Below are 72,089 nucleotides of genomic sequence, written 5' to 3'. Positions count from 1 at the left end.
CTCTGTCCTCTTGAATGAAGTACATATTGAGGGTGAAAGCCTCCCATCCACCTAATTGAAGTACATCCCAGGACTACCAGCTCCTCCATCCTCTCCACCTCCCAACCTCCATTCATATTTAAAAAAATCATTCCTACTTCTGTCCCTTGCCCTTCCCGGAGTCCTCCCCAAAAGCCCAAGATTTTACTAGATAAACTGGGAGGAAGTTGCAGGCCTACTTCATCTTGACTTGGTATTCAGCATTCTTCTGTACTGTTTTTGTTGATTTTGTAAATTGTATTCTTTGAACCTTTTGTAAGCCACTTATATCTCTCCTTCAGAATAGGAAATGTGGGGTAAACGTTAAAAACAGAAATTCAGGAAATTGGTCAGATCCAAGCTGGTAACCTTAGTACTGCACTGGTTGTGAGAAGTGCAGATTTACCCTACAGTTTTACTTGCTTGTTACTGAATATGGAACAAAATGGTGAGGAAAAGGAACGGTAGAGTTGTCTACTCACCCTTCTGAGTGCAATGAGGGCCAGAGGATGGGGCGTGGTGGGGCAGGGCAGGGTGCGGTAGGGAGAGTCGTGGTGGGTCCTTGACATAACAATCAATTCTCCACCACTTGCTGCAGGCATTTCAGTATCCAGAAGGCTTAAGTTCCATCAGTTTTAGCACCCAAGGAGCCCCTTCAATAATGGATCCCAGCCTCTACCAAAATTAGAAAAACCTTCAATTAAACAGGTACAAGGTGTTTTCTCAGCTAGCAGACTACCTCACCTCAATCACAAATGCAGGTCATAAAGTATAAATAGTAAGGTTGCAGACAAAAAAATGGACTGGAAATCCTTAAAGCCAGACTCATATGCAGTGCAAGAATGCAAAAACAGATATATCAACATTCCTCATAAAACAAAGCCAAGAAATATAAATCAGTCATAAAAGTGAGGAAACCATACTAATAAAAAGCATATTTCAAAACAGCTGACAAATAGAACACCTAATAATTAAGACGAATAAGGATACAAAAAAACCCCTTTAAACTTTAAATATTTCCCCAAAATGAATCAAATATTTCAAAGCAGTAGATATATCAAACACCCAATAATTAAAACTAATAAGGATAAAAAAAATTCCTCCCCCTCTCCATACCTGGAAACATTTCATTTCCAGTCACCCTGAAATTGTAGACTTGGATTAGTAGGCGAAAGGAGAGGAGGGTGTTACAGCCGCCGGCCGCGGTGGTCCGCGATCGGGACCGGCCACTCACCTGCGGCATCGGGCCCTTCCTGGGATGGCTGCAGGAGCCGGCAGCCGTCGCTGAGATTTCTTTGCGGCATGTTGAATCCAAGATGGCCACCGTTCAGATGACTTCGCCCCCGCCAGGTCGCTGATGTGATTTAAAGGAGCCAAGACAGGAAATGGTCATGGCTCCTCTTCGGGACTGTTTCCTGGTGCCCTGTATTTAAGGCAAGGTCTGCTCCTCAGACCTTGCCTTGGTATCTTGACTCTTGGTCCTGTGCCTTGAGTTCTCGGTCTGTAGCCTGCTCATCTGGTTCCTGTTCGTCTTGGTCCTTGTTCCTGGTTTCCCCTAATTGGACGGATTTCTTCTGGCTCCGACCCCTGGACCGGCTTCCGACCATTCTCTGGCTCTGACCCCTGGCCCGGCTTCCGACCATTCTTCTGGCTTCGACCCCTGGACCAACTTCCGACCAGTCTTCTGGCTTAGTCCCTTGGACCGACTTCGGACCCTTCTCCGAAGAGCTACACTTCAATCTACTTCGAACTGCTGGAGGCGCCAGCCATCTGGACTACACGACCTGCAGGAGGCGCCTGCATCCAGATCTTCTTCAGACTCCTGGGAGTCTCCTAAGTCCCAGCGGCCGGGTTCCTACGGGCTCCTCCTGGGGGAATCACGAGCTTCCAGGGTGAAGTCTTCATTTCCACGTCTACATTACCAGGCCTCACCTTCCGACGGTAGAGACCTAGAGAGTTTACGCTCCTAGGTAGCGCTGACTCTACCTCAGACCAAGGTTCACTGCCAGATCCATAACAGAGGGTACACACAAACGTCTTCCTTTCTCTGTAATATACACACACGTTCATTCACACATACACACACACACACACTCATGTCCCCTTCTATCCTCTCTTTTTCTCACTCTCATCTTCTACTTCTTCCCTCCCTCTTCCCTTCCCTTTCTTTCAGTCATTCACCCTCCTTCCTCTCAGTCACTCAACTCCCTCACCATCTTCCCTTTCCTCTGTCATGCACCCGTCCACTCAATCTCCTTACATTCTCTCTGTCACTAACTCCCTCATTTCCACCACCGACCCAGTGAAGTCTCTTGGAGGTAAACAGAGAGGCAAGGATAAATAGAACAATTCTGTACTTTTTGATATTTTTATTTAAAACTCTTCCTTAAATAAAATATACTGGGGCGGATTTTAAGAGCCCTGCTCGTGTAAATCCGCCCGGATTTACGCGAGCAGGGCCCTGCGCGCCGGTGCGCCTATGTTCAATAGGCCTACCGGCGCGCGCAGAGCCCGGGACTCGTGTAAGTCCCGGGGTTTTTCGAGGGGGGCATGTCGGGGGCGTGTCGGGGGCGGGGCCGATCGGCGTGGCGTTTTCGGGGCGGGACGCGGCGTTTTCAGGGCGGGCCCGGGGGTGTGGCTGCGCCCTCCGGAACCGCCCCCGGGTTGCGTCTAGGCGCGCCAGCGAGCCGCTGGCGCGCGGGGATTTACTTCTCCCTCCGGGAGGCGTAAATCCCCCAACAAAGGTAGGGGGGGGTTTAGACAGGGCCGGGGGGTGGGTTAGGTAGAGGAAGGGAGGGGAAGGTGAGGGGAGGGCGATAGCGAATTCCCTCCGAGGCCGCTCCGATTTCGGAGTGGCCTCGGAGGGAACGGAGGTAGGCTGCGCGGCTCGGCGCGCGCCGGCTACACGAAATCGGTAGCCTTGTGCGCGCCGATCCAGGATTTTAGCGGATACGCGCGGCTACGCGCGTATCCGCTAAAATCCTGCGTACTTTTGTTGGCGCCTGGAGCGCCAACAAAAGTACGCCAACGCGCCGTTTTTGAAAATCTACCCCACTGTTTCTTAATGACAGTGTGCACATTGAACAATTTTCTCAATAAACCTTATCATATATTCCTCTTCATTTTCCTACAGAAATTATAACCTACAATTAAACAAGTAATTACAAACAAAAAAAAATGCTTGAGTTGCTTCTACCTCATCTACTTATCAGATAAGTGTTACTCTTTAATTCCCCTTTTTATCTCTGTATTAAAGTTAATGTTCCATATATTGTTTCTTTTAACTAAAAAGAATTGATTCTTTTTGCCGGGTCAATGATATGTTGAATGGGCTCTTCTCAGTCTTCTGCGGAGAAAGAACGGGACAGGGCATCTGCTTTAATGTTCTTACTAGCGGGTTGATAGCGGAGCTCGAAATTAAAACGTGAGAAGAAGAGCGCCCATCGAGCTTGGCGCGATAGAAATTGTAAACCACCACTCCTGTGGGATGGGATCGCTGTCCTGACCAGGACTGGTGTTAAAATGTAGTCTTCAGCAAGCAAGCTCTCAGATGTTACCCACAGGAGAGTGCAGTTCAATGCCTTCCTCCCTTCTGGGTCTCCAATGCTAGCTGCATTGTACAAATCTACTACTTTTCATCACTTATAAGGGCTATAATTCTTTACTGATGTCAATTTTACTATGAATAACTCTGAATGTGTCTGTAACAAGACTCCCAATTCAAAGTGGCCCTCTAGAGTGGTATCTATATATAGAGAATCAGACTGACTCTATACAGAGGGTTTTTTTTTTTCTCTCTCTCTCTCCAAAGTTATGCGGGCAATACACACACATTACCTTTGCAAAATCTGTGGTTACATGCAACAGTTTTGGCCCTGCTCCTTATTTTGAATATGCATATGTGGCTGTATTTGTGTGACCAACACATTTAAAATCTACCTCACAGCTTTTAAAAATCTGCCTTGATATATATAGGATATAAACAATCACATCCCAGGGATGTCTGGATCAAAACCATTCAAAGGTTAATGGCAAAAGGCAATTCAAAGTTTGCCAAAACTCTGCAAAAGAAGCAAAAGTGAAATGAAAAATAAATGCAGAAAAATATAGTAGCAGGTTTCATTTGACTGAGCAGAAAATGAAAAAGGTAAAGAAACAGAGGCAATGGAAAAAGTCAAGTGCTTGTAAGATGGATTTGTTGTTTTGTTCTTGATCCTATCAAAAAGAAAGGGATCTCGGAGACATGGTGCCCTTGAAAAGCTCTGATGCCTTTGCTTTTTTTTTTTTTTTGGTACAACAAGAACTTATAATAGTTACCTTTTCCTTTGCTAAGTTTTTGTCAGGTCATAATCTTGAATTCCATGCCACCTCTGGATAAAGAACCTCAGACAGCAGAACTCCTGATTAAGGCCAATGGATGATGAATACCAAAGGGTAGGGTAACCCTATAGCATTATGTCAAGGGGGGGCAAGGTGAACCCGTCCTGGCTTTAATTCATTGCACACATGGAGATGCAATCCTCCTTTCTTTAGGGAAGTGAGAACTAAAAGTCCCTGCCTAGCCAGGACCGGCTCAGCATATTCCCCTTGGCACAGAGTTATAGGGTCACCCGGGTAGATGAGTCTAACTCAGATACAATCCACTATGGCAAACTGGGAATTTGAAGCTGATTACATTTAGGTACTGTATCCATCTAATGTGAATTGGCTGCAAAGAATCAGCAATAGAATTGAATCATGTAGGAAACCTTAACTTGATGTCACTGAGAGTGAAAACCCATTGTAATTTATATTCCACTTTTCACAGCACTTGAAAGCAGTTTACATGCAGGTACTAGAGGCATTTCCCTATCTTCAGGTGGCTTATAATCTAAGTTTGCACCTGAAGCAAGGAGTGACAGTGGGACTTGAAATGGACTTTCCTAGGTTTGTAGGCCACTGCACTAACCACTAGGCTACTCCTCCACTGGGGTCTACAAGGCATGCTTGACATAAATAACTAGTGAACAATGAGGTTATTTCGCCCCCCCCCCCCTCCCTCTACTGTTTTTGGACTTTGAAGGGAGAAAATTCAGGACTATTTGAGTTTTGCTAAAAAAAAAAAAAAAAAATTTGTAAAAGTTGTAAAACGTTCTTAGATACTGTAACTCTAAAACAAGAGCTTGGGCACCCAAACACAAGTGCATGGGTGCGGGAGCACTCATACGCTGGAGTTTTAAATTTTGCACGCAGTTGCGCACGTATGGTTTAACATATGCCTACCACGCGTACCTGCGCTCCTACTTTTAAGCCTTTACTTGAGCAAATGTATTTCACATAGCTTTCCTAGGACTTCGGATCTAACGCATGCAGGCAAGCTGATATTAAAATATGCTCATGTAAAGGCCATTCCCAGTTTTACCACTTAGTCCACCAGTTTGCCCAGTCTGTCTTGAGTTCATCAAGACCCCCCCCCCCCCTTGGTTCTTCAGCCTACTCTCCTCCAATTGATCAAGACTCCTCACCCAGTTGTTTTAGGCCTAAGCAGAGATTCCTGCAGACTTGCAGCTAACAGCCCACCAGGTGCCAGGTGCTGTGGCCGCTAGGTTTACAATACAAATTTACGCACATAAATTGTGGCCCCGCCCCGAAATGCCCCTGACACGCCCCAACGCCACCCATTTGCTTTTTACATACACATGCGAATATACACTTGTGATTTGCGGATTTTAAAATACGAGTTGCTCATGTACGGCCCGCATCCCTGCGTATATAGGCCTTTTAATATGAGCAATGCTTTTAAAATTCACCCCACAAAGTGCATTCATATGTGTAAAACCCAGCTTTAAGTGTGTAAATCCTGAAAATTAACCCCCTTAAGTGGTTAAATGGGATTTAGCAAATTGTTATGATTATAATGTACATAACTCCTTTGAAAATTACATCTGTACTTTGGGAAAATACAAAAGTATGCATGCAAGTCCTAAACTGGCTTCAGCTCTGCCCCTGGAGCACTTCTCCCGAGTGCATGTAAAAGGAGATGCAAAATAGGGTTATAATCGATTATTTACACGAACAGAGCCCAGCACAATTTTGTAACAGCCATCCATGTGAATAAAACCAGGTTTTATGTGCCTAAATGGCTTTGACAATCACCTCCTTAATGACTATTCCACATAAATTAATTAATATCATCAACATAATATGCAGTTGTTTTTTAAGAAGATATTGTACCTGGGGCATAAATTTGAAGAAGATGTTTTGCATTTTCCTTATTTACTTAGAAATAGTTGACCTCTTTTATGCTAACAGAAATGGAGTGCAGTACAGATTTATCTATTTTTTGAAATACATTGCACCAGTGAAATCAATTCATTTTAACATTTTGTAGATTGAATAATTTATTCCTTGGCCATTTCTTTATTACTTTTGTTATTAATTGCCTAACTTGTAAGCTGAATTACATCTAATTGAAAGGTAGTCAATTTACCATATTAACCAATGTGATCTTTCTGAATGCTGATAGAAGTGTTCTTTCTCATTTCACTAAAAGCAACACGTGAAATCACCCAAAATGTTTTTGCTCTTCAGTCAAGTGAAATATAAATAACATTACAAACCTCTGATGTTTTTTTTCAAGTGTGCTGTTTCAGCAAGAATACTGGAATGGTTTCTTTATTACGGCTTCTACGTACTACTACTACTACTACTATAACTACTATTATCACCACCACTACTACTACTTATCATTTCTTTAGGCAGACTCAGGAGTTTGGAACTTGAGGTTCTAAGTTTGAATCCTGAGCCCAGGCAGAGACCAATTCAAACTGGGCTGGAAATCAAAAAAAGCAGGAGGAAATTGTAGGGTCAAATAAAAAGTATTTTGCTTCTACTCTCAGGGCTCAAACTTGCTTTCTGGACTGTAAGAGAAATAAGTTGGGATACTGTAAAATACTCAGAAATTATTCTCGCATTCAGCAATCTTTCCATGTTTTCTATGAAATCACTCCTATGACAAGACAGTCAAGCTGTACCTAATGGTGTTGCTGTCTAAGAACGTATTTTTATTTTTATTTGTTTTCATGGATTGTTTCCATTCAGAGATGTGGTGGTGCATAAGAAAATTTGCTGCTGCCTTGTAACTTACCCTCTAAGTTGCCTCTCCAGACTGACATTATCAACAAAGGTCAGGCTTGAAATGTCTGCTTTGATATGCTAACATGCACAACATTGAGCCGGCCTTTGATGATGACGTCAGGCTGATGGAGGTAGTTCAGACTGTCGGCAGCCCAGAGCAGGAGCAGAGCTTTACCTTATTGTTAACTGGTGCCTGCAGTCAAGATGAGGCATTGGTTGACATGCCCCCCCCACCCCCTTGCCAAGGTACCCAAAAGGAATACACTATCCAAGAGACAGGCCTTCAACAACTCATCATACCAAAAAGAATTTTCAAATTCTAGTGTCACCTCAGTAACAGCTATACAAACACCTTCTACTGCAGGAAAATGTGAGAAGTAACACAAAATCCTTCAAAACAGACACTCAGAACCTATTCAGAAAACCTACCACATCATAAAAAACTAACTTGCAGGATTCAGACAGCAACTGTACACTGCACATATTACTTTAAGCCTAAACACCAATACATCTACTGGAAAAACAGAGCAAGACAGATGCTGCATGCCAGAACAATCCTTTACCTCATTTACATACACAGAGTACAAACTGATCCTTACAAAATAAACGACTACAAATTAAGAACAGAAAAATGCAGACAAAAACCTGAAATGGAAACCCTGAAAAGCTTCTGCATATAGTGCAAAGATGGAAAAAAAGAAACAGAAATGCATTTTCTCCTGATCCGAGCAAAATGCAAAGATATAAGAAATGACATTCCCAAAGCTGACATATTCCACTTCCTAAAAACTGAAAATAAAATATTTTCTACCTTTGTATTCTTTCCTTCATCTGTCTCAGATTGAAATTTCCTTTCATTTCTTTCTCCATTTCTCTCCTCTTTGCCTTCAATCTACTCATAATTAAATTTTACCCCTCTTCTCCCCTCTTCCAGTATTCAGCCTCCCTCTTTTTACATGTTACAAGCTACTATAAACAAGGTTCCTGCCCCCTCTAGCTTATCATGTGTTGCAGCTTTACAATGTGAATCGAGATGTGTCTGGTTCTGACGGATGTGTTTTGGACCTGTGAAAAAGGGTTTTTCAACCCTGCAGAGTGGAAGCCACCACACTTGGTGAAGGAATATAAAAATATGTTCAAAACCCCCTGTGTGCTCTTCTATGAATGACAAATGTTCTGCAAGAACAAACATTCAGCACTCACAGTGTTAACAAGTTGGGAACACTGTTTAGCCTGCCCAGAGAACAGCAATACATAGCCAACAGAGGAAGAAGCCAAAAGAATGCTGGGAGACCATTTAAGGTAGAAAAGGTGCAATTTGGCTGGCTTTATCTGTGTGTACCTGGCGGAGATGACCAGGAGTTGGAGCCAGGTGCCAGGAAGAGAGGTGTGCATCTGGCAGCCCTGCAATCAGTTCTTCTCCAGAAGAGCTAATTGTCAAGAGGGAGAGAGAGAAGTTTGAGGAAATAGAGAGACAGTCAGCTATTTTTGCTTCATAGCTGAGTTACTTGTAAAACCCCAACAAGGGACAGAGGAGCTAAGAACTGAGAGACTTCCTTTCCTGAGATATCTAGGCCCAGGTGCCCATGGATGGATCAACCTCCTAAGAGACAGTTAAGTAATCAAAATTGGAATTCTATATCTATGAAGGCTTATTATGGTTTAAACATTTGCTGTTAGAACTGCATGGGGCTGCACTGTTCTAATATCAGAACTTTGAACCATGCAGGCCTCCATAAATACAGAGCCCCTCAGTTCGAACAAGGGATATTTTCATCGTGAGGCTGCAGGAGGGAGGAGGTGCCCATATTTAAGCTGCATCATGATGACTTAGAAGTGCTGGTTGGCACAGGGGAGAAAAAGGACATTCTAGTGGAAGAATGGAACTGAGGGAGAGAGCAGGAGACAATGAGAAGTAGAGACTGGTGACAGCATCTAAAAGCACATCACACCCCTTTTTAAAGTTGGTGGTGCCTGTGCACAACCTCTGTGGATGCTACGCCCTTCTTTCCACTTTGGATATTGCAAGACCTAATACCTTTGGTAGCTGGGACAGTCTGTCACCGGACTCAAAGCACCTTGAGGCCAATAGTCATATACTCACAACTTATCCAGCTAAATGGTAAATTTTGAAGATCCTCCTTGTTTAGCCAGCTAAAGGTTTGCCAGATAATTCATTATTTGGCTTAGATTTAGCTGAATAAAAAAGAGGCAAGTTGAGGGTGTTCCAGAGCGGGACAAGTTACCTGAATAACCTATCCAGTTAACTTTAATATTTGGAGTTAGCCATGTCAGTTATTCGGCTATCTCCAGATGTGCTTGAGAGCAGTCTAAAGTTATACAGGAACATATACCAGGACACCTTTGTTCATAACTGGCTACATTGAAAGAATATAGCTAGTAAAGTGCAGATACTGCATTTCCTGCCTCCTTGCCCAATTTTTCCTCACCATCCCAGTTAAACTTATAATGTCTCTGGTGGTCAAGTCCCCTTCTCCCCCCCCCTTCTTCCCCCAAAATAAAGATGAAAGGAAGTGGGCCTAGGCCTGAAAACCCATCCTTCCCTCCTCTCACCCTACTCTGAGAATGCGGAATTGCTAAAAAAAGTAAAACTGGCAAGGCCATCTTCCCCTTTTTCCCTCCCTCACCAAACCCACCTCAAACCTTCCTGACCCACCCGGAACCCCACAAACCTGTTCATGCAGGTGGGATCTGGGAAGAGGTGCTCATTTCCCAGCTTTTCTGGCATTGATCTAGCAGCCATCACTGGTCTCATAATCTAACAGCGTCAATGTCTCTCCAGTGATGCTGTTAACTTAGGCAACCAGCACGGTTGATAGATTACCACTGGATGCACTGGAAGCTGGGTACGTCTTCCCAGCTCCTGGCTGCAGGAATAAGTGTGTGGGGGGTACCAGGTAGGCTAGGAGGGATTGTGATGGGTTGATGGGGGTAGAAGGGAAGGGAGGATTTTTGGGCCTAGGTCAGCTACCTTTAATTTTTATTTTGGGGAACTTTGGAGGAGGAAGACTTGACTGCCAGGGTAAGACTGGGCCAGTAGGCATCTGCACTTAACTGACTATATTCTTTGAATATAATAGTGAAGGGAGAAGTTATCCAGGTATAAACACCCAAATAAGTTTGAAAACTAACCAATGATATTCAAAGATAGCTGGTTAGCTTTCAAAGTTATCCAGCTATACATAGCTAGATAACTTTACTTGGGGATATTCAGCAGAACATTTATCTTGCTGAATAGAATATCCCTGACAACTTATCCTGTCAACTTTGACTTTTAGGATTTTTTTAAAATTGGCCTTCTTAAGATTTCTAATTTCACACCCAAGGTAATGCATTTTTATTTCTTTTTGTGCTTTGGTTCTAACCTACAAATAATGGATGACTCATAGCCAATGCAACTTACTTTTCCTTTGTTTTTTTACTGGATAAGACAGAATGTGAAGAAATGCATGAGGTAGACCTGCAGTAGCTATTGGAAATGTCCATAGGCTATAGCAGGCTTTCTATCCCAGATTTTCCTCACTTGAAACATTGCAAGAAGGTCCCATGCAGCACATCCACAGCAAACTGTGAGAAAGGGCACTGTTTAAAAAGGCTGTGAAGCATGGTAGGCTTTCTGTATTTGCACAGAATAGGAAATAGTCACTGGGAAGCTCAACAGTATGGGAAGTGAGCCAGAGCAAATTTCTGTTACAGTGAGATTCTACATATTATATATCAAATTCAAGTCCCAACACATAAATTCTGTGATAGCAAAATTTGTTAAGATAGTTTTTTAGTTTCTATATAACAGGAGATTGCTGCATTATTAAATTTGGATCTGAAGTATATATTTACTTTTTATAAATTATGTAAACCCCTTATCTATGGTAAGGGCCACATAATAACTACATAAGAACATAAGAACATGCCATACTGGGTCAGACCAAGGGTCCATGAAGCCCAGCATTCTGTTTCCAACAGTAGCTAATCCAAGCCACAAGTACCTGGCAAGTTTATTTATTTATTTATTTATTTAGCATTTTTATATACCGACTTTCCAATAACAGAATTACTGATCAACTCGGTTTACATTATAACAGAACAATCACATTTACAAGTAAATGTCTTACAATGAACAGGTAGATATAACTTGGATAGGTATATATGGGGTTAACCAGTAAAAGATACATTGCCTAATGTAGGCATAAGTAAAGATACAGTGCCTAAATTTAGGTTAAATAAACAGTGCTAATTATAAGACTAGGTTATGATCCTTGACTGCCAAAGTTTACGTGTGTTCTATAGATGATCTGAGTAGCTCTCAGGTGGATTACCACCGAGAGGAACATTGGCAGGGAAGTTCCCCGGGGTTATGGGAACGCTTGGTTGAATAACCAAGTCTTGAGTCTTTTTTTAAAAGTAGATAAGCATTGCACTGATCTGAGTTCTGGTGGGAGAGTGTTCCAGATTTTGGGGCCCGCTGTGGAGAAGGCTCTTTTGCTTAATGCTGACTTCGTCGGTGGTATGCGCCGGTTGTTTATATAGGCTTGTCTTACTGGTCTGGTGGATGTGTGGTATTGGAGAGGGATTTTGAACTCGAGTGGTGCCAAGTTGTGTAGTGCCTTGTGGGTTATTGAGAGCACTTTAAACAGAATTCTGAATTTAACGGGAAGCCAGTGTAGGCTTTTCAGAATGGGTGATATGTGGTCTCTTTTGTTGGACTTTGTTAAGATCCTTGCTGCTGCGTTTTGCAGCATCTATAGAGGTTTTATAGCGTTAGCCGGGAGGCCTAGTAAAAGTGAGTTGCAATAATCAATTTTCGTGAGAATGAGTGCTTGTAGCACTAAACGGAAATCTTGGAAATGGAGGAGAGGTTTCAGCCTTTTCAAAACTTGTAATTTGAAGAATCCATCCTTTACGATATTATTTATTAGAGATCTGTAATTCATTTGATTATCAAGGATAACCCCTAGATTTCTGACTTGTGTGGACATTGGTACTTGATTAGACAGGCTGGTACTGGGATGTGTGTAGGTTCCGTCTTGGGAGATAAGGAGGTATTCTGTTTTGCTTTGATTAAGAATCAGATTAAGGCTAGTGAGCAAGTTGTTGATGGCTTGTTTGCAGGAGAACCAGAAGTCCAGAGTTTTTTGGAGAGATTCAGTGATGGGAATCATTATCTGAACATCGTCTGCGTATAAGTAGTGTATGAGATTTAGTTTAATGAGGAGCTGGCAGAGTGGTAGAAGGTATATATTGAATAAGGTATATATTGAATAAGATCTCAAGCTACTATTGCTTATTAATTAATAAGTTTATGGATTTTTTCCTCTAGAAACTTATCCAAACCTTTTTTAAACTCAGATACACTAACTGTCGTAACCACATCCTCTGGCAATTAATTCTAGAGATTAACTATGTGCTGAGTGAAAAATAATTTTCTTTGATTTGTTTTAAATGAGCTACTTGCAAACTTCATGGAGTGCCCCCTAGTCCTATTATCTGAGAGAGTAAATAACCAATTTACAAATCTTTTCTTGATTTTGTAGACCTTTGTCATATTCCCTCTCAGTCGTCTCTTCTATAAAAAGAACAGCCCTAACTTCTTTAGCCTTTCGTCATACGGGAGTTGTTCCATGCCCCTTATCATTTTTTTTTAAATGTTTTATTTTAAATGCTTTTTCCAATATCACAACTAGAATTATCACTTCTGTTGTTTGCATACAGATAACTTAAGGAATATTTAAAGAGAGAGAAGAAACAAAAATTTACATTAAAGAATTAGGCATTGCATTCTATATTATCTGTTTACTTCAGGTAATACTGGGAGAGTAGGTGCAATAAGTGGATATAAGGAAAGAAAAACAAGGTTTTAGATCCATTGCAAATAAAGAGATACAAAACATCTGGGATGCATTATCCATCTTCTGAGCCCATTGCTGTAGCCTTTTGGGTATGTGAGTCCAGGAATGCACAGAGTTGCGATGACTCGAAGAAAACATATTTGTGATTCAGATATTGCATCTCACACTTGCATGGGTATTTCAAAAGGAACTTGTCCCCCTGGGCTAACACCTCGGGGTGCATTCCAAGAAATTTCCTCCTCCTTTCTTGAGTGGTTCTAGACAAATCAGGGTATATCCCTATCTTTTCACCATGGAAATGTGCTGCACGATTGCGCATAAACAAGCGCAGCACAGAATCTCGGTCAGTTGGAAGCGCTAAGGAAAATTGAAGTGTTAATCTTCTTGATATTACAGTTTCTATTGAGGACTCCAGTACATCTGTTAGATTTAAAGAAGCCTCTGCTGAATGTTTTCAATTGTGGCATTAACCTTTGCAGGAAGATAATAAATCTTTGAAATAACAGGTAATGCTTGTAGTGGCATTTTCAAGACTTGGGTAAGGTATACTTTGAACATTTCATATGGTGATATCATTTTCAAATAAGGAAAATTGAGAACCCTAAGGTTCAAATATTTCAAAGAATTTTCTCTGATTTCCAGCTTTTTCCCATTCACAATGTCCATCCGAACAAATTTTTGCTGCCAGGCCTCAACATTTTCCACCCGAGATTCCAACGACTCCAACTTAGTATTATTTAAGGAAATTTAATTTTTAATATTTAGAAAGTGTTGATTAGAATCAAGAGTGATTTTTGTCAAGTTAACAACTACATATTCCAAACATTTTATAGCAGACCACAAAGAGTCTAGGGTAATCTCCACAGGTTTCTCCAAAGAAGGTATAGCAACCATAGCAGACCTGGGCTCTATTATACCCACTGCAGCCTGGCTCAAACCTCTCGTCCCCAAATTAATGGCTCCTGACAGAATACCAGAGACCCTGGTTGTCAAAAAGGGAGTAGGCCTCACCTGAGAAGAAATATCTTTGCTGTCCAACACTTCCATAAAGGGAGTTTCAGGCAATGGTTTGCTTTCCTCATCCTCTCTGGCTTCTGAAGGGGCCAAAATGATGTTCATATGTTGAGGCAGAGAAGGAGTACTCGGAGCACCGGGACTCAAAGATATCACCTCAGCCAATAGTGGCGACACCTGCTCCGTGTTGGCATCTACAGCAGTTTTCTCTCCCGGCGTTGTCCCCGATGCTACCGCAAAGAAGGTCTGAATCCTCGGCTGAGATGTCTCCGGTAAGGGAGACGAGGTAGAAATATCCCTTACCTTTGCCTTGCGCTTAGTATTCGGCATTGTAGAGAGGAAATAGAATTTAGAAATTCTGTGTGAGGAGAGCCTTCGTCACGTCTATATCAGGTGGTGGCCATCTTGCTCTCCCCATGCCCTTATCATTTTGGTTGCCCTTCTCTGAACTTTCTCCACTGCAACTATATCTTTTTTGAGATATGGTGACCAGAATTGCACACAGTATTCAAGGTGCGGTCTCACCATGGAACAATACAGAAGCATTACGACATCCATTGTTTTATTTGCTATTCCCTTCCTAATAACGCCTTACATTCTATTTGCTTTTTTGACTGCTACAGCACACTGAGCTGACGATTTCAATGTATTATCCAGTATGACGCCCACATCTCTTTCCTAGGTGGTAACTCCTAAGATAGAACCTAACATTGTGTAACTACAGCAAGAGTTATTTTTTCCCTATATGTATCATCTTGCACTTGTCCACATTAAATTTCACCTGCCATTTGGAAGCCCAATCTTCCAATTGCACAAGGTCCTCCTGCAATTTTTCACAATCAGTTTGTGATTTAACTACTCTACCTCTCAGTTTTGTGATTTAGAATGGCCATGAGTAACATGCCCAGACAGCAAAAGATTCTCTGAGGGATGGGAAGGAGAGACTTGAACAGAAAAAAATAAAATAAGAAAACAAATTATTATTTTTGCAAATAATATAAGTAAAATCAGTGCTTAGACATTTAACAAACTTAGGGGGTCATTTTCAAATGCTTATCGCGTGTGATAAGCTGCTATCACACTCGAAAAGTCCCTTTTCACGTGCGATAGCATGCTGGGGGCGGAGTTGGTGCGGAGTTGGGGCGGCGAGGAGGCAGACTTGGCGGTGTCTTTGCTGGAGGTGATTAGGTAAGCAACGTTATCGTTGCCAGTAGCGTGTCCAATAGCACCACCTTTCACGATGGTGCTATTGGGAGCGAAAACACCGCGGTGGTGCGAAGGCCGCTGGCTTTCACAGGCTCGCCCCCGTTTTCGCTGGATTCACCATTCTGCGATAGAATGGTGAATCCAGGCCTTATTTAGATTCTTATACTTTATAGGAAACAGAAGCACATGACATTATACTGAAAAAAAAAGTATTAGGATTGGAAAATTAAGAAAATTATCATTTTGTAGTTTATAACAGAGAACCACTTTTACTACCTTATATATTATTTTTCAGTTCAAGAAAATTAAAAAAATTCTCAAAATTCCCATTTAAATTCTGGCCAGAATATTTGAATGAGAATTCTCACTACAGTTTTACGTGATTGTTAAATACTTTAGATGGACTTTTCTGCAGTCCAGATGGATGATAAAACAGTTGCTTATGTTTGAGGAATCCATGATGATTTTCAATACTCCAGTGGACCAAGCAATCTCCAAAATAAAATAAAAATTCCCTCTTTAATCTGAATAAACTCTTGACAAATCTTCTGAAAATTCCCTCAAAACTAAGTTTGCCTACCACTCATAACATAGACGTACTATATTAATATTGTTAACCTAACTTGAAATAAAACAAAATCAGGAAACACACTGTATCTAAAAATTACCTTACTTGCCCTTGCTACAAAATAAACTTATCTGTTTCAGTACTACGGATACGTAATTTCTTCAGGATAATTAACTAAAAGAAAACTTCCAGGTACTAGAAAATAAGCTGGAGGCTGCAAAGTCTCACCTTCTGGCTGAATCCTGGTATCTCTCCCCCTATCTGTCACCATTTCACAGACAGGCTCAAATTTATATATGTTATTAAGAAATCTCATTAGCATTCTATCTCTTATCTTTTGTTGACTACCAGTATGAAGACACCTTACCTAGCTCTGATGCAAATGTATCTCATTTGTCAGTTCAAATATAATCAGCATCCAAAATTATAAAAGGGAATTATATTATCTTCCCTTTTTACTGGGTTTCCCTTATGAAGACATTGTAAGCCTAGCAAGTGGCACAGCTCTGACAATCAAAGCCTTTCTCGTGAAACATTAATGTCTATTAATAATGCACTATAAGCACAAGTTGATTACCTTCCATTGTTTTTCAAAACAACATTTGATGTCTTAACCATTTGACTTTAAAAGGTTTGCAAAGAGTTGTTTCCTGTCTCCATTTGTCCTTTGCATGAAGCCTTGCTGGCAGAGGGAGAAACATTTAAATTAATACATGAATTTACAAATTATTGACTTACGATTACTGTATTACATGAGTTTTAGGAGACAGTGGTTATGCTCTAAGGGGATAATTTTCAAAAGGATTTACCTATGTAAAAGATGAATATATCTTAGCAATGTTCAAAAGCCCATTTACACAATTATAGGATAATTTTAAAATGAACACTTATTGGTGCGCGAGTGGAAATACGCTGCAATTGTCAATCGTGCATGCCCTTGTGCGTGTACTTTTTAAAATTGGTGCGCGAGTGGAAATACGCTGCAATTGTCAATCATGCATGCCCTTGTGTGTGTACTTTTTAAAATACACCTCCTACGCATAAGTATGCACCTAATCTTAAGAGATTGCTTGAGAAAACATACTTTACATATATTTCCTAGAACTTTACAGGCTTCTACATACAAAGATTGGTGGATTTTAAAACATGTTCACATGAGGGACAACCCAGTTTTTCAATTAGTCCACCAGTCTGCCCAGTTAATATCGAGGTCTTCAAAACCCCTCTTATTCTTCATCCTGCATGCCCTCCAATTGACCGAGATTGCTCACCCTGTCCTGAAAGGTCTAAAGATCTACAGACTTACTCCTCACCTGGAGCAGCAGTAAAGTTACGCGGATAACAAAATGAAGTGCACTGTGGTCTATGGTTTTAAAATATGGAGTTAGGCACGTAATTGTTGGCCCCACCCCAGAATGTCCATGCCCTGCCCCTTTTCTACCCTCTTATTTTTGATTTGCGCATGGGTATATATGCACATACTTCATGGCTTTTTGAAATCCACGTTGCTCACATGTGGCCCACATTGTTGAAACTGTGGACCCTTGAGCCAACTCGAGAGCTGGTGGATCCACTGAGGGGAGGACCTCTAGTGGTTCTCATGGCTGGGAGGCAGTGCAGGACCAGGAGCCCTGTCAGGAGCTTCACCTATACCAGCCCTCATTCCCCACAGGTTGAGCCCTTGGGTGCCGGGGCAGGCAGGACTTAGGCAGAGGTCTCCTGGCAGAAGGAAGTCCAGTAGGTGGTCAGAGTCAAGGCTGGCGGAGGTCCAGAAGAACGAAGACGGTCCAGGAGTCGAGGCAGGCAGCAGCAGCAGCAGCGTAACACGTTAAACCATGCCAGAAGTCGGGGCAGGCAGAAGACAAGCAGGAGCCAGAGAACACGCCAAATGTCAGGACGGGCAGAAGACAGAAGAATCAAGATTCCAGGCCGCAGTCAGAATCAAGGAGACAACCAAAGGCAGGAACAGGAGAAGGAGCGGAACCACGGGAGCAAGAACTTGGGAACAGGTACTGGAACAAGCAGGAACACAGGAACAGAGGCTGGAACAAGCAGAAACACAGGAACGGAGACTGGAGCAAGCAGGAACAAAGGAACAGAGACTGGAATGCAAGAACAAGCAACTAGCTACTCTCACGAGCTGACCTGTTGCCAAGGCAAGGTAAGGGTGCCTGGCATGGCCTTAAATAGGCCCCAACTGATGATGTCCGATTTGGGGCTGGACCGAGGTTTCCCGCCATGGCCCCTTTAAGAATCGGGTTTGGTCGTGCGCGTGCGTACCTAAGGGGGCAGAGTCCATGAGGAGACCAGTGGCGTCTGCCTCATGGGGAGGACGCTGCGGCAAGGCTCCAGAGTGGCCTGAGTAGGAGCGGAGAGAACTGCAGCTGACACCGGCATCTGCCAGTAAGGGAAGGGGGACTCGGCCGTGGCAGCCTGCGGCCGGGATTTCCAACACACATACACGCATATGTGGGCATTTTTTGAGTGAGCAACACTTTTAAAATTGACCTCTTAAAATAAACTTATGCACATAAAATCTATTGACAATCCAATATCATGTGTCTAGCCATTTTCAAAAGTCCACTTGCTGTGCTAAAACCCAGTTTAAAGCACATAAATCCTTTCAAAAATTACCCTCAGTGTTTCTGAATAATGGTCCCGATATACGAATCTAACCACAAGTGGTATGGGTGCACAATATATAAATCTGAGCATTATTAAAAGAGTCATTTGCTTTTTTGTAAAATCCATTTCCAGTGCCTTCTTCACAGTGGAGGTGGATTAGTGTTCATGGTGATATTTTACTTGAGGATCCCTCAGTGAATACAAAAGAGAGAATAATTTGATCTCAAGGAAGGAGAAGAAAAAGGGATGAGCTGATTGTCAATAATTTTACTAGTAATTTATCATTTTCATTTTAAAATTGCATTGCTGTTAGAGGTTGTATTATAGAATATGCAACTGAAACATGATAAGCAAACCATGCTCTATCCAGAATACCAAAAGCCTGAAGATTGTAAATCACAAAAGTTAGATTGGCTCATCTCTTATTGTCATTCTTACAGAATGATAGGGCCAGATAATCTTAAACCCATTATGGGGAGCTTCTCAGCCTAGAGACAGTTTCTCTCACTTATCCATCTGTTGGGTGCAAGGGAATCCTACCAACTATTCTGCCTGATACAGATCTCATCTGGACATGTGCTATTCACTGGTGGTAATTGACCTGCCAGGTACATTTTAAACCATGGGCATTAGAAGCTCGAGGCCAACCTACAAATCATGCAGCTTATCAATGCAAGCAAAAGTGCTGCTTGACTAGTACCTATGACAAATTTTATCCTTAGGTATATTAAAGATATTACCTAGTATGTCAAACCATCTCTTGACTGATTTTCCTCTGTTTCTATCCTCTATTGGTCAAGAAACAGACAAACCTGGCTTAAGCTTCTTAAAGAAGCATCAAAAACAGCAGCAAGACATGATAACAAAGAAAGTGATGTGAATGAAGATTGCTTTAAAAGTTTGCTCTTTATTAACACCTAGTTTAGAAAGGTTTTCCTTTTGAGGAACAATTAGTGCTTACACAGGCGAGTCACAATTTATTTAATTGGTATGAATAATATGCACCTTATTAAAAAAACAAACTTTCACACCCTTTGTACACCTGCATGCGTAATTGAATAGATGTGCCTATAATTATACATGTATTTGCTTGCTGGTCTGTATTATAATAAGTACATTCTACTCTTGAATCACAGAGGTAGGGATGGTAACATTAAAATGAGCACACAGGTGCTCACATACGTGGGAATTTTAAATCGTCTGCGCAAATATGTGCATGTAATATAAAATACGCCTAGCGTGCATTAAGAGTGTTCTTAATTTTAAATAGTTATGCAAGGAAATGTCATTCGCATATCTTTCCTTAGGACTTGTTGGCTTTTACATACACAAGTGAGCACATTTGAGAAGATGCACGGGTGAAGGAAATAACCAGTTAGTCCACCAGTTTGCCCAGTCTATTTCTAGGTCATCAAGCTCCCTCTGCTTCTTCAGTCTGCACTCCTGCCCCCAGTTTATCCAGACCCCTCACCCAGTCATTTTGTGGCTATAACGAGTTTTACTCTGACTTACACTTGAAAAAGAGCAGAAACAGATATGCTCATCCCAGCACACGCTGTGTTTGCTGGTTTAAAAATCAGAATTTACATGCATACATATTGGCCCTGCCCCAATATGCCCCTGGCATGCCCCAGCATGTCCCTTTTTCATGCACGTTCTATTGTTTGTGCACTTACATATACATGCATACTTTGCTGCTTTTAAAATAGGAGTTGTTCACGTTCGGCCCATATACTTGCATATATGAACCTTTTTATGTGAGCAACTCTATTAAATTTTACCCCATATTATGCAAAATTCCCATTATGAAATAAGCTGTACCATTTTATGTATATGACAACACTATTTGCACTATTTGTGCCAGGTATAAGCATTTCTTACACTGGCCCCTGGACTTTTGATTCACTTTTGGCATCAATATTGTGAGTAAGGAATATTGTGGAAAAGATCTCATTGGTGAATGAGTACAATGTTAATATCTCACATCATGATTTTTTTTTGTATTTAATAAAATAAAAATAATCATCCAAAACAACTTTTCAATCACGTATTACATCAAACGAATCCAAGATTCAAGTCCCCATAAAAAGAAGGGGAGAACCTTCCTGAATTTTTCATGAGATTTTAATATTGCTCACCTGTAAGATTTGATGAACAACCTATTCCTCCAAGTTAAAACAGTGGCAAATGTTTTCTTGAATAGTCAAATACTTACTAGACATGAGTCACAACTAAGAGAGATCTTTATCCCCAGAGGTTTGATCCGCCAATTGATAAAGAGAAACTGTAGCGCAGGTTTTTCCAAGTATCTTCAGTTGTAAATGAAATAAATACATAAATACATACTATTTTTTTTTCTTTTCTGCTGGGTTCCATGAGGAATAGCTGGGGATATTCGGTCAGAATTCAAATTAGCAAAAGAAGGCATTTCCAGGAAATAAAAAGTAGTGTGGTTGCAATAAATGAATCGTAAAAGGCATCACAATGAGAGGGTGAAGGGGAGAGGGAGGTTTGATTGGTGAACAGTAGGTGACAGGCAATATACTTTTATGGCTCATAATGTGTTAGGAAACCTAAGTCTTTTTTGAGTCCTTTTTTGCCAGTTCCAAAGTGTCTGATCATTTTAACTTCAAAAGCCCTCTCTAATGTTCCCTTTGTTACAATACGATTATCCTCCCACTTTTTGCCTTTCATGTACCCTAAGTCTCACCCATGTAAAAAAATACAACTGGGTCAGTGGGTACTGCTAGTTATAGCGGGGGTGGAGGGGGGCATTGTCCATTGTGCCTCTCTCATCTGCTCCACTCTCCTGCTACAGTGGTCCACGACATCCCGGGGGACCAGATTCCTCTTCCCAATCTGCTGCTGCAGTAGGAGTACCCTATGTCACCTCCTGATCAGCCACTGGGGTCCCTAACCTCATGGGGGATCTGACTGCCTCATAATCTGCTACTGGAGTCAACTCCCTTCTGAGGAAACTGATTCTATCTCCTGATCAGCTATGAAGCATCCTTGCTCTTCTAGGGGACTCAACCTCCCAATCTGCCATTATAGTAGGAGGACCCTATGTCACCTCCCAAACAGCCACTGGGGTCCCTAATCTCATGGGGATCTGACTGCCTCATTATCTGCTACTGGAGTCAACTCCCTTCTGAGGGACCTGATTTTATCACTTGTGTTATGAATCAGAAGGGGGACCCCTGTTCCGAGGTAGAGTCAGCACTACCCAAGAGGGAATCAACCCCCTTAGGTCTCTACCTTCGAAGTGCGAGGCCAATCACTGTAGATGTTGAAAGAAGACTTCACCCTGGAAGCTCGTGATCCCCCCAGGAGGAGCCTGTAGGGAAACGGCCGCTGGGACTTAGGAGACTCCCTTGAAGACTGAGGTAGGTCTGGATGCAGGCGCCTCCTGCAGGTCGTGGATTCCAGACGGCTGGCGCCCTCAGCAGGTTGTAGTAATCTTGAAGAAGGAGTCGCATAATAGTCAAGAGCTGGTCCGAGGGTACAATACACGAGAAGGGTTGAAAGCCAGTCCAGGATCAAGTCAGGAGAAGGGTCCGAAGCCAGTCCAGGAGCAAGCCAGGAGAAGTATCGAAATCCTTACCAGGGTAAAGCCACAGGAAACACAAAAGCCAGTCCAAAGTTCAGGAGCCAAGAATCAATCCAACAGAGAGGGGAAGCAGAGCGGGACGAAGAACCAAAACAGGAACACGGAGCTCAGGATGAAACCCAGCCAGGAAACTTGATACCAAGACAAGGTCTGAGGAGCAGACCTTGCCTTAAATACAGAAATCCAGGGAGGAGTCTTCAGGAAGGAGCCACGACAACTTCCTGTCGTGGCCCCTTTAAATATCACTTCAGCTGCACGCATGCGGCTCTAGTAGAGACAGAGGGGGAGGAGTCAGCCCGGCCAAGCAGAGCCGAAGCGGCTGGGCTTGGTAGCGGCAGCAGCCGTGAAGGTAATTCCGGTGAGGCACCCTACCAGAGGGGCCTCTGGATCAGACCAAGCCCAGGTTAGTTTCAGTTTCTGGTCAGGACCGCCATGGCCAATGGCCCGGCCCCGGACACGGACTCCTGTTACCGGCAGCCATGACACCTGGCCCTGGTTGCGGGCTGCCACGGCCAGCAGTCCTAACAGTACCCCTTCCTTTAGGTCTCCCCCTAGAAGGATTTCCGGGTGTGCAGAATGAAAGTTCGTGAGCAGGGACATCCAGAATGTTCTTAGCAGGCTCCTAAGAATTCTTTTCAGGTCCAAATCCTTCCCATGCTAAGAGATATTCCCATGTTTTGCTTCGTTTCCTGACATCAAGGACCTCCTGCACTTGATATATAGTCTCCTCCTCCGCCCTGGGTTGGGGAATGGCAGGAACCTTCCAGAAAGGCCAAGCGAGGACCAGAGGCTTTAGTAAAGATGAGTGGAAAGAATTATGGATTCTCAATGTGGCCGGCAAACGAAGTTGGTAAGTCACCGGGCAGAGCTGTCGTAATACCGGAACAGGCCCAATATAACATGGCGCCAATCGCATGGACGGAACTCTCAACCAGATATGCCTGGTGCTAAGCAACACCTTCTCTCCAGGACGGAATCAAGAAGCTGGTTGCCGATGTTTGTCGGCAAAGGTCTTAGCAGCGTGAGCTGCTTTATGAAGCATGTGTTGGGTATGAATCCAGAGTTTCCGCAACTGTATGGCAGTAAGCTGGGCCGCTGGTGATGGCACTGGCAAGGGCAAAGGCAATGGCAGCCTGGGTTGACGTCCAAACACAATCTGGAACGGGGAGGCTCCCCTAGAAGTAGCTGCATGAGAATTATGAGAGAACTTGGCCCACGATAGGAGTGTCGACCAATTGTCCTGACGGGAGTTAATGTACATGCAAAGAAATTGTTTTAACGTGCGATTTGTACGTTCTGATTGACCGTTTGCCTGAGGAGTAGTGTAGTCCAGGGAAATACTAAACTTCTTACAAAGATTGAGCCAGTAACGGACCGTAAACTGAGGGCCTCGATCAGATGCGATATGTTGTGGAAGACCATGGAGATGAAAGATGTGGAGCATAAACAGTTGAGCCAAGCGAGGAGCAGATGGGAGGGAGGATAGCAGGATGAAGTGGGCCATTTTAGAAAAACGATCCACTACTACCCAAATTACCGTGTTGCCCTCTGATGGCGGGAGATCCACAATAAAATCTGTGGAGATATGTGTCCAGGGCTTCTTGGGAATGGATAATGGCTATAAAAGTCCCCACGGCTTCCCAGTGAGAATCTTGTGTTGGGCACACGTTGGGCAAGAATCCACATAGGCTCGTATATCTTTATGCATCTCTGTCCACCAATAATATTGTTGTAGGTGTTTTTGAATCCGAGCTTGTCCCGGGTGCCCAGCTAATTGAGAGTCGTGCCTCCAGGCCAGTACTTTATTGTGCAGTCTTTTAGGTACCACGGTTTTACCAGGTGGGATGGTAAAAGTTGCCAAAAGGGTGATACAAGCCGGGTCTATTAGAGATGTGAATCGTGTCCTCGATCGTCTTAACGATCGATTTCGGCTGGGAGGGGGAGGGAATCGTATCGTCGCCGTTTGGGTGTTTAGAGTATCGTTAAAATCGTTAAAATCGTGAACCGGCACACTAAAACCCCCTAAAACCCACTCCCGACCCCTTAAATTAAATCCCCCACCCTCCCCAAATGCCTTAAATGACCTGGGGGTCCAGCGGCACACTAAAACCCCCTAAAACCCACCCCCGGCACACTAAAACCCCCTAAAACCCACCCCGACCCTTTAAATTAAATCCCCCACCCCAAATGCCTTAAATTACCTGGGGGTCCGTAGCGGCGGTCCGTAGCTTAAATTACCCCCGGCTCCGTAGCTAAATCGAGGGAAGGGCGAGCACAGGAAATCCGGCACACTGAATCGTGGTGTCTTCAGCTGGCCCCATTTTGCAATACGATTCAGCGCAGGAGGTCGTTCTGGACCCCCGCTGGACTTTTGGCAAGTCTTGTGGGGGTCAGGAGGCCCCCCCCCAAGCTAGCCAAAAGTTCCTGGGGGTCCAGCGGGGGCCCTGGAGCGATCTCCTGCCGCGAATCGTTTCCGTACGGAAAATGGCGCCGGCAGGAGATCGACTGCAGGAGGTTGTTCAGCGGGGGTCTGGAACCCTCGCTGAACGACCTCCTGCACTCGATCTCCTGCCGGCGCCATTTTCCGTACGGAAACGATTCGCGGCAGGAGATTGCTCCAGGGCCCCCGCTGGACCCCCAGGAACTTTTGGCCAGCTTGAGTGGTTCCGAGGGCATCGTAGGCGTTGGTGGGCCAATCGGGTGCCGGGTAGAGCTAGGCCTCGATTTGATGTTCTGCTCGGACCCCGATGGGTCTCCCATGCCGGTTGCGTTGGGCGAAGGCGGCCATGCGGAGAAGATCCAGCGTGGATACGGCGGTGGTGAAAAGGGCTCATGAGGGCAGCCTACCTAGTAAGTAGGGCCTGCAGCATTGGCAGTGCTGTTGTCTGTGGGCAGTTCCGAGGGCGTTGTAGGCGTCGGTGGGCCAATCGGGTGCCAGGTAGAGCTAGGCCACAGCCTCGGCCTCGATTTGATGTTCTGCCCGGACTCCGATGGGTCTCCCATGCCGGCTGGCTTGTTGAAGGTCCACAAGAATTCGGTCCACAAGAACTAGTAAAGTATTTCTTTTTATACAACTGGTACATTGTTTGCAGTATCTTTCAACATCTTTTGCTTGTTCAGGCCAATAGAACCTATCTCTCACTAGCTGTAGGACCTTTTTAATCCCAATATGTCCCATATTATCATGGAGAGACTGTAGCACACTTTTGTGGTAAACATAGTTGTTCAGGATGACATGCATGGGTGACCCTCCTTTCTCTGTACAGTAACTGATTTTGCAGAAATAGACTATCCCACTCTTTGATTAGCAACTAAGTGTCTGGGTGGCTCTGCTGCACTGCTTGGACCCCCAAATTTCTTTCCAATTGTGTTTCTCAAATGTCCTGCAAAGTCAATTTTGGCATATTAGTGGAATCTAGAGACACAGTATCATAGTAGGAAGGGGGATGCTGATGGTGGAAGGGAGGGATTTCCAAGATGTCTGCAGCCTGAGAAATTCCCAGTATCACCTTCACTTCCATTCCCTGCCTGGTTACCCAACCTAGTCTCTGATAAACTATACCAATCCCTTTGGATAGTATCACTTCTTTGGGGCTGCTGGAACATTCCATCCACACCCCTGTTTGCATTTCCAGATCAGTACTGCAAACTGAACTTGTAAAGGGCTAATGCTGCCAACCACCAGTCACTATTTGCATCCAGTTGTGCAGTGGTTAAAATATAGATCAGTAGGTTATTGTCCATTTTTATCTTAAATTCAACCCCATATAGGTAATCCCTCAGCTTGTCCACAATTGCCCATTTAAGGGTTAAGAACATTCATTTATGAGCAGGGTAGTTCCTTTCAAACTTACTCAACACTGTGGTTTGGATAGGTCATGGGTCTTAGTCCTTCTGGATATGGCTGATATAAAACTACCCCTAGGCCATCCAGGCAAGCATCTATATGTAATTCACAGGACTTACCTGAGTCAGCAAGAGCAAGTAGTGGTGTATTTCACTGACAATGTATGATTTTTCTAAAGGCAGCCTCACCTTCTTCAATCCATCTTAATTTTAAAGACTCTGATACTTTGCAATACCCCCTTATAAGTCAGTCTACACTTCTGCTTCTTGTTTGTGTGTAGGTAATCATGCATAAGCTCTAGCAAAGGGTTTACAGTCTTTGAACCGGTTTTCACAAACAACCTATAAAAACCACTATTTCCCAGAAATCAATGTAACTCCTTGAGGTTGGCTCGATGGGGCCAGGTGGTGAGGGAAGCTATCGTATCAGGGTCTGTGACCACTTCTTCTTTAGAAACAACATGACCAATATATGTAATCTCAGCCTGACAAAATTTACATTTGTCCAATGATAATTTTGGGATGCATTGTCTTAATAGATCAAGTACTTCAAGCAACCTTTCTTCATGATCCTCCAGGGTTTCCCAAAGACTATCAGATCATTCAAGAACACTAGCATTTCTAATAGATTAATATCCCCATTGTCTTCTATATTAATGTCTGGAAAATAGATGGGGCCTTGGTTAAATTGGTAGAACTCTAGTGGACATCCTCATCCATGGTTATTTGTTAATACCCATTGCACAGGTCCAGAATCATTGACTTCCAGTCACAGAATCAAGGGCATCCTCAAATAATGGTGTTGTGTACTGTTCTGACATGGTTCTGGAATTCAGGATATGATAATCAATACATAGTCATAGGCATTCGCGAACTGGAGTTCGCCATCACTGCTCTAGAGTATACATATTTAGATCTTTAAGTCTATCCCCATGTGCTTTAAAACAAGAACCAATGACCATTTTAGTAGCCACCCTCTGGACCGACTCCAACTAGTTTATATTTTTTAGAAGTTGCAGTCTCCACAACTGTATTCAGTATTCCAAATGAGGTCTCACCAGGGACGTATAGAGGTGCAATATCACCTTCCTTTTTCTGCTGACTATTCCTCTCCCTATGCAGCCAAACATCTTTCTGGCTTTTGCCATCACTTTATCCACCTTTGTCTTCTGTACTACCATATATGCCTTGTAAAACATCCAAACAATTCTGGGCTGTAGCCTCAGGCTTGGAAAGGGTCAGAGACATTACTACATCAATTACAGGGGCATACAAACTCTCTACCACCCTCTTCTTTTTCTTCCTCTCAGTGCATTGCCATTCCTGTAGCATCTGAAGAACCAGGACCATCCTCTCTTGGTGGGGTGAGTTCTGGAGAGAATAACTTAAACTTCTTGAAGGCTTGATATCATACAGGGGCTATAGGCATTTCTCTAGTACCTTCCCTATTGCACCAATTAGTGTGTCAGGAGAGTAGGCTGGCTGTCCTCTCTGGGATAGGATCCCTTCCACATCTTGCAGAGTTTTCACTTCTTAATAAAGCCTCTAGTTTATCCTGCCATCTACCAGAAGTCTGGGATGGGACATCCACCCTCCCACTGGGGGTTAGGAGGACAAATATCTCACTCCCCTTAGTGAATAAAGGAATGGACACTTCATCAACTAGCAACACTGAAAGGGGTAATTTGGTGGGATCTAATTCTACAGAGAACATGCAGAAAACGTTTGCATTCCCTTGTGCATCACCATAAGATCTCCTTCTATCTTTTACCTGTCCCTATACCTGGAGTTCATCTATCGCCTGCTCAGTAGCAGCTAATGCCACATCCTTATGGAAACCATTCACTAATATTGCTCAAGACCTTTCACTGTTACATAAATCTTTCAACACTAATATATCCTTAACATCCATTTTTCCAATTTGCCAGACCTGTTCACAGCTAAAAAAAAAAAAGTAAAATCAGAGTTATTGGTATCTCAGTGGTGCCTCCAGAAGTTGATGTAATGTCCCCAATGCCTGATTCCCTTGTGGAGACATTCTTGGGTCTGGGACTGACCTGGTGGGAGTCCCCTTGTGCGGACTCCATTGGTTCTTATGTACTTGACATTTGATGCCTCCAGTTGAGAGGAAAAGATGCTAATGGATGGGTTTTCCTTCCCTTCAGCCAAGGAAAACCTGAAAACAAGAGGAGACTGTGAAACATGGCTGGAAATATTTAAAAATATGTAATAGTTTTATTATACTATATGACTATATACATTTCTATAAGATATAAAACAGCATATTTATCTAATTATGGTTATTAGTCTTAGAATACACAACTATACATACATTTCTCCAAGGTTTCAATCAGCACAATTATCTACTTGGGGGTATTAGTCCCTGTAAAAATATCACCATATAGAAGAGGAAGAACTATTGGTGTTCCCTGTGTTACAATTCAGTAACCCTTTTTTCCTTCCAGCTCAATCCCCAAGTTTCATCCATGTGAAGATATGCAACTGGGTCAATAAGTACTGCTGGTCATAATGGAGGAGGAGGGCCAGTTGTCTGTTGTGTCCATCTCCTCTGCTCTACTCTCCTGCCACTGGGATCTACCCTTTAAGGGACCCAACTTCATCTTTTGATCTGCCCCTGGGGTAAAATGATCCAGCATTGCTCTCGGATCAGCCACTGGGGTCCATGCCCTCCTTGGCGATCTAACTCCACTTCCTGATTCAGTGCTGGGGTCTATGCACTCCTGGAGGAACCAATGCTGCCTTCTGATCTATTGCTGGGGTCCATGTCCTCCTGGGGGACCCAATGTCATCTCTCAATCAGCTGCTGCGGGGGCTACATATTCCTGGGTGACACAATTATTTCTCTACACAGGCAGTATCCTAGGGTTTTCTTCTGTAGTGGAAAGGATTTCCTTTCTTGAGTTCACAGCTTAACTAAACTTATGGCTTGTTTGTTGTTTAGTAATTATAGATCTTAGAGATTCCAGTATCTACCCAGCTTGCAGGAACTATCTCCGTTCAACCACAAGGCCAAGACCCAAGCAGAATGGAAGAGTTTACACTTATTCTTTTTTTCTATAATCCAGCCTGGCCTATTTTTCTCATCTCTGAAAGCCAGGTACCCATAGGTTCTGACCCCCTTGTCATTCAGGGTGAGGACCTGTTTGTTTGATAAGACTATCTTTCAATAACTTTCTAACATAAATCCCTCTTTTAGTCAAATTTCTACATTTTAGGCCCTTGCCAATATTTGTTTGTGAAGTGATATTTCACTGTAAATCAGCAGCAATAATCAGAGATTTGTTACATGCACATCCCCTAATCTGAAACTTTGTCTCATCTTTTTAATAGTCATTTAATCATCTTTACAGAAAGGATCTGAGATAACCTTTTCAGTCTTTTTCTGACTTCCCAGGCTGGTGACTCATCGTACCTTGCCTCTTCCTGCAGCAGTTCAGTTCAGAGGTAACATATTCCTTCCTCCCCTCCAAGGGATGGGGGTGGGGTGTCAGATACATCTTTGCAGTTCTCATCAATCGAGGGCTGCCATATCAGGAGGACTCCAGCCCTATGGAGAGGTGGCTACATGCTCCAAATAGGGAACAGACAAGAAGGGAGAAGAGAGTAAGAGATGATGGGTGTAAAGTTCTCAAGTGCTCCTTGGCTTTCTCACGGCCAGTACAGCACACAGTCCAGATTCAGATTTAATGTTTCTTTTTTTTTTTAGTTAAGCTTAGGACACATTTTTCAGAATGAAAAATGCTACCAAAAGGAAGCAGTGGTAACAATTTAGCAGGAAACAAAACTTAACCCACTCTGGGTTTTAAACTGTTCTCTACACTAATCACTTAGCCATCCAGGCCAAGTAGCAGTCTAGCCAACCTTAGTAATTAGGTTTTCTTTCCTCAGGCTCTCCCTGGTGCTGCTCCCAGGGCAGCTTTGTGTCACAGTTCCTCTCTCTGCCTCATAGGGAGAGAAAGACAGCTCTACCTCTGGCTATTTCCTTTATTGCATTCGCTCTAATTGAAACCCGCCTGAATTTGGGTGCTGCAGAGTTCTGCCCAATTCCTCTGTTTAGGAATTCCCCGGGCAGCCATTTACCATAGTGCATGCTTTCAATGTGCTCAATCTGCTTAAATCATTGCCTTTCACTGGAGCTACATTGCTTCACTAAATTGTTAGTTTCCCATTTCCCTCAATTTTAGGGAAAAAGGTTTTCTTGTGGACTCTGGCTTGTACCTGCCATTTAAGACTCTGTCATGTGAGTAATAATTATACAATGGAGGCAGTGCATGCAAATATATCTCATGCCTATTCATTGCGGATATCCTGAAAACCTGACTTTGTGGCACACAAGGAGTGGAGCTATCTACTCCTGTTATAACAAGTATAAACATGGAATAGAAAGGAAACATGAAACAGAGACAGCATACGACGCAAGTCCGAAAAGCAATGATATGGAATGGGGCAGACATGGGTCTGCAACAACAAATACAGCATGTATTGTATGCACTGGCCTGAGTAGCTTTTCACATCAGCCTCCACTCCAGTCCTCTCAAAAGGAGTTCATTGCCCATCAAATCATAAGTGAGGAGGATTGCGATATGAGTATCTTTCTCAAATATGCTGGTTTTGCTATGGATCATTGTCTGCTTTATTTATTTATTTTATTTATTTAAAGTTTTTGTATACCGACATTCGTTAGGAGATACATCACATCGGTTTCCATGGAACAAAAAATGGCCAACGGGGCTTTACATTGAACTGATAAGAGAAGAGAACTGGGTAGGGGAGAGGGGGGGGGGGGGAAACACAGGTAATGCTGTACAACAAAGATAAATGCAATAAAATGGTTGTATAAATGCAATAAAAAATAATTATATACAAGTGTATTATTTACCATAAAATGTTAGGGGGAGAGAGATAAGGAGCGGGGGAAATCAGTCTTATGCTAGGGGGGGCGAGTGGAGGGGCAGGAGGGGAGGGGTGTGGGAGAAAGTAGAGAAAAGAAAGGGGGTTCCTGTGTAGGCTCGTGTAAAGAGCCAGGTCTTGAGATTTTGTCTGAATTTTTTGGAGCAGGTCTCAAGGCGTATATCCTTTTGAGACATGGACCCCACATCAACGTGCACAGCCTCAATACACCTTGACTAGCTTCAGCACAAAGACAGAGGAAAAAGCTGTGGGGTGTTCTGCTGTGGCCAGCAGAGTCCATCCCACTAGTCTCCAAAGTAAGAGAGGAAAGACTCAGCTAGGATGGCCGTTGTGAAAATCATGAAAGGAAAAGGAAAAGAAGTAAGAGATACACGGGGAGAAGAACAGATGAAGATAGGGAATGAAAGATGTAGGGCAGATGGGGAGGGAATTAGAAAGAAATGTAAGTTTCAGTCTTGACTTATCTATCCAGTGGAAGCTGCAGACGCTATATGCAAGAAACTGAATTTGTTTTCCGTCACTATTTCCTCCTGCTGGGCCAAGAAGCTCATCTTAGTCTTACATTCCCAGCACTGAGCCAGCTTTGGCTGGTCAGCAGCAGAAATGAGCCTAGATCCTGGGAAAAGCAGAAAGAAGAGAGGGGAGATGGACTCAGTTATAAAGTTTACTATGGGATGCCAGGCAAGTCTGTTCCTAATTGTGAGGGAGAATGGAGCTTGGAGACGTAATGTAGTACCTTTCATCCACTGTTTTCTATTAAAATTTGAATTTTCTTGCGTGTATTATAACATGAATGTTGTGATTACTGATACCATGACAACTGAGTCAGGGCATACATATTGCAATTAGTGTTATGGGGGTAAGTGGTGGAGATGGCATGCACCAAGTATAATGGACGGATTTTGGAAACTTTGTGGTATGTGTGTATGGAGGATGGAGGGAATCCACATGAACTCAGTGTTGAAGTCTGGATAGACAATCAAAAGAGAATGGTAATGGTAAAGGGGTGTGGTGGATCTGTACATGATTTTGACATTATTATGAATTAGCTAGTACCTCAAAAGAAAATGTAAGTCTCTGGATGTGGTTAGTGCAGTTAGTGTAGCTGGGTTCAAAAAAGGTTTGGATAAGTTCTTGGAGGAGAAGTCCATTAATGGCTATTAATCAATTATACTTAGGGAATAGCCACTGCTATTAATTGCATCAGTAGCATGGGATCTTCTTGGTGTTTGGGTACTTGCCAGGTTCTTGTGGCCTGGTTTTGGCCTCTGTTGGAAACAGGATGCTGGGCTTGATGGACCCTTGGTCTGACCCAGCATGGAAATTTCTTATGGTCTTATGTTCTTATGTTCTATATCCTTAAAAAATTCTCAATGTAAATAGTATAGAAAAATGAGGTTTGTTTTACATTTATGCATATACATAAATACAAAATAGAATTTATTAAGGTAGATAATATTAATATAGATACAAATATAGAATGCACATTTCATGTAATATTACTGGTCTTTGAGATATCATCTACCAGTCTGATGATGTCTGTGCACTAAAAGTATTTCCTGACAAAAGCAGAGATGATTTCTATTCATAGAAAAGTTCAAATTTGACATAAGGACGAACCGCTGGTATATTGTTCTCTTTATAAGTGGTCCCAGTTCTGAAGAGACCTATGATAATGGTTAGCAGGGCCTATGCTCTTCTCTTCTTTCTTTTATGCCTTGGATCACCAGGAAAAGCCATTTCAGAAGCTCACAACTGTGCCTTGGCGCAAAACAAAAAAAAAAGAGATAAGACTTCAGGTCCACCACCCATTTTCTTGGTTCCAAGTATAACAGGAAACCATCCCTCCCCCATAAAAACAATCTCCTAAAAAATGTCTTTTAGGAGATTTAGAAAAAAAAACAAACTCTCCATTGGTCTGTCACCTTTCAGGGCTTTCCTCCCTCTCAATGTAATTGAATTTTTCCATAAGTAGGAAATACTGCTACTGTAAAACACTTATGAGTTGATATGGAACATATAATGGGGCGGATTTTAAAAGGAGCGCGAATAGCCTACTTTTGTTTGCGCTCCAGGCGCAAACAAAAGTACGCTGGATTTTAGTAGATACGCGCAGAGCCGCGCGTATCTGCTAAAAACCTGGATCGGCGCGCGCAAGGCTATGGATTTTGTATAGCTGGCGCGCGCCGAGCCGCGCAGCCTACCCCCGTTCCCTCCAAGGCCGCTCCGAAATCGGAGCGGCCTCGGAGGGAACTTTCCTTTGCCCTCCCCTCACCTTCCCCTCCCTTCCCCTACCTAACCCACCTGCCCGGCCCTGTCTAAACCCCCCCCTTACCTTTGTCGGGGGATTTACGCCTCCCGGAGGGAGGCGTAAATCCCCGCGCGTCAGCGGGCCTCCTGCGTGCAGGGACGCGACCTGGGGGCGGGTCCGGAGGGCGCGGCCACGCCCCGGGCCGTAGCCACGCCCCCGAGCCCGCCCCCGGAACGCTCCCGACACCTCCCGAAAACGCTGCGCAGTTCGGGCCCGCCCCCGACACGCCCCCCGACACGCCCCCTCCGAAAACCCCGGGACTTACGCAAGTCCCGGGGCTCTGTGCGCGCCGGTAGGCCTATGTAAAATAGGCTTACCGGCGCGCAGGGCCCTGCTCGCGTAAATCCGCCCGGTTTTGGGCGGATTTACGCGAGCAGGGCTCTGAAAATCCGCCCCAATGGGGCGGATTTTAAAAGGAGCGCGAATAGGCCTACTTTTGTTTGCGCTCAGGTGCAAACAAAAGTACGCTGGATTTTAGTAGATATGCACGGAGCCGTGCGTATCTACTAAAAAACCTGGATCGGCGCGCGCAAGGCTATGGATTTTGTATAGCTGGTGCGCGCCGAGCCGCGCAGCCTACCCCCGTTCCCTCCGAGGCCGCTCCGAAATCAGAGCGGCCTCGGAGGGAATCCTTTAACACCCTCCCCTCACCTTCCCCTCCCTTTCTCTACCTAACCCACCCGCCCGATCCTGTCTATACCCCCCCCTTACCTTTGTTGGGGGATTTACGCCTCCCAGAGGGAGGCGTAAATCCCCGCGCGCCAGCGGGCCTCCTGCGCGCCGGGCCGTGACCTGGGGGCGGGTACGGAGGGCGCGGCCACGCCCCCGGACCGCCCGGGCCGTAGCCACGCCCCCATACCCGCCCCCAAAATGCTGCCGACACGCCCCGAAAACGCCGCGACGACCGGGACCGCCCCCGGCACGCCCCCGACACGCCCCCTCCGAAAACCCCGGGACTTACGCGAGTCCCGGGGCTCTGCGCGCGCCGGTAGGCCTATGTAAAATAGGCTTACCGGCGCGCAGGGCCCTGCTCGCGTAAATCCGCCCGGTTTTGGGCGGATTTATGCAAGCAGGGCTCTGAAAATCCGCCCCAATATGTTTAGGCCTTAGTGTGAAATTTCCTGTTTTGAAACTATGGAACTTTACAAAATATACTCATTTAGCATAGGGAACAGTGCAGAGCAAAATGTAAGGTATGTTTAATTAATATATTTATGTTGAATTATTTCTAGTCCTCTGCAACCTGAAGTGTGGAATTTCTTACCTAATTAGTACATATTGAACCTGGTAAAATACTAATGAGGATTATTTTCTTTTTGTAAAAAGATCTTATTTCTAGTTTTAAGGGACTAATTCTGGTATTTATAAAGAAAGTGTATAGAAATATAATATAGGGCCTTATTAGAATATGATAGCAACTAAAGACCAAATGGCCCATCTAGTTTGCCCATCCACATTTCCTGCTTTATAGTCTTTCTTATCTGTCAAAGATCCTCTGTGCTTGTCCCATGTTTTCTTGAATTCTGATATGATCCCAATAGCCCTTCCACAATATCGCTGATGAAAATGTTGAAGAGAACTGGATTGGGACTGATCCCTGAAGTATACCACCAGTAATCACCCTTTTTTCTGAATGAACTCTGTTTCCCACTACCCTTTGTTGCCTCCCACTCAACCATTTTCTGACCCAATCAGTCTCTTTAGGGCCCATATTCAGGGTGCAAAGTCTTAATAATAGAATGCACATCGCACTCTCCCTTGTTCAAACACCAATAAGAGGAAATGGCGGCAAGGTCTGGTAAGTCGCGATACTCTTGCAGTGAAACTCCCAAGAATGTGCATTCTATTATTAAGACTTTGCTTAGTGAATAAATAACTTGAATAACTTTTAATTTCTTAGAGAATAAATAATTTGGACCTTGAATAAAAATTTGGGAAGTAATGTGGAACTAACAGACATCCTTCACCCGACAAGCACCAACCGGAGAATATTTCACAACATGAACTGTCCAGTGCAGTCCCTGAAGCAGCAGCCCGCGAAACGTGGACATGTCAGACTTGCATTCTTAAACTCTGCACCTTGGACTCTTGAAGCGCGATAGCGCTATTAAAGGGAAGTATCTTTTCCACATTTTTATGAAAAAACAAGAAACAATTAAAAGCAAAAATTGCAAAGATAAAAATATTAAAAAGATATATGGGTTATGGACCGATGATTAAAAGGCCTGTAGCATTAAAAATTACAAGTTACATACTTTCAAACCGAGGGTATTATGATGGTCCAATATCTAAGATAAAACGATTCATAAATTTATTTTCACAAAAGTCACAAAAACTTTTTTGATACAGCGTGATTGTTTTAGATTTAAATTACCCCAATATTGACTGTTTAAATATAACATCAGGACCTGTTAAAGAGATAAAGTTTCTAGATGGAATAAATGACAGCTTTATGGAGCAGTTGGTTCAGGAACCGAAGAGAGAGGGAGTTATTTTGTATCTAATTCATAGTTGAGTGCAGGATTTGGTGAGAAAGGTAATGGTGGTGGTGGTGGTGGTGGTGGTGGTGGGGGGGGGGGGGGTGTCACTTGGCAATAGTGATCATAACATGGACAAATTTGAATTACCAATTGGAAGGGAGACAATAAGTAAATCCATGGCTCTAGCACTAAACTTTCAAAAGGGAAACTTTGATATAATGAGAAAAATAGTTAGAGAAAAACTAAAAGTTGCAGCTACAAAGATTAAAAGTGTATAAGAGGAGCACTTAGAGAAGATAAGACCATCTCGGAAAGACTAAATTAATTCTTTGCTTTGGTGTTTACTGATGAGGATGTTGGGGAAATACTCATTTCAGAGACAGTTTTCAAGGGAGATGATTCAAATGAACTGAACCAATTCACAGTGAACTTTGAAGATATAGTAGGCCAGATTGATAAACTGAGGAGTAGCAAATCACCTGGACCAGATGGCATACACCACAGGGTTCTGAAAGAACTCAAAAAATGAAATTTCAAGTCTATTACAAGTAATTTTTAACCTATAATTAAAATCATCCATTATACCTGAAGACTGGAAGGTGGCCAAAGTAACCCAGATGATTCAAAAGGGCTCCAGAGGTGATCCGTGAATCTATAGACCGGTGAACCTGACTTCAGTGCTGGGAAAAATCATAGAATCTATTATAAAGAATAAAATCACAGAACATAGAGATAGACATGGTTTAATGGGTCACAGCTCCAAGGATTTATCCAAGGGAGATCTTGCTTCACAAATCTGCTACATTTTTTTGAAGGGGTGACTAAACATGTGGATAAAAGTGAACTGATAGATGAGGTATATTTGGATTTTCTGAAGGCATTTGACAAAGTCCCTCATGAAAGAAACCTAAAAAGTCATGGCATAGAAAGCAATGTCCTTTTGTAGATTGCAAACTGGTTAAAAGTCAGGAAAGAGAGAGTAGGATTAAATGGTCTGTTTTCACAGCAGAAAAAGGTAAACAGTGGAGTGCCTCAGAGATCTGTACTCAGACTGTGATTTTTAATATATTTATAAATGATCTGGAAAGGAGTATGATGAGTGAGGTGATCAAATTTGCAGATGACACAAAATTATTAAGTGTAGTTAAATCACAAGCAGATAGTAATAAATTGCAGGAGGACCTTGCAAGACTTGAAAATTTGGCATCCTTATGGCAGATGAAATATTAAGTTGACAAGTGCAAAGTGATGCATATAGGGAAAAATAACCCATGCTGTAGTTACATGATATTAGGAGTTACCACCCAGGAAAGAGATTTGGGCATCATAGTAGATAATACTTTGAAATCGTCGGCTCAGTATGCTGTGCCGGTCAAAAAAGCAAACAGAACGTAAGGGATTATTAGGAAGGGAATAGTGAATAAAATGATGGATGTGATAATGCCTCTGTATTGCTCCATTATGAGACCGCATCTTGCATACCGTGTGTAATTCTGGTCGCTACATCTCAAAAAAGATTTAATTTTGCTGGAAATGGTACAGAGAAGAGTGGCCAAAATGATTGTGGGCATGGAATGACTCCCCTATGAGGAAAGGCTAAAGAGGTTAGGGCTGTTCAGATTGGAGAACAGATGGCTGAGGAGGGTTATGATAGAGGTCTAGAAAATCATGAAAGGACATGAATGGGTAAATGTGAATTGGTTATTTACTCTTCTGGATAATACAAGGACTAGGGGGCACTCCATGAAGTTAGCAAGTAGTACATTTAAAATAAATCAAACAAATTTTTTATTCACTCAATACCCAATTAAGCTCTGGAATTCATTGCCAGAGGATGCGGTTAAGTCATTTTGTTTAGCTGAGTTTAAAAAAGGTTTGGGTAAGTTCCTGGAGGAAAGCTACATAAACTGCTGTTATTCAGTAGGGAATAACCACTGCTTGTTGACAGCATTAGTAGCTTGGGATCAGGGTTGGCTCAAGACAATCTTCCCTGTGAGGCGAGGGATGAGATGGTGCCCCCTCACCCCATCCCCACTTGCTCCACCCCTTGTTCACTATGCCCCCTCTTACTCCGCTCCCCGCTCACCCCACCCTTATCCCTCCTCCCTCATCTATGCTGCCGGCCTCTGGCATCATCATCCCTCCTCTCTTCTCCTCGCCACTGCCTGGCCTCCAGCGATGGCATCATCATCCCTCTTCTCCCCTCCGCACTGCTGGCCTGGCTTCTGGCTGAGGCAGCAGCTTCCCTCCTCCCTCCTCCATGCCGCCGGCCTGGCCTCCAGCGATGGCTGCCTGTGGCAGCAACCCTCCTCTTTTCTGCTGCCACCAGCCTGGATTGGCAGCCATGGCAGGGGCAATCAGAGTGAGGCAGATGCCGCAGGGGCAATCAGGGTGAGGCGGATGCCACAGTGGCATTCTGAGAGGGGCATTTTTTGCCGCCTCAAAATTCTGCCGGCTGAAGTGGCCGCCTCACCCTGCCTCATTATAGAACTGCCCCTGCCTGGGATCTATTTCACGTTTGGGTACTTGCCAGGTAATTGTGACTTGAATTGGTCACTGTTGGAAACAGGATACTGAGCTTGATGGTCTGACCCTGTTTTGCATATCTTATGTTCTTATGTTCTTGTTTTATAACTTGCATATATCATTTGTGCACTGATTATAAAATACAGTTATAAATTACCATGCTCCCATATATATGTGCATATCAGTGCACATGAGCAGTTTAGAAAATTATTGTATTTTCCCTTTGAGGGGTAATGGTGACATCAAAACCCTAAAGCACAGAGTGAAGAACATTTTTTTAGATTATAATTATATTTTTAGATTATAATGAAAATAAAGATTATGTAATAGCTGATGCAAAACTTGCATCAGCTATTACATGGCTCCATGTATTATTCATGGCTCCATGAACAAGATAAAAGATAGTGAGATTACGAATCTATGCAGACTACAACTATATGAAGGTTGAAGAATTAATTATATTTGGTAGAAAATAAAAGAAAATACGTTGCATGATCATTTTTTATCAGTAATAAGATGTGCTGTGCCTGTAGATAACTGCAGATAATTATAATTAGAACTTAGGCCATGCTGACCTGTTGATTAATAATAACATAAGACATATAAGACATATGTTGTTGAAATAAAATACAGAAGTGAGAGGTCACATGATGTGGTGAGTCTGGGGAGTCTGGTTTCTCAGAGCTCCGGATGTTGGTCTCTTCAATCATCTGCAATCTGACTTCATCTGCAGCTACACATGATAAGTATTCTTTGGAAGATAAGGCTTTATGTCGATAGATTGTTTTATGAACAAATCACCTATTATTAAAAAAAAAGGCAAAGAAAAAGCCAGGGCTGGGGAAGGAAAAATGGCCACCGCAACACCAGGTTTAGCTGGGCCTGCTTTTTCAAATGAGCTGATATCAGAATTAACAGCGGCAGTAGTATCTGCTCTAATGGAGAAACTTTCCTCCATTTCGGAACATATATCGGAGGTAAAGTCAGCTATCTCCTACTTTAGTTCCCACATGGATACCGCAGAAGGACATATCTCAGTAATGGAGGATGAGGCTACTGCCCATGAAGGCCAGCTAGTGAAATTAGATAAATTGGTTAAAGCTGAAGAGGAAAAGATAGAAGATTTAGAGAACCGTTCTCGCAGAAACAATCTGTGCTATATTGGTTTACCAGAAGAGAAAAATAACTCTGAGCTACTGAGCTTCCTAGAAAAGTGGCTACCATAGATGCTCAACATGTCGAATCTGCAAGGAGCTATAAAAATTGAGTAGGGTTCATAGAATGGGTAAACGAAAAGATGGAGAACTCAGGCCAAGAATTGCCCTCGTGAAAATCTTGAATTTCGCACATCAACAGGATATCATGCAGGCTTATAGGAAGCTGAGATAAGTAAAATATAAAGACATTCCCATCAGTTTCTTTCAAGATTACTCACTATCAGTTTTGACCAAACGCCATGCCTTCAACCCATTGTGCTCGATCCTGGGGCAAAAGGAAATAAAGTTCGCCCTCCAATACCCAGTGAGACTTCGCATCTGTCATGATGGGAAAACACATATCTTCGAAGAATTAAAAGAGGTGAGACAGTTTTTAACACCTTTTAAAACAGTATGACTATCAAAATATTGGGTGCTTTTCAGCTCTGCCAGACCTACAAATGTTCTTACTAAGGTTCCTGCTGAAATTCCAAATTTGTAAGTGACCATTATCCTTCTGTGATCCCCTGCAAGTGGAACTGGATGTTTGTGAATATAATCAGATGCAGCTCAGGGGAAAGATCTCCTAGCTGATTTCATTCTATTATTGGTGGTCAGATTACTATATGAACTGGTAATGATCAGAGCCTGCAGAGTTAGCTGGGTGCACAGAGTGCATATAAACTGTGTCATGGGGAAGAGAGGCCAGCAGGAGCTTATGAAAAAGAAGACACCGGTTTATATGGGAGGTGATCTGGAGATATGCATCTGACAGTCAATTTAAACATCACTTTGGTCCATTTACATTGGTGAGGCATATTAACGTGGCAAGTTAGCCTCAGACTATTGGGCGGCCCAGCTGAGGAAGAAACTATTAAAATGGTTGGTACCCTGCCACAAGGTTCTTATATCTTTATGACTACAAAATGGGCTAGACACACAAGAAGCAATAAAATGGCATCATAAGGAGTGGAGTCACAGCATAGTTTCAATCAGGCGGAAACAGATGGTGAGAACATATTTGACTGGCATTCGAGTGGAGACACCGGCCCATACTGGCGGTGACTGGTAGGAATATATTTGACTGTTTAAAAACAAGATGCTTAGGTCTACATACATTGGTTGATCTTAGTTCAATAACCAGTATGGCCTAAGTCCACCAAGAAGCTCAAGATGGTTTTGCCACATGTATATATTTACCACACTGTTAACTTTTCTCTCTTTATATATATTTCTGAAGGAGGAGAGCAACTCCTGTACAAATGTAACATACCTCATGTTCTCCTTTGGAAGTCGATTACACTTTGGTAGGGTGGGGTGGAAGGGAGGGGGAGGGAGATGGGGATGGGGAAGAGTGGGGGCGGGGAAACCTCAAAGTAATTCTTTGCTTGGAGTCACTCTTTTTGATATGCTATATGCAGTCTCATAGTGAGTGGTGCTATTGGACTTGGGAGGGGGAGAGCGACTAGATAGTCAATTGTAAGACTCTTAGCAAGTTCAAGGCTGGGGATTATTTTAAAATTATGGTCAAGGTAACAAAATATGTGGTAATGCTGGGTGCCGCACATCTTCTTATATGGTTATACATGCATTATAATATGAATTATCTCTAATGGGCAAAAACTTAAGAATTATTTTCTGGAATGTTAATGCCTAGGGTCACTGATTAAAAAAATGAATGTCCTTCAATGTTAAAAAAAAACATAAGATATCAATCACTTGTTTGCAAGAAACCCCTTGTCCAAATCAGAAAGCTCAAAACTGAATAAGGATTGGATAAATCCGAGCCACTTTTCCGCAGCAAAAAAGAAAAAAAGCAGGTGTGGCTATCCTCATTAATAAATCTGTGAACTGGCAAAAGGGAACTGAAATCCAAGACCCAGGAGGTAGATTTATAATTTTAATAGGGAAGATTAATGGCAAAGAACTTAAGCTTTGTAACCTCTATGCTCCTAACAAATATGATCACAATTTATTTCTCAGTTTTGGTAAATATTATAATAACCTATACAAAAGGTACTTTCCTAATAGGAGACTTCAGTTGTGTGCATGATCCCATACTTGATAAATTACCTAGGTTGCAAACTAATTGTAGCAAAGGGATAACAATCCTCTGCAAAAGATTACACCTTTTGGATTTATGAGGAATTCTGAATCCTGAGGTTAAAGAATTCACTCATGTCTCTAGGGCTCATTCCTCTGTATCTTAAATTGACTCTATATTAGGCTCTCAAGATATGTTTTCAAAAATCAGTAAAGCAGAATTTGGCCCATTTGGTATATCTAATCCTTCTCTGATATGGATAGATCTCCAATTATTTGACATTTGGAAAGGGGAGAGATTTGGAAATTTCCCAGTTCTTTGAAAGGAGATACTGATTTTCAAGCTTTCCTTCAACAACAGATTTCGAAAAGAGCAACCAAATGCAGAGGGATAACCCTACACTTTTCTGGGAAACTAGTAAGGCTGTTTTAAGAGGGGAATTAATGTTGCACTTAAATGGGAGGAACATCCGCCTTAATAAAACTATTTTGCAACTAGAAGAGAAAGTAAAGCTTGCAAAGAAAATATTAGTTACTCTCCTGTCCCAGGAAAACAAAGCAGAATACTTTGCGACTCTAGAAAGTCTGAATGTGTACATACACCAGAGGACTCAAAAAATGCTACAATGCTCTGAACGTAACTTCTTTAGGTTTGGGAACAAAGTGGGTAAGTTAACTAATGCGGTCAAGGTCTGGCAAGGGAAAACCTTCATTGATCCAATGAGGACTGACCAAGGCTCTATAGTTAATAAAGGAGCAGATATTTGTGAGTTTCTGAACATTTTTTATAAATCTTTATATTCAAAAGACAGAAAAGGCAGGCTGAAGGAGAAAAATCTGTTCTCAAGGATATAAGCTTACCCCAAGTCACAGAGCAACAACTAGGATTTCTAAACAGGGCAATCCAAGCTTATGTAATTTTGAATGGGATAAACTATAGTAAATCTTGCAAAGCACCCAGATTTAATGGGTTTTCTTATGACTTTTATAAGATATTGAAGTCACAAGTTGCTGGGTCACTGACCAGTTTCTTCATAGAATCTTTCCAACAGAAATCTTTTCCTACAGGCTTTAATGGAGCCTACATTTATGATTCTGGCTAAACCAGGGAAAGATTTGCTGTTACCGTCCTCATATAGACCCATTTCTTTACTTAACTGTGACCTTAAAATATTTACTTAGCAGATAGATTGGGCCCGATAATGCCATGGTTAATCTCCAAAAATCAGGTGGTATTCATGAAAGGAAGAACAGCTTGCACACACATAGTTAAGTTACTAACAGCCATAACCCAATGCAATAATCAGAATCTTTCAGCGATGGCCATAGGGTTTGACTCAGGAAAGGCCTTTGATCTGGTCTCTTGGCCATACATGTTTTCAGTTTTGCAAAGATTTGGGATTAAAGGAGATATTGTTAAATAGAAACACAGAAACATAGAAATGACGGCAGAAAAGGACCAAACGGTCTATCCAGTTTGGCCAGTAAGCTTATGGTAGCAACTGCCATGCCATACAGGTCACCCCCATAATGGTGGCATCTGCTGCGCCATACAGGTCACCCCCATACTTAATTTCCAAACCATCAAAGTTAGGGCCCTTGTTGGTTGCTGTCTGAGTCCAATTCCCTGTTACCTCTTGTTGTTGAAGAGAGCAATGTTGGAGCTGCATCAAAATTATCAGGCTTATTGGTTAAGGGTAGTAACAACCACATCAGCAAGTTACCCCCATGCTTATTTGTTTTCCCAGACCATAAAATTCAATGTCCTTGTTAGTTGCTGTCTGAATCTAATTCCCCTTTTCTTCTTTTCCCTCTGCCATTAAAGCAGAGAGCAATAATGGAGTTGCATCAACAGTATGAAGGCTTATTGGTTAAGGGTAGTAACTGCCATACCAGCAAGTTATCCCCATGCATTCATTTCCATCCTCTAGCCTTTAGGGATCCGCAGTGTTTATTGCATGCCCCTTTGAAATCTTTCACCATTTTTGTCTTCACCACCTTCTTCAGAAGAGCATTCCAGGCATCCACCACCCTCTCCATGAAGAAATATTTACTGACATTGGTCCTGATGTTCTGACTTTGGTCCTGATGTTGGTATCTCTTTACTTTACAAAGATCCAACAAGGGCTTTCATTATGAAGTTCCCCCCAGCACCAGAGTCAACCAATGCCTGGGTGGGAAATTCTTAGTTATTAATGGAAATAGTCACCAGGAGAGTCAATTGAGGAGCTGGAGTCATGAAGCCTAGGATCACCTCCCCACTAGATCCTAGGCTTGTTAGTTTTCCAGATTCAGTGGGCAGCAAGCAAGCTGGTGCCCAGTCCCAGCACAGTAGAAGCAGAGTCCCAGCTGGCATCAGCGGAGCCTTTCTTCAGGGGTGAGGCATCCCTGTCCAAGTTGCATTGGTTTTTCTGGTCATGTCTGGGCTGGAACTGCTGTTGGAGTGGCAGAGAGAGGGCACAAAAATGAAGTAGCTAGCGCAAACTGCCTACATGGTGGGCAGAGCTCCCAGGTTATTGCTGGAAGCAGCAGTCGATTCACCCTGCTATACTGAAAAAATCATCTAGGGATTCAGGAAGTTCACGAGCAGCTGGCTCATCCTTCACTCAGGATGACAGCTCCTCCATAAAAATGCTACGGAGGCTGTCCTCTCCCCAGTTCAGCACTATGGCCATGGTCTGGAACTCAATTGCATAGTCCATTATGGGGCGATTGCCCAGATGAATGTGAAGGATATCCGAATCCACTGAGGCCAGGTGGCCGTGTTCATGAAAGACGAGCTTGAATGCCTTGACAAATTGTTGCAGATCTTGAAGAAGGTGATCCCCTTGTTCCCATAAAGGAGAGGCACTGGCCAAGGCCTTTCTATCTAACAGAGAGAGCATGAAGGTGGTCTTGACAAAATTGTTGAGAAATAGTGTTGGCTGGAGGGAGAAGTGCATGAAGCATTGGTACAAGAACCCTCGTACTGTTTTGGATTTCCAGCATTCTGGGGGGAAACTGGTAGGTGAATCATGGGTGGAGCCAGTATGGCTGGAAATGCTGTGGTAATTGCAGGAGGCAGAAAGGCAGCTGAGGCTGAGCCACTCCATGGAGCTTGCCAGGAGCTCAAGAAACTGCTGCTGCTGGATTTTCTGTGCCAGGCCAGGAATAGCCTGGAGGCTGGGTCTATTGCTTTGGCAATCTGTTGCAGATGTGGACCTTTAGACCAAGTGGGAGTTGGCGCAACCCACAGGGAAGAACCCTGCAGGTCCCCACCATCGGCAGGCAGAGCTGGCTGTAGCAGAGGCCCAAGTGGAGCTTTGCCAATACCAGCCCACATTCCACTTAGGTTAAGCCCTCGGGTACCAGGGCCAGCTGGTCTTAGATGAGGGCCTCTGTGCAGGTGAAGATCTGTCGCAATGAAGGCGTTACAGGCAAACACAGATCAAGAAGTGGAGTTGGACAAGCAGTAGTCAGGAGACAGTCAGCAATCAATAGGGTCAGGGTCAGGTTCAGGACATAGTCAGAGGCAGGAAGCGTACTTGCAGTATCATGGTTCAGGCAGAAATACAGGCAGGTGGAATTTAGTCAGGAGTGGAAGCAGGCAGTGGTCAGGGGCAGGCGGAGGTCAAACAGCATTGAGGTCCAAACTGGGTCAAGCCAGAGGTCTAATCCAAGTTGATGCCAGAAGTCTGTTCTGAAGTCAAAGCCAGGAATCAAATCTGAGGAGATGAGGAATGAGGCGGCGGGAGGCAGATGAGGGACCACAGGAGCAAGATGAGACACTGAAGATAGACAAAGGAAAGACTGATTACAAATACAGGAACTCAGGACACAACCAGACTACCAAGGAACCAGGAACAAGACACAGAAGCACAGGAATGACACACAGCGGAAGGCAGGGGCCAGGAACCAGGAACGTGGAGGCAAAGCATTACTCCAAGTAGAGTTGACCTATTGCCAAGGCGTAGTTTGCAGGGAGAAGTTGCCTTAAATACTGAAGGAATCTGATGTCATCAAAGGGTGCCACGGGGTTTCCCCTCCAATGGCCCTTTAAATGTTGGCAAGTCAGGTGCGTGTGCACCTAGGGAATCCCTTCCGTGTGTTATGGTGGCAGCAGTGTTGGCCTAGCTGCATTAAGTTGGATGGCTGCCTCCTCACCAGGGAGGCCGTCCCTGGCATTTGGAAGCTGTGTGTCTGGGTCCAGGCTGGAGTTAAGAGTGGCGGTCAATGGGACGGGCCCATGGACCACCAATCGCAGCACAAAAGTGTCTACTAGACTCTGTCCAGGACTTGAAGAGAAAGTATTAGACGCAAGTTGGGTTTCTATGTTTTATTCCTATTTTCAATCAAACTTAGATGTTTAAGCTTTCAACTGAAATTTTACCTAAATTTAGGCCTTAAGTTAAGTGTCTAGTTCTGAAAATCTGTGATAAGCTTGTAACTTTATTCCCCACCCTTATTCTGTCCCTTTAGCCACTCACTTTTTAAGATTCTAAATTTAGGAGCCTAATGAAACTAGGATCTCAAACTTAGGAAGTCAGTCCAAGTAAATTTTCAAAAAGGTCAAGACCTTAACTTCCAAAATTATCCTAATAAGCCCTTTGAAAATTGACCTCAACATCTCTAGAGGTATACATAACCCCTGTGTCAAGGGGCCACCTTCCCAGCTCTGGGGATCATTTGACTGTCTGCTCCAGAGTGGGGTGGACTCAGTCTCTGGGCATGGGCTAGGACAGAATAACCTGTAAAGTCAATCTAGTGAAGGACACCTCTAACACTGTCCAAAAATCCAATGTCCACAACTCGACTTGTTCTTCAATAAAATAAATGTTTAATGTAATCCAAATAGATAGAAATAGAAGAATGCTCACATTCAAAGCATAGTTTGAACTCTGAATAAATTTAATGGTCATCCTGATAAGATCACCAAGCTCCCTGTCCTCCATCTTCCGCTTATCTACTGAATCCTTTTGTATTCCAGAACCTTTGCAGCTCCATCTCCTTCTTCTGTATTGCTGCACTTCAGAGCAGTCTCTCTCTCTCAGCTCACTTTATTCCTTCTGCACTTCAGGGCAACTTCTCTCATCACACAGCCTGTCTTTTCCTGCACTTGCGGGACCAGTGAGTGTCCAAGGTGGTATCTTATCCTTTGTTACAGAAGGCACCACTGTACATTCACTTCAGATGCAATTCACATCCAGACACACATTACAGGAGTGGCATCAATCTTTCCACTCCCAGTCCATTGGGTATCACGTCAGTCCCCAGCCCTGTGATGAAATACCCAGCTGCAATACTCCCCAAGGTTCAACCAGCACCCCCCCCCCCCCCCCCCCGAGCAGTCTCTGTATTCAAAATCCAAATTCCAAACGTTATCTTAGTAAGTACTTTTAATCCTCTCTCATGCACTTTGGTCCCATTTCAGGGTAGTTGGAAACCCCAGGTACTCCTCCTCTGCTCACCTTGGAATCCACACTGGCCTCTCTTCTCAGTCCAATCCACACTGTAGGTCTTAGAAGTACTTCTGGATACTGCATAAAGCATCCCTGTTCTCCTCTACTCCCTCTTTGCCTTCAACCCACATTATAGGTCCTTTGTATCACTTCTGGATGAAGCACTGCATTTTCTTCTCTGAACCCTTTTGGCGTGGACCCTCCAGAGCCTCCTGATGTCCTCCTTCCTCACTCGACCAGCCCTGAGCCCATGCACATCTCTTCCTTTTTTGACACATAATCCTTAAATACAAATACAACTCATTCACCAACTGGCTGGCAGTCACACTTGCCACTCACCACACACTGCACACATTTCCAAGGCAGTCCCTGAATTACTCTCTAGAATGTTCCCTATTTTAAGAAATAGAATAAACTTTTAACCTTTTGTGAAAAAACATCTAATACAGTACCATTGTAGGAAGGATTACCCAATATCTCCTCCTACTAGCCATCCTCTCTGAGATATTAGATAACCCCTGTTAACCAGAATGTTCTCATTTATTGTATAGACTGAACTCTTGAAATCCAATGACCATTGACAGTAAGTACATAGCCCCACAAATCTGAGCTACAGAACCATCTAGTGACCCCATAGGGTCAGATATAATTAACTGCTATTGCACCGACATAGCATTCTAGCAGTTACCTAGAGGGGGGAAAGTAGTGTCCTGACCATCCCCCTCCCCCCAAACATAGTGTCTCCAGCACAGATGCAGGACGAGAAAACTCTGACCCATCAAGCCCCCTCTCCTGGCTTGGATTCCTCACAAGGACTCGTCCAGAACTGGTGAGGTGGCAGGAAGAAAACAGTCCACATGCATCTTGCTGTATTGCTGTATTCCTTCCAAATGTGTCTTGCTGCCTCCTGCTTTGAACCCAATTTTATGCTTGTAAATGCTTTTTAAAATCAGGTCCAGAGAGTTTAATTAGCTTAAAAGAAGGAACCTCTAGTTAGGTCTGCATAGCGTATCTCAACAGACATGTCAGCCGAGACATATTAAAGACAGAGTTAATCACTTTGGTGCCAATCCATTTAAAACTTTAAAAACGTATAACAAAATTTTGAACATAACTCTAAAACCTACAGGTGACCAGTGCAGGTCCCGCAGCACAGGCATCATGTGGGTGCTGAAAGATACCCCCATGACTACCCGTGTCTCGGAATTCTGCACCATTTGCCAAGCATTCACGGGCCAATTTTAAAAGGCCCACGCGCATAAAAATTGGGGACTACGTGTGAGGCTGGGTCCTGCGCGCACCGAGCGCATATTACAAAGGGCCCAGCCATGCGCGTAACCCCCTGTTACAAGCAGAAGTGCCAGCCAAGTAAAAGGGGGCAGGCTGGGGAGCATGGTCTGGGCGGGGCGGGGCGGGCCAGGGCAGCGACAATAGACGCTGTCCCGCGGAAGTGTGTGCCAGTAGCCGGCCGGCGCACGGAAGATACTTCCGCTCCAGAAGAGCAGTAAATATTAAAATAAAAAATCAGGGGGGGAAGGATAGGGTTAGGGTTAGGGTTAGGGAAGGCCTACTTGCGTCGCCGTGCGTATTTTCTAAAAAAAACCCCCCCATTGCGCGCGTGACAGACACACGCCCGCACAGGCACTCTCCAATTATAAAATTGGCACGCGCATGTGTGCGCGGATATCATATTTTATAAAATGCGCGTGGCGACGTGCACATGTTAAAAAATTGGTGCATCCACGTGCACGTGCCGGGAACCGCGTGCGTGCACCTTTTAAAATCCACCCCATAAAGTATTTTTGGGGAAACCCCATATTAAGTACATTGCAATAATCTGCAGTAGGGATGACCAATGCATGGAGATCCATTTTTCAAATCCAACTTGGACAAGAAAGGCCTAAATTGCCGCAACATCCTTCATTTAAAATTCAAAGATTTAACAGTATTCTGGATCTGGGGCACAAAATACACCAACATGTTGAGAATTTCTTCACGATGCAGGATCAATCTTTGGTCACTCTTGCTCCACAACCGCTGCTGTTACAAATGATGAGACCAGCATCATTGTAAACTTTTGCCTTATTAACTGGTATCGGCTAGGCCCAGGCCCAGACTGGTGCCATGCCATATGGCAAAACTTTACAATGGCACAGGCATAGCTATTTGCAATAGTGGCAGCTGCAGGTCAGTAGCGACTAGGGTTCGCTCCTGCCATACAAAGACATTTTGAACCAGAGGGTAAGAGAGTTTAGAAGGGGGGAGTAGAAAGGCTTGGGGAAGAGCCCAGGAATGGAAGCTTTTTTTGGCTGCAGACACAAAAGTTTTATACTTTTGTTTATTTTTGTAATGTTTTGCTTGTTGTAAAGATTTAAGAAGACAAAAGGAAATAAAGCAAACAGCAAATGAACCAGTAAAAAAAAAAAATAAAATAAAATAAAACAAAATGAAATGAAATGAAAAAAATGTCTGTCCACATCCCTAATCTCTTTAACTTTTGGTTGGTTAGTGGGGCTGAGGGAGGTATGCAGTAGAGATGTGATTCGGCCGAACCTTTCAGTTCAGCCTTCGTTATTGGCTGCAGCGGGAAATTTCATTTTTCTGCGGTTCGGGCTGATTTTATTTCGGCTGCCACGAAACGAAAACCGAAACCCACACCCAATGGCACCAATAGCCCCTGTCACATGGTAAGGGCAAAGGGCCATCAGCACCATTTTGATTACTGGCAGCCGACGGCCCGAGAGTGGGAGATCACTCCCAGGACCCTCGCTGGACCACCAGGGACTTTTGGCAAGTTTTGGGGGGGTTGGGAGGGTGGAGGGTTGTAATTAATTAAATTTGAAGGGTTGGGGGTGGGTTTTCAGTTTTCATTTTGTGGCAGCCAAAATAAAATTGGCCCGAACTGCAGGAAAACAAAATTTCCTGTGATGGACCGATAACAAAGGCTGAACTGAAAGGTTCGGGCGAATCACATCTCTAGTCTAGAACAGGTAAATGTAAATCGGTTATTTACTCTTTCGTATAACAGAAGGACTAGGGGGCACTCCATGAAGTTAGCAAGTAGCACATTTAAAACTAATAGGAGAAAATTCTTTTTCACTCAGTGCCAATTAAGCTCTGGTATTTGTTATTAGAGGATGTGGTTAGTGCAGTTAGTGTAGCTGGGTTTAAAAAAGGTTTAGATGAGTTCTTGGAGGAGACGTCCATTAACTGCTAATAATTAAGTTGACTTAGAGAATAGCCACTGCTATAACTGGCATCAGTAACATGGAATAGACTTAGTTTTTGGGTACTTGCCAGGTTCTTGTGGCCTGGATTGGCCTCTGTTGGAAACAGGATGCTGGGCTTGATGGACCCTTGGTCTGACCCAGTATGGCATGTTCTTATGTTCTTAACCAGTTTGCCCAGTCTTTCTCCAGGTCATTGAAAATGAGACCCTCCTGATTCTTCAGTCTGAACTACCTCCATTTCACCTGGACCTCCCACACAGTCAATACTATACAATAAATATGTTTTATATCACTTACATCAGATAACTAGCAGTGTGAAAATATGCAAGTTGGAAAATGTAAGTGTATTTTAAAATAGCCACATATGCGCGTAACCTTTGGCCTTCCCTCTCCCCGGAACGCCCCTAGATCGTGCCTTTTTAAATGCGTATATGTGCATGCAAAAGTGCAAATACATGCATATTTTGGGCTTTTATAAAATACAGACGCAGAGGCTATTTATGGTAATTTCTGCACACATTATAATTTACCTTTACGCTTATACCGATAGAGGGTAAGGGGACTTGGCCAATGTCACAAGAAGCAGCAATATAATTTGAACCCTGGCTTCCCTGTTTTATAACATACTGCTCTCACCATTAGGCTACTCCTCCCCTCGAGTGTTGCCTTATTACCATGCCCAGACTCACTTCAGTGCAGTCCTTATAATATGGCAGTTTAGTTTTCTTCATATCATTTGTTCTGAATGCACCGAGTTAAACAGTGGTTTTATGCAGGTAGTAAAATTGATGGGTAATGCGCATTACCTGCCCATTTTACTGCCTGTTGGCACACAGAGCTCTAAATACATATCACAATAATTAAATTTCTCTCTCCATTTGGAGAACATTTGGCACAGTGAATACATTTTGAACAATAATTCCTGTAGAATACATTTGTTTTGACCCAGAGTGCTCCTGTGGGCTTTCAGCTCAATGGGAAACAGGGCCTGGAATGCCATGACGCTTCATTGGCAACCACGCAAGGATTTTTCTCTGTATTTTATATCCACTCTCAACTAGAGGAAGCATCCCTGCTGGTTGCAAACGAAGGCTTAAGTTCTGATTGAACTGGAAGCCCGAAAGGAGCAAGCGCAAACGGCCAGGCCAAAAAAATATGCTCAGCATTTTTAAAAGAATATTTTTATATACTTTTCCATGAGTTAATAGCAATGGTCTGCTGCTGCTGCTGCACTGTTGGAACTGTTACAGTTTTTGTATCCCCAGAAAAGGAAGAGAAAAATGTCCCCGAAAAAATGGTGCAAGTAAGACCACCATGGGACCTTTGCCCGGTTCTTAAATTTAGCACGTTGGAGCAAAATTCCCACCGGCCTTTTGCGTCAGCTTATAGCTTGCAACATTTTTTACTGTGGGATTTTTTTTTCCCCTTCCTCAAGTTGCAGAAAATTGTTATCCCTGAGAAAATGCCGTGGCATTTCGAAATTGTGCCCGAGAACTGACCCATGTATTTCTAGTGCATTTTATTTTGGTTGCCCGACTTTTGCCTGAATATTAAACTTGGCCTTAACGGTTCATAAATGCCCGTAAAAGATCCTCACATTTCTTTTTTGCTGCAATCTCAATCACCCTCAGCAACCAAGGAAAACCTACTGAGTATGTTATTCTGCTTTACCTCAAGTGATAATAATGTTTTCTCTGTTTTATTAAAGCCTCTTGAGACTGTTACAAATTTGCATATTCTCTAACACTTAATTAACAATGTCACCTTCCCTGAGCCTTGAAAACAGTTTGCAGTGTTTTTCCCCTCCTTGGCAGTCCTCCAACAATTGCCTCCCACATTTTCTGCTGCAGCCCTTTTTATTACTTTAATGACAAATAATTGGACAGATTCTGAGTAATGAGGGTGAGAGCCAGAGGACTGTTGCATTGGAGATGGCTGCTTGTTACAAGACACTTTTAGTGGTCTCTAAATCAGAGAGACAAGCAGAGTAATGATTGTCTTGCTGTAATGAGACGCAATTAAGAATCGCTGCAGCAAATGACAGAGCAGTTCATTGAACAATAACCTCCCTCTTCTTTGTTTCCAGAGGAAATAGAAGCTTAATATGTACTAGCCCCAGAAATAATTATCATATAATTTTCTGAAAATCCTAAAAGGTGCTCTGCTTATTATTTCATTTTACATGATGATCACATTAGTTCTGGCAGTATTACTAGCCATTAAACTAATTTTTATTAAACATATATAATTATAGGGCCTCAGCTAATGCAGCTCTAATTTGACACCAAGCAAGTACGATATCCTTAGCAGTCAAACACTAGCTACTTAAAATATAAAAATGGATATTTATATGTAGGTACTAAAATTATAAAACATGTTTATTAGAAAATATGTAATTTATTCCTGAGTTAATACATTGGTAATTTTCAAAGACAGGAAAGTCTGTGGGTAGTTTTTTACCCACAAATTTTCCACAAATGCTCACTGCAAAAATATGTATATATTTTTGCTTTGACAATTTTTGGAAAGTATGTTCACAAACTGTCCTGCACAAGGTTGCACATGCTGGTGGCATGGCACAACTTGTACGTAAATCTGAACCCCACTTCAGTTCCACCCCTAGGAATACCTCCTTTTTGTGCTCACAAGATTACATGCAGAATTAAGTCGTGTGTATAATTTTTGCGTACATTTTCTAACAAACTATTTCCATGCATAGAATCATGTTTTATGCATGTAAATGGCTTTGGAAATGTGGCCCATATTGGATATCTATTTCACATGCTGCTTCCCTTCTCAAATGTTACTGAATACATTCAAGAAATGTTTAAGTACTGGGACTAATATGCTGTACTTATAGTGAGAATGCATGCAGTGTGAATTTAATCATATCCTAGAACTCTTCATCATCATAAGTAGAATGTATCATAAGGAATCTAGTGACATTTTTTTATCTGGCTGTGTTCCAAACAGCAGCAAAACAACGACGAAACGACATCAGTAATCACTATCACAAAGCATCTGTTCTGCCCTTAACCTGTAACAACCCAATGAAAATGAACTATTACTAGTGAACTCTAGCCAAGATGTCTGTATTTCCACAACTAACTATTCCTTGCATGAATTTTTACTGATGATGTGTCTTGCTGTTCTGGACCTATGCAATATGCAGTATGACAGAAGAAATCTAAAAGAACAAGTGATGAGTCAAAAATTAATATTTTATAAACCAGTAGTCACTGAATATGACAAAATATTTGTATTTGGTAGCCTTGGTCTCTAGAATAGTATTCCTGAGAGAGATATTGTAAGGGCTCTGAGTAAGGGGATGAGAAAATTCTGAAATTCTTTTTTTGTGATATCTATGTTTTGTGATATCTCTTGAGTTCTGCTATTACTGGCATCAGTAGCATGGGATCTTCATGGCAAGTACCCAACATGGTGTTGGGTACTTGCCATGTTCTTGTGGCCTGGTTTGGCCTCTGTTGGAAACAGGATGCTGGGCTTGATGGACCCTTGGTCTGACCCAGCATGGCATATTCTTATGTTTTTATGTCTAAGTTGGTAAGGTGTCCCTTTATGTATACTCACCAGATTCACCAACTACACAACTATCTTGATAAACACAATGTCACTACTGTGATACATACATTAGTCACCAGCTGAATTGACTATTGCAACTCTCTAATGGCACCTCAAAAAACAGTCTGAAGCTCCTCCAGAATATGGCTGCTAGAATCTTGGTAGGGGCCAAAGCAACTAACCACATAACACAAATACTACAGCAGTTGCACTGGGTCCCATTTGAAAGCTGGATACAATTCAAAACCATCTGCTTCATTATAGTGCATCAATGAAAAAGATGCTGAGTATCTCTTAACTTCTCTTCCCCTAATCTCTTATTAGAGACCTCAAATCCTCCCAAATGGTTCTTTACTCTTCTCCTCCTCTAGCTTTGGTCATACTATCCTATACAAGACTTTGTGCCTTCAGTTATGCTCCAAAAATCTGGAACAAGGTACCCCTACCCTTACGTTTTGAGTTGTGTTACCTCTCTTTTTGCTTTGTTTAAAATTATTTCATTATTGATGTTTAAATGTATTAGACTAAGGAATTTTACTTCCTGCTCATTCTGTTTCATTGTAAACTGGTTTGATATGCATTTTATGCAGGAAAATTGGTATAAAAAAAAACTAAAACTAAATAAATAAATAAATAAAAAAGCTAAGACATGGCTCTTGGGCCATACCTTTGCCCATATCTGCTGTGCTTACTGCAATATGCCTCGATCTGCACCTGTTATAATTCCTTAGCTTTTGTCCTTTATATCCACAGTGAGGTAAAGGAGCCTATGTATAAAACTTAGGGCCAGATTTTAGTATCTACGCCCAATTTTATAACATGCGCGTGCAGACACGCATGTTATGAAGCCCTAGGGGAGCCCCAATGGCTTTTCCTGTTCCCTCTGCCCCCCACCTTCTCCTCCCTTCCCCTCCCTAACCCGCCTCCCAGCCCTACCTAAAACCCCCCTGACCTTTATTTTAGAAGTTGCGCCTGCCTCTGGGCAGGCGTAGGTTGCATGCACCAGCTGAGTGCCGGCGCACGATCCCCCAGCTTAGCTGCCCTACGAAGACCTCTGGCCATGCCCCCACCCCGGACTGCCCCCACACCCCGCCCCTTTTTAAAGCCCCGTGACATACGCATGTCCCGGGGCTTGCATGCTTTGCCGGGCCTATGCAAAATAGGCTAGGCGCGCGTAACCCCCCTGCACGCGTAAATCCAGCTGGATTTACGTGCGCAGGGTTTTTAAAATCTGCCCCTTAGTGTGTATGCTAAGGCCATGTAGTATGTGCTAAAAATAGTGTGCTGTGCACTAATAGTCTAGTATGTATGCTAAACTTCTATTTCAATCCATTGGTGGGAATGTGCTCCAATTAGCATGCACCTAAATGCAAATGAAAGAACACACAGAGGATTTAACAAAGTTCTGGCTGGTCTTTTCAAAAAAGTAAATTTAGAAGATTGATTCCCTTTGCTAAGTTTGAACATGGACTGTGGTTTGCTTCCTGCATCTCTTCAAAATCTTTCAGCTGTTTAAGTCCATTACTTAGCCAGAGAGCAAAAGTTCATATCCTGCTAATTCTCCAGACTCCCAACAGTAATTACATCAGTAACCTGTGAAAGGATTGCTAAGTACTCAGAACCATAATATGATCTTGTCCATGTTACTATTGTCAGAACTGTGGAAGGCACTTATTCTGTTTGCACAGAATTCAGTGAGAATGCAAATGAGATTGTTCCCCAGTCAGGGCTGCTCCTACTAGGAAACATGTTTTGCCAGCTAGAGCATTAGAAATTTATGAATCTAAAAAGACTGCTTACATGAAGGTCAATAGAATTGCAATCTGATACAAAAGCTACTTGCTAGCACTGTAGATACAGAAGAAATTCAACAAGCCATAAGCCAACTTAAGTGCAGTTATAAATGTTATCAACTCCAGATACCTCACATTTTTAATCAGAAATACAGAAGGGAGTATTGAAGAGAGATAACTGAATAAGGTCAATTATCTAGACTATAACAATTTAGTGCAAGACAATATTACACAAGCACAACAAAGAATTGAGAGTTTAAAAGAAGCTGTGTCTCAGTATTCCAACCTTTCCAAAAACTCTTCAAGGTCTTCAAAGTCAGCAAATGTGATAGGGATAAATGGCCACCTCAGGGCCTGGAGCCTGGAGTGCACTCTGGGCCCTCACTGTACTACCAATGACCATTTTTCAAGATGGAGGTCTGGGGCCACTATACCACCAGGGAGGCTTTTATCTGTAAGGGTGGAAGTTCAGGGAATGGGAAGTTGGCCAGTAAACTGGACCACCAGGGCCTTGGTTTTTTTGTTTTTGTTTTTACAAAGGTGGGTCCAGGAAATGGGTTAGAGTGGGAGGAGGGGCTGGATTTTTCTGTGAAGGGGTGGGGTTGGAATTCTGCCTTCCATTTGAAATGCTTTTTAAAATCTTTCCTCAACAATGTTGGCCCCATAGTTCTGGGGATGTCATCATGCGGTATTTGTAGATGCTTTTGCTGCCATGGTATTTTTCCCTGTGCATGTTACTGCATGCAAAGAAATAGCCAGGGAGCGAGTCCTCAGAATGTGTGAAGAGGTTAAGTTCAGTACACACAGACAATCCCTCAGCAGGCTAGAAAATGATGTGGAGAAGAATTGAGCAGTACTATAGCAGTCCTGAATTCACTGAAAGTGCTCTCCCCTGAAGAATTGAGAACTTTCAAAAACTCTAAAACAGAGACAATGATAAGCTACAAGAACTTAGAGATTTGCTTTTAGAACTTGAGTGGCCAAAGCTGATTCATACTTCCAAGGCCTCAGCCTTCTAGACACTACTCATGGAGTCAGTCTAATGGTGAAGAAACTGCTGCACAGCCTGCAGGAAAAATGGGTTTCCCTAGGCTCACGATATAAAGTAGGCAATAACATTGCTTTTCTTTCATTCACCATTTTCCCTAGGTTCATCCAGGACCAAGCAGTGACAAGAAATGATCTGAGTTTTAAGCTTGGTGCATAAAATGACATTTCATATGTGATCAGTGCAAGCCACCCTCAAGATGAAAGATAAAATAAAAGGCATGATAACACAAAAAAAATAAAAGAACATATCTGAACACAAGACAGATGTATTACCAATTACATCTGTACCTCCTGTTCCTCTCTCCACAATAAACAGGCATGTAGAGGACCCAGACAGACAATGCCCTATACACAAGAAACTCACCCTCTAAAGAAATGGCATGGCTTTAAGGAAAAGACTCTAACAGAGTGTAAACAATTGCTCAAAGAGTATGGAATCTGTTACAGCTCAGAACATGTTCAGGAGATATAGAGACAGCATTGAGAAGAATACAGAGATTTGTGATAGAAGTCAAAGATGGTAACATCAGAGCTCCACTTCCCATGCTCTTAGAGGCATTCATTAACCCAACAAAAGGAGAGAAATTCCTATGTTAGAAGTAAGATGGCCACCAATAATCTCTCAAAAACTTAAGGTGAGGTAATCGCCATGTACATATGGATATCAAAAGAAAGGCTGATGTACCTTTTTCATTTAGAAATAATCAATCACCACTGTTGATAAATTTTTTTTTGTATCATTTAATAGACCTCATACATGGGCATCATCATAAATGCTATGTAGGATAACTTTTTATCTGCTGATATTATAATCATAGGTCATAAATGAATTTTTTGAATGCATTGTGAATCCAAAACCATGTGCAAAATTAAATTTTTTTTGGGTGTTTTATACATAGAAGATATTATTCATTGCTTTTTGTTAAATATCAAAGCTACTTAGCTTGATGCATTTGGAGAAATACTTGTAAGCCCAGCGTGTTGAGAGGCTGCAAATGAAACTACCCAACAAGGACTGTGTTTTGGCATCCACCTTCTTCATGGGGCTGAAAATATCTGTAAAATATGTAATAAACAATTTAGAAAAGGTTTCTCAATTGAGCAAAGCACAAAGAAATTCCATACTAACGTGTTGTAGCTTCAGTGGCATTTCGCCGTCTAGCCGGTAGTGTGTTTCTTTTACCAGAGGGGCCGCACATGTGACATTTTTAAAAGGACTTCTGACCAATTGAGAAAATCCACGTAAAATCAAAGTCTGACGTCATGTGTTACTACGACTCAGAGCAAAATTGTGTTACCAAATAATGGTGAACCATTCAATGGCAGCATTTAAACCGGTAGGCAGCATACTATTCAAGTGGTAAATCTATCTTTATTCATAAAAGTTAAGTAGGCTTTGTGGATCACCCCTCCTACTCGTCATCTGAATCTAGATAGATTATACCACGGATAATCACGGGTGGATTCGATGATGACAAGTTCATGAAGTACAAGATCCATAAAAGTTTTAATATGAGGGTCAATTGGTCCAGGAGGAAGCCAGTGAGATTTAGGAAAAACCAATGTTGCATCTATTGAAGGCATTTGATTGAAAAAGTATAACATGATCTGTAATTTTCTAAAAAATCTATATAGATCACGTCTAGTTTGAAACGTATCATAATGGTAGAATGGTACAAAGGACAGTCCTTTCTCTAGAACACTAGTCTGAGAAGATGTTAGCAATAAAGATGTAAGCCTACAAAACTTTTATGAACAAAGATGGATTTATCACTTGAATAGTATGCAGCCTACCGGTTTAAATGCTGCCATTGAATGGTTCACCATTATTTGAATAACACAATTTTGCTCTGAGTCGTAGTAGCACATGACATTGGACTTTGATTTTACATGGATTTTCTTAATTGGTCGGAAGTCCCTTTAAAAATGGCACATGTGCGGCCCCTCTGGTAGAAGAAACACACTGCAGGCTAGACGGTGAAATGCTGCTGAAGTACAACACATTAGTATGGAATTTCTTTGTGCTTTGCTCAATTGAGAAACCTTTTCTAAATTGTTTATTACATATTTTACAGATATTTTCGGCCCTATGAAGAAGGTGGATGCCGAAACATGGACCGCGTTGGGCAGTTTCATTTGCAGCCTCTCAATATGCTGTTACGCGCCCCGTCCATGCCCCGCCCACACACGGGCCTGCTCACTTCGCTAGCTCCTCTGCAGGTCACGGGTCAGCCTCCCCAGTGGCAACCGTAAGCTCCTCCAGGCCTCAGCATCCCGCGGCAGTGGTCACCGGGCCTTCCACTGTGCACCAGGCCTCACGCTGGAGTTCAGCATCTCCATGGCATTAACCACGCCACTACATGCACGTGCACGGTCCGCCCAGTTTCTTGTAGGGCCAGGGGCGGGTCCTAGCTCCGTGGCACATCCTGACTGAATGCTTAATATAAGGAAGTTCCTGCCTGCACTTCCTTGCCTTGGCAATCGGGTCAGCACTGTAAGTGTATTAGTTTGACTCCATGTTCACAGTCTTGTTCCAGCCTTGTTCCATCATCCTCCTGTTCCAGCCTTGTTCCAGCGTCCTTCTGTTCTAGCATCTGTCTGTCCCGTCTCCCCAGGTAGTACCCTCGGACTGTCTCTGGTACTGACCTCGGCCTGTTCTTTGACCATTCTGTCTGCTGCCTGGATCCTGACCTCTGCCTGCCTTGTGACCTCATCTGACCTCCGGAACCTGACCTCTGCCTCGTTGACTACTCCTTGGACTAACCCTCGGATTCTGACCTTGGCTGTCATTGACCACGTCTCCTGATTCTGGCTCTGTCCCTTGCTTTGTTCTTGCTTACACTGTTCTGGTCTTCCTTGCTCCATCAGACCTACAGCCTCGAGTCTGACCGCGCTCCCTTGCTGACCATGGGCAAGCCTCTCTACTACCTCTCCAGGAGACCCTGCAGGCCCACCTAAGTCCAAGCGGCCCGGGTCTCTACGGGCTCCACCCGGGGGGACCGCGGGCTTCCAGTGGTGAAGCTTATCCCAGCCTCTGTCTCCTCCTGTGCTCCACCCCCTGGGGGCAGGTGCTTCCTGGTCCCTACCAGGGAGCCATTCTTCATTGTTCCAGGACAAGGGTCCACCTCCAAGCGCAACACGCTGGGCTTACAAGTGTTTCTCCGACTGCATTAAGCTAAGTAGCTTTGATATTTAACTAAAAGCAATGAATAATATTTTCTACATATAAACCCCCCACAAATAATTAATTTTGCACATGGTTTTGGATTCACAATGCTTTCAAAAAATTAATTTATGACCTATGATTATAATATCGGCAGATAAAAAGCTATGCTACATAGCATTTACGATGATGCCCATGTATGAGGTCTATTAAATGATACAACAATTTTTTATCAACAACGGAGAAGTAATATGGCATCATTCCCATCTGAGACTTATAGCTTAACATCTCCCGCCTTTGGATCCTGATGCTTAAATCCTACTCCTTAGGAATAATTATTGTTTATACTTTTGTTCAATTATGTTTTTGTATTTACAGTACCAAATGGTTTATTAAGCCTACAGGCTTGCTAGACTCAGTTATATCTTTAGCTTTTCCCTGCTGTGGCATGGGAGGAGCCTGATAAGGTAATTATATAATTTGAGGTAATTTTTTCTTTAGTTTGTAGATTTTAGTAGAAACTTCTTTTTTTTTTTTTATAATCTTTTTCAATGTTTTTTTTATAATCCTAGGTTAAGAATACATTTTCAACCACATGGGGGGCTTTGAGTCTTTCTTCTCAATCATATGTTGTCTTATTGTTTATTTTTTTCATTAGTAATTTTGGGTGTCCGGCTCATCTGGTTTTCTTCCCCTGAGGAAGCCAGTCTGGCGAAAGAAGGGCCTTGTCGGGACATTGTAACAGCTTACCCAAGAGGAACACCTTTTTTTAGTCTTTATTGTTAATACAGCGAGAATGAATGAAACATTGGTAAGCAATAACATTGTAAAGCATATTTTGCTGATATTGTAACAATTTGTTCAAAGGTACATCTCCTTTTGGTTTTCTCTGTTAGCGCATTGAATGAGTGTTACATTGTAAAACAAAAATGTGTTGGATACTTTTGAGTTTTTTTTCTCAAATTGCCTCCTTGTGTGGTTCTTAAGGGACTATTAGAGTTTTAGTGTATTAGTTTCATGCAGTTCTTTATTGTTGAAATATGAACATTTTATTTGATATATATATAGAATTTTTGTAATAAAATTATTTTTTTGTTTGTTAAGTGCTTTTACCCTGCTAAATTTGGAGTGTATTTTCTCACAGGACAAGCAGGATGGTAGTCCTCACATATGGGTGACATCATCAAGATGGAGCCCAATCACGGAACACTTTTGTCAAAGTTTCCAGAACTTTGACTGGCATGCCCTACTGAGCATGCCCAGCATAGCACCAACCCTGCAGCCAGCAGAGGTCCCCCTTTAGTCTTCTTTGTTCCACGCAGCAGTAGCCATGTGGGTTAAGGAGCTCTTCAGAGATTCCTGACAGGAATTTTTCCTCACGGAACTTCATCAAAAACTTTCAAAAAGTTTTACCCCACAGGGGTCCCCTTATTGATATCTTTGCTCCGCAGTCGAACGGTAAATTTTTTACCTGCTTGCGGTCAATTCCCGTTGAGTTTTTCCCTCGTGGCCTACTAGCCATTGTCCGCATCGTAGCTAAATTTTGTCGAGGCCATGGCGTTGGGTTTCCGTCGGTGCCCTGACTGCACTCAAATGATGTCCATCACTGACCCTCACACGGTCTGTGTGATGTGTTTGGGGTCTGACCATGAGGTCCTTACTTGCACCAAATGTGCCCAAATGACACCAAAGGGTCGCAAGTCTCGGCTGGAGAAGATGGGACTTCCTTTCAGCCAAAAGCCCCGATTCCATTGATAGCTTCGATGTCATCTGAACCACTGCGGTCTACTTTGTGCCAGCACCGGGAAACTGCTGCTGCCCGACCGGCTTCGATGACTCCGTGGGTGTCGACCCCCTCTGTTCCTCCTCAGGAGAAAGACTGAGGAGAACATTGAGAAAAACATTGACACCACCATCGGAAAGCTCAGGCCACGATACAGGCAAGCCCTCGGCATCGAAGACGTCTGAGCCACCAACAAAGAAGTCCTGAACAGAAAAGGCCTCATCCTCTTCTGTCTCTGGGTCACCAAGGCATTCCCCACCTGGACAAGTGCTAGGATCTGCGATTCCACCTTCACCGGTGGACCCTCCAGCTACGCCAGTGCTGCCTCCTATTCCAGAACCAGGTATCCATGTCCCAGGTTTCCATGAGGAATTGGATCAGATGATCTAAGAGGCCATTGGTAAAGCACTCCAGTGGTTCAAACCTCCATTGATGCTGGTGCCTGTTCCTGCTCTGGCCACCAATCCGATACCCATGGCTCTTGCACCGCTATTGGCAAGAATGGATAAGGTAATTGGTGCCCTTCCACCGGTGCATCCGAGTAAACCATGGCCCTGGTTCCTTCCTCACCAATACCCTTGTCATTGGAAGAAGAAACACCGCTCTCCATTCTGCCCTCCGGAGTGCTACCACCGACACATCCATCGATGTCACTGATTCCATCGGTGCCTCCATCGATGCCTCCGATGCCTTCCTCAATGCCTTCGATGCCTCCATCGATACCTTCAATTCCACCTTCAAGGCCATCATTGCCTAGGCCAGGACCTTCCAGAATAACACTGTTACTCCCTTCTGATGAACATATGGGAGCCATACAATCCCTGGACTGATGATTCGTCCCAGGATACAGATGATCTGCCTTCACAGCCCTCTCCTCCTGATGAAAGGAAGCGTTCTCCTCCAGAGGGCTTGTTCTTTATCAGCTTTGTAAAAGAAATGTCTGAAACAGTTCCATTTCAGCTTCAGACCAAAGAGGACTCTAGGCATCAGATGTTAGAACTTCTCCAATTTCTCAATGCTCCTAAGAAAATCATGTCTAACCCTATTCATGACATCCTCTTGGACCTTTTAACTGTGGCACCTGTCAACTGTAAGGCAGATGCCACCTATCTAGTTCAGCCAGCCCCTGGCTTCCAGAGAGCTCAACTAGACCATCATTCAGTAGTTGTGGAGTCAGCCCAGAAGAGGGCACAATGCTCCAAACTCCACTCATCCATTCCCCCAGGAAAGGAACAGAAATTTCTGGAAGCGTTTGGAAGGTGAGTATTTCATGGGTCAATGCTCATCTCTCACATTGCTTCCTATCAATTATACATGACTCAGTACAATAGGGCCCTGTTTATGAAGATTCAGGAATTTTCTGAAGCCTTACCTCTGCAATTCCAGGACCAACTTCATGCCCTAGCACAAAAGGGTCTAGATGCTGGCAAACATGAAGTGCGGTCGGCATATGACATCTTCGACACCGCCTCCAGAGTTTTGGTGGCAGGAATTAGTGTGAGAAGATGGGCCTGGCTAAAGTCTTCAGACCTCAGACCACAAGTACAGGACAGGTTAGCTGACTTGCCCTGTGCTGGGGATAATATTTTCGGAGAAAGATTCAAGAAGCAGTGGCACAGCTCAAGGACCACTAAGAGACTCTGCGCCAGCTCTCCTTACTGCCTTCTGATCTCTCTTCCTCTTCCAAAAGATCTTTTAGGAGAGACTCCAAGAGACACTTCTACTGGCAAAGGAGATTCTATCCCCCGGCATCCAGAGCTCGAGCTTCTAAGTCTTACCAGAAAGGCCAATCCAAACAACCTCGAGTACAGAAGTCACAGCCACCCCCCCAACCAGGTCCAGCTTCTGGCTTTTGACTCCTTCCTAGAGAGCAGTACGCAGCCTCCACTTCCGACCATTCCCGTCGATGGCCGGTTGTGCCACTTCTCCAAACCATGGCATACAGTCACCACAGATCAGTGGGTACTCGCTGTAATAATCCAAGGTTACCACCTCAACTTTCTCTCTGTTCCACCAGATTCCCCACCTTGGCTGACATGGGGAACATCTGACCTCTCACCACTTCTGGAGCAGGAGGTCTCCCTCCTCTTCCAGTCCTGAGCAATAGAATCAGTGCCCCTCTCCCAACAGGGGCAGGGGTTCTATTCCCAGTATTTCCTGATACCAAAAAAGTCAGGTAGTGTTCATCCAATATTGGACCTTCGAACCTTAAACAAATACCTACAAAGAGAAAGGTTCAAGATGGTGACCTTGGGTTCTCTTCTTCCCCTTCTCCAAAGGGAAGACTGGCTCTGCTCTCTAGACCTCGAGGACACCTACATACACATTTCCATTACTCCGTCACATCGCAGATTCCTGCGATTCCTATTAGGCCCGAAACACTTCCAGTATCGAGTGTTACCATCGGCCTAGCATCTGCCCCACGAGTCTTCACCAAGTACCTCGTAGTGGTAGCTGCCTTTCTCAGGAGTCAAAGTGTCCATGTCTACCCCAATCTGGATGATTGGTTGATCAGGGCTCCTACTCAGCAAGCTGCACTGACGTCTCTAAGTCTCACGTGTCATAACCTGATCTCCCTAGGGTTTCTCATAAACTATCCAAAATCCAGGCTAGTTCCCTCTCAAACCCTATCATTTATAAGAGCCAACTTGGAAACTCTAAAAGTGAAAGCCTTCCTACTTCAGGATCGAGACTGCAGTCTCGAGAACACTCAACTTCACGTTACTTTCTGATCTTACTGGGTCATATGGCCTCCTCGGTGCATGTCACTCCCATGGCCCACCTGGCCATGAGAATAATGCAGTGGACTCTAAAATCGCAGTGGATTCAGTCTTCTCAGCCAATGTCCACCATTGCCCACATCACCAACCAGCTCTGCTTATTGCTGGCTTGGTGGATAAACCAATCCAATCTGCTTCAAGGCCTTCCATTTCAGGCTCCAGACCCTCAAATAACCTTGACAACAGATGCCTCCAACATAGGCTGGGGTGCACGTTTTGCAAACCTGCAGACTCAGGGCATTTGGTCTCCAGAGGAAGCCAAACACCAAATACATTTCCTGGAGCTTCATGCAATCAGATATGCTCTGAGGGCTTTTCAGGATCACCTTTCCAATCAGGTCATCCTGATTCAAACAGTGAACCAGGTGGCCATGTGGTACATCAACAAGCAAGGGGGAATGGGCTCCTACCTCCTGTGTCAGGAAGCTGCACAAATATGGGCGGAAGCCCTTTCCCACTCGATGTACCTTAGGGCCACCTACTTGCCGGGAGTGGACAATGTGTTGGCAGACAAGCTGAGTCACACTTTTCAACCACACGAGTGGTCTCTCAACCTCACTGTAGCGGACTCAATATTCCAATGTTGGGGTTACCCTCACATAGACCTCTTTGCTTCAATTCACAACCGCAAAGTAGGGAATTTCTGCTCTCTCACTCGCAGCCAACACCTTCAGCCAAGAGATGCTTTCTCCCTCTCATGGGCCAGCGGTCTCCTTTATGCGTACCCTCCACTTCCACTCATTTCAAAGACTCTCATGAAGTTGCGAAGGGACAAGGGACTAATGATTCTCATAGCCCCTCATTGGCCATGCCAGGTCTGGTTTCCAATTCTCCATGACCTATCAGTACATCGGCACATTCCTCTGGGGAAGGACCCGCTTCTGATCACTCAGAACAATGGCTGCCTTCGTTATCCCAACCTCCAGGCCCTCTCCCTGACTGCCTGGATGTTGAAAGGTTAATACTTCAATCTCTTAACCTTTCGGAGCTGGTTTCCCATGTCCTAGGAGCTTCATGAAAGCCTTCCACAAGGCAGTCTTATCGTTACAAATGGAACAGGTTTACGGTATGGTGTACTTCCATGTCCATCGATCCCTTCACTTGTTCCACACAGAAGTTTTTGGACTGTCTCTGGCATCTGTCAGAGTCAGGTCTCCGAACTTCTTCTATCAGGGTACTTGTCAGTGCAGTAGCCGCCTTCCATAAAGGTGTGGGGGATGTACCTAGTTCAGTACAACCCCTTGTAACACACTTTTTGAAGGGCTTGCTCCACCTTAAACCTCCACTGTGCCCTCCACCCCTTCCTGGGACTTCAACTTGGTTTTGAGAAGGCTCATGAAATTGCCATTTGAGCCTCTCCAATCCTGTGATCTCCGCCATCTCACCTGGAAGGTGATTTTTCTTTTGGCAATCACATCTGCTTGCAGAGTTAGTGAGTTACAGCCCTTAGTAACCTATCCGCCTTACACTAAACTTCTGCATGATAGGGCAGTACTCTGTACTCACCCTAAATTTTTGCCTAAGGTAGTATCGGAGTTCCATATCAATCAATCCATTATACCACCCACCTTCTTTCCCAGGCTCCACTCAAACCCAGGAGAATGGGCTCTGCATACACTTGACTGTAAACATGCTCTAGTATTTTATCTAGACCGTACAGCTGCCCACAGGAAATCCACTCAATTGTTTGTTTCCTTTGATCCCATCAAATTGGGCAAACCTGTGGGTAAGCAGACTCTCTCCTCCTTTGTTAGCGGACTGTATTTCCTTTTGTTACCAACAGGCAGGCATTCCGCCTCAAGACCGTGTTAAAGCACACTCTATCAGAGCCATGGCAACATCAGTAGCGCACCTATGCTCGGTGCTGCTTGCTGACATCTGTAAGGTTCCTACCTGGAGTTCTCCCCACACCTTCGCAGCTCATTACTGTTTAGACAAGGCTGGCAGACAAAATTCCATCTTCGGCCAGTCTGTGCTATGCAACTTATTTGCGAACTGAGATACCAACATCCTTCCGCCAACCCGTTAGGGTTCAGGATGCTCTCTACCAAATTCCACCCCAGTTCTTGTGCCTGTTGTATGTCTTTGGGTACATTTGGTGCATTGTTCGGGCATCCTCAGCTCGGTACTCACCCATATGTGAGGACTACCATCCTGCTTGCCTTGTGAGAAAGCAGAGTTGCTTACCTGTAACAGGTGTTCTCACAGGACAGCAGGATGTTAGTCCTCATGAAACCTGCCCGCTACCCCGCGGAGTTGGGTTCGTTTACATTTTCTTATTTTATTTTCGCATATATCTTTTACTATAAGACGAGACTGAAGGGGGACCCCTGCTGGCTGCAGGGTTGGTGCTATGCTGGGCATGCCCAGTAGATGCCAGTCAAAGTTCTGGAAACTTTGACAAAAGTCTTCCGTGATTGGGCTCCATCCTGATGATGTCACCCATATGTGAGGACTAACATCCTGCTGTCCTGTGAGAACACCTGATACAGGTAAGCAACTCTGCTTTCTCTTTTATACATATATGTATGTGTGTAGAGGATCCCTAAAGATGATCCCTATATAAAACAAAGGTAACCACATTTTCATATGCACAATCATTTTAGACTACTAATGAGAGAAAGGGGGGAGGGGGGAGGGGGGAAGAAAAACTCCAGAGGCAGGGAAATCACGTAAATAGTAAAAAGTAAACTCCTATATGGGGCACTCGTATCCATATAATTCCCGAGACGTGTCTCTCCTGACTCATGGGCTAACTCTTTAAAGGAAGAACTCCAAAACTTCTTTAAGGCAAAACTATAATTGATTGGCTAAAAATATAAATATTTTACATTTTCATACTTCACAAAACATTTATAAGGAAAACCAACACAAATTTTTGCGCTGATAGCAAAGGCTTCACTATACAGACTACAGAGAGAGAAATATTTTTCCACTGTCTTATTTTACTTTACATATATCTGAGTATACTCATCATATCCTCTGGCCCAGAAATAAAACAATTCTTGCATGAAAATGCAAATGAAGAATCACCTATTTTTCTTGCTCAAAGACAAAAGATTCCAGACAAGTTGATCTTCGACACTGTCTACCCACTGACCCAGTATGCCAGTTATGTTCAAGCTATTACTTGCTATGCCAGGGTTCCTCTGTCCTTCACCTTTACTTCAATACTTAGGAGGCTCAGGGGGTCATTTATCAAAGGCTTATCGCATGCGATATCATGCAAATTAAGGGGAGGGGAGGAGTCGGGGCGGGGAGGGGCGGAGTCGGCGGTGTCTTTGCTGCCGGCCATAATGTTACTAACATTATTGTCAGCAGTAGCGCGCCAAATAGCACCACCTTTCGCGATGGCGCTATTTGGTGCGAAAGCCAGCAGCCGACGCACCGCCATGGTGCGAAGGCTGCGGGCTTTCACAGGCCCGCCCCCCCACCCCCCCCGCCGCCTGTTTCCGCAGGATTCATCATTCTCCGAAGAATGATAAATCCTGGCCTTAGATGGCAAACATATAAACTTTGCTGATAGCTGACTTGGCCTCCCCTGACATTTAGAGAATATCTGCAAAGTACCTGTTAAGAGTATCAGTGGTGGCCTCCAAAGTGTTCTTGGGAAGATGAAAAATCTTCAGCTTCACGTGCCTTGCATCATTCTCTATGACGGTTACTTTCAAAGCAGCATGCGGGTGCACATTGGCGTGTCTGCGCCGGCATGTGCCCATGGAGGCAGTGGTTTTATAACTTATGGGCACGACATAAAATAGATTGAGCGCACGCGCATGTGCCCCTAATTTTAAGTGGGCGCATGCCTAGGCACATAAGTCAGGATATTTTATAACATGCGCGTGTCCATGCTATTGCCAGTTTTACCAGTTCATCCACCAGTTTTCCCAGTTAAAAGCTTGGTCATCCAAACACCCCTGGTTTGATAGCCTGTACTTCCCCCTCCCTCTGTTACCCCAGACCCTTAAATTCCTCCAAAATGGCTGGTTTCTTCTTCTTCTTTTTTTTTTTTTTACAATTTACACCTCCTCCATAGCAGAAGTAAACTTACATGGCAGTGGACCCGGGCTGCTGCAGGACCCGTGAGTGCACCTGCTGCCTCTGGCTCCTGCACTGACTTTTTGCTGTGAACCCAGCTGAAGAAGGTCAGTAGCTACAGGGCCCAGAAGCTTGCATGGAAGTGGTGATACCTGGAGGTGAGGGGAGATGTAAGGTGGGAGGCAGGGGAGGGGGGAAGAAGATATGGGCAGGAATCCCCCCACACCTTATGACTTCTCTTCCCCCAACAGCCTCTGAAAATTTCAGGAGGGCGGAAGGACTTACCCCTCATCCCCACACATCCTCTGAAGTTTTCTGGAGGGGGGGGATCCTTCCATTCCCTCACCCCCTGCAATGATTTCTGGAAGGCCGTGGAAAGTACCTCCCTCATCATTGCCTAAAGTCACCCAAGTTTTAAATCTGGCCCCCCTCACACAGAATAATATGCAATCCTTTTCTTCTGAGGAGCATCTCCACTAAGGGCACACAACAATTTTTAATTGTTCAGGGCTATGTTTCCTTTGCCACATTTGTATTACCCGAGGGTGAGTTCTTTCTATGGGGGAAAGCAGATGCGTGTGGCCCAGGTGGTGAGGTGACTTCCTCTCTGGTGCACAGCTGGTTAGTGTGAGTCTCTTATGCTGATCAGGACACAGGATTGGGTGTTCAAAAATTAAAATTTACTGATTTAATGAAAAGGTAATCAATGTCCAGGTGATGTAAATGTCTGCACAAAAATGAGTGTCCTATCCCTATCTCTGTTTAAGTGCTGACCTCCGGGTTCCAGGGTAATTCCTAGCTCCCTTTACGTGAGAGATTAGTGGTCCCCTACTCCTGAGGGTCTCAGGCTGGTGACAGATTCCGATTTGGATTTTCACAGTCCTACCTGGATCTAGCAGATTTTGCACAATAACCCAACCTGCGCCTGAACAGTGCTGACAGGGCCTAGTGAACTGGCGTCTGGATCCAGGGGATGATTTCTCCTCAGAGCTCCAGGCTGTAACCCAGTAAAATAATCCTTACTACAGTCCAACTTCTTCTACACTTTCTTAATTCCTCTCTATTGATACCTAACCTGGCAGGAAGTACACGGGCTGGTGTTTTTCCAAAATATCTGAGGTTAAGCAGTAGGCCTCACCAAAAAGGAAAGGGACCCACTCCTCTAGGGTTTCTCTCTCCTCAAACTCTCCTCTCAATTCCCCCTGAATCTAGCCCTAGTTCCTCAGTTATAGCAGAGTCCACCCATTTAGCTACCTCATAGAAGAGGAGCTGCAAAACAGTATTCCCTCTAGCTGGTTGTGTTTCTACAGGGACTAGGTGACATCAAGTACTCAACCCATAGGGGTGCCACAACTATAATATCCTAAGTACCTGAATGTAATCCACTTTGAAGTGCTGAAAAAAATGCAAAAAGCAGAATATAAATCTAAAAAATAATAATAATACATTTTCACAGGCAGTGTAAAGGAATGGGGAATGAAATGCTTATTTTTAAGGAGACCACAAGCTCCTTCAGTCTCACATAAAAACACCAGAAATACAAAGCCACAGAAGACATCACTCATATTATATGAAGCAATTTTTCTAGGACCATTCCTTCAACTTCTGCTAACACTTTCCTCGTCTACTTCTGAAAAATCACATCACAACAGAGTTTCAAGGATGCAGTGCTACTGCCTGACATGAACAGGGAACCTATTAGCAATCATGTTACTCTGCATGATGACTGTTTGCAGCCATGAGTGAGCGGGCCCTTTAATTTTGCCTTTTTTGTGTTGTTCACATTGGATTCGTTGTCTCCATGATGGTGGCGCCTGGCTGGAATTACTGGAATTACTTTTCTGCAGGCTGAGCCCTGCCCTGCTCTGCCTTGTGGTTTGACTTTTGCCTTTAAGATACAGACTGCCCATTGTTGTGCCATCCATGTGGCAGAGTGGCGAGTGCTCATTTGTCTGTCTGTGGGTCTATTAGCTATTCCTCTTGAGATACACTTGTTTTGGTACAAGATCTTGCGTCTGCATAGAGAAATTGTGTATTGCAGAGTTTAGTTTCATGCTGTTTTGGATAAGGTCAACTGACGTACTTTAAAGAATAAGGAAGAGCATTAAGGAATGAGTTTAAGGAAGTAAAACCTGAATGGGGATGCTTTTCTTTGATTTGCATGCATTAGTTTATTCCTTTTGACTAAGGAGGAGGAAAACATATGAAAAAGGGTTTCCCAGATTTCCAGGGGGCAGCATCAGTGGCAAGAACAGCAGTGGGAATCTGTCATTCTTTCTTCTAACGTTCTTCTCTCTATCCCCCCCTTCAAAGCAGCAAAACCAGAATTAAATTGATTTTATTTTTTACCTGGCAACTTCCTCCTACTCCTTTGCACTTCCAGCTCAGTAGGAACCAGGGCTTGAGATCTGGTGCCAGAAGCCTTTGCTCACAATTACCTAGGGTATTTTTCTCTGCCATTGTACATCCTCCCTTGCAACATCTGTAGTCTGATCATTGCAAGGACAGTCCTGGGCTGGGAGGCATGACTTAGTGCACCTGCTGGAGTCCTGGCAAACGTAGCTCCTGAACCTGGCTCTAGGTGTCATCCTTAAGCAATGACAATGACTTCTTCCCTGGGAGCTAACCTGGGGAGTGGAGGGCAAACCTGGGGATTGAACCAGGAAGCTTCCACATAGCAGGGCCGCGCTGAATGAAAGCTGATGTGCTGCTGAGCTACTGGGTCAGCCCCATTTGTATACTTTATAACCAGGGTGGCCAACCCTGCTCCTCAAGAGCCAAAAACAGGCCAGGTTTTCAGGATGGCCACAATGAATATGCATGAGATCGATTGGCATACAATGGCGGCAGTGCATGCAAATCTATCTCATGCATATTCATTGTGGATATCCTGGAAACCCGGCCTGCTTGTGGCTCTCAAGGACCGGAGTTGGCCATCCCTGCTTTATAATAAAGCCCATCTTATTTTTTTTCATTAATTTATTGTGGATTATATGTTTATTATTACCTAGAGAAAACAGACAGTTTGCTATTGTAAAAGTGAGGAAAGTGAGGTTGAGCAATGGAAAAGAGAGGTGTATATCAGGACAAGGAAACTATAGAGCTTTTAGAAGATAGGAAAAGTGCACATTAAAAGGAAAGCATCTCTAACGTGGGAGTTAAAAGCAACACTGCTTTTAAAACTATTTTATACAGGCCAGAAAAGAAAGACATTAAAAATACAAGAAGAGGATAGAAATGTTTAAAGTTTATTAGCTAGAATGTATAATGAGGCAACTGTAGAACAAGAGAAAATACTGATATATTATTGGAAATATTTTTAAAGTTTTTAAAAATCTTACATAGAATTGATTATAACTAAATAGTAGCAGCAAGTTTGATGGGTAGGTTTGGATTCAGAAATGTTACATGGGGCAGGGGTCTAGCCAGAACTGAATTTTTGTTTTTTGTTTTTTTTTTTGGGGGGGGGGGCAAGGTTAACATGGATGGGCACTGTGACCATCTTCCCACCCTGAACTCTCTCTCTATTTCATCTTATGTAGGTCTTCATGGTTGTGGCTACAAAACCCTTTTACTTTCTGGCAAGACTCTGTATCTCCTGTCTCTTCACCCTCTTCCTGCCCTCTCTCTGCTCTTTCTTGTTTAACCTCTGTAGTTAATGCAGCTACTTAAATCAAAGGTTAATCTCTCAGGCTACTGAAGAACAATTATTTAAATAGGCTTTCAGCTTTCCTGAACTTTTAAGGGGCTGAAAGCAGGGGTAATAATTATCTGCCGAAAGTAAACAGAAAGTCTATAATGGGCTCAAAAGTTTATATGTCAAGCCCAAGGGCAGTGGTGTTTCCTGTTCAAGTTATGCCTCTTAAGGGCATGG

Source organism: Rhinatrema bivittatum, chromosome 1, assembly GCF_901001135.1.
Source record: "Rhinatrema bivittatum chromosome 1, aRhiBiv1.1, whole genome shotgun sequence".
Lineage (NCBI taxonomy): Eukaryota > Metazoa > Chordata > Amphibia > Gymnophiona > Rhinatrematidae > Rhinatrema > Rhinatrema bivittatum.
The sequence above is the reverse complement of the archived record's forward strand: the minus strand, read 5'-3'. Positions refer to the sequence as shown.